Genomic DNA, 72,089 nt, shown 5'->3' with positions numbered 1-72,089 from the left:
TCGTCATGGGCACAGCGCGACCGTGCTCCATGACGAGACTATCTCGTCATGGGCACTGAAGAGGTTAAATGTTTTAAAAATAAAAACAATGTCAGGAGCAATGCCAATAGCTCTAACTTTAACAATGCCGAGACCATTGCATTGTAAATGCTTGTTATTCTAGTGCAAAGCTTTTGTTTTCCTCGTGGTTGAGGTTTTGGCACTGGTAGATATGCAGTTTGCATAGTTGCAAGTGTTTGGTAAGAAAACTTTTTTTATACTGTTTACTCCAAATTAGTATCAATGACCTGCATGAATGCGATTTTTTTTTAGAAATTGTGTAATAAAAGTAGCCTATTTAGCTTCTGTTTTAATGTGTGTGAAATTTTCCTTGTATGTGTGCACAATGTATATTGTGTTTCCGTGTGTGTAATTTCATTTTGTTTTTCTTTTCTAATGGGTTTTCGTTGGTGCTTGCTGTGTTTGTGCAGAGTAGGAGCTGGTGAGCCTATCTGTCTTTAGCAAGTGAGTGGTAATGTTTTATAGTATACAGGTCTTTGTGTGCTTTATATAGATTGACTTTACCTAGCAAATGCTATATGTCACTAGTTTTACTTTTAGTTTTATAAATCCACACTTTGTTTATTACTTATTTTACACAGCCTTGGGTATTGTTGATTTATTTGTCAAGTTACTTCTCTTGGTAAGGATTATGGCTAGCCGCAGGATGACCGGTCAGCAGATTCTTTGTATACTTTTTGAGTCTTCTTCTGATCATGATTATGAGACAGACTCTACTTCTGAGGCAGAGGAAGAAGGCCAGGATTCTGGCTGTGAATTTTCTGTCTGAGAGGAATCATCTGATGATAAAGCTTCTCTCAATGCGGATGAAGTGCCTGTTTTAGAGGAGGACACTGATGTGCCAATGGTGCAGCAAGGGGCATCTGGATTGCAGCCTGGGGCTGCAAGGCTTCCCATTGGAAGTGCTGGACTCTAGGTTGACCCAAACATGGTGCAGCTGGTGTTGCCTATCTGTAGTGGTGTCGCAGTAAATTGAGAGAGAATTGTGACATTTTTTGTCTATAAATTACTTTCAATTGTTTATGTACGTGTATTTTTGGCTGAGATTGTTGAGCAGAGTAATTTGTATGCTGGACAGTATTTGAGGGACAACAGCACAAGACTTAAGCCTCACGCTAGAGCTACCCTGTGGAATCCCAGAAATCTGGATGAGCTGAAGAAGTTCTTGGGTTGAACTTTTTTGATGGGCCTGATAAGGAAGCTGTCGCTTTCTTCATATTGGTCTACTAATCCCTTGATGGCAACAGCTATATTTCCTGCTACCATGAGGCGTTATTGGTATTTGCTTCTTCTTTGGATGTTGCAATTTGTTGATAATGCTTTAGAGTTGCCCGGGATCATCCCAATAGTGACCATTTTTCTAAGGTTTGGCCTGTCCTTGATCACTTTGTAGATCAATTTTCAGAGATCTATGTGCCAGGGAAAGAAAAAGCTGTGGATGAGTCTTTGGTTCTGTCCATTGGTTTTTAGGCAGTACATTCCTAGAAAGCGGGCATGTTATGGAATTAAGATGTATATGCTTTCTGAGAGTAGTACTGGATATGTCTATTATTTCAGGGTCTACACTAGTAGGGATTTCAGTGTTGACCACCCTGTTTGTCCACTTTCAGAGTTACAGAGAAAACTGTGTGGGAACTTGGTAGAAGACTTTTTAACAAAGGTCACCATTTATATGTAGATAACTTTTACACTGGTGTGCAATCTGCAGTACGAGGGCTCGACCATCTCTTTGTTTCCGGATTTCACCGCCAGGGTCCAGGAGGCGCGGAAGATGTTCGCTCTGCTGAAGCGAGCTATGCGGGCCCAAAATCTTGACTACGCCATGATCTACCATGCGCGCCTCAGAGTGACGATGAACAGCATCTCAAAAATTTTCTTGGATCCTAAGCCTCTGCAGAAAGCATTGAAGGAATACTCCAAAACTCAGCAAAGCAGTTCAGTTTCCGAACCATTGCAGGGGGCTGAGGGGGGCACGATGGACGAAAATGACTGAACTGATAACTCAAGTTAGGTCCTGGTAGATCCAGAATGTTGTGATGGAGGGCAGGGAGGAAGAGTTGTTGGGAAGGATTGAGTTCCTTTAATATAAATGTCCACGGTATTTTGCATTCCCTGGGCCCTGGTTATCCTCAATGGCGCACTTTACCATTTTTTACTAAATGTCATGGGGAGAGGGCGTAGGTGATCTTGACAAACAGTATGGGTTATACCTGGCTGGAAAAGTTTGATTGTAGGTTGGAAATGGGCACTTACATTCCATTTTTATACTCTCGTGGTTGCAGAAGGGGTACAGAATGCTAACTTTTGATTTTTTACTGGCTCAACACTCACGTAGCAGTTACAGAGAGGAAAATCACTGGAGCGGCAACATCTGCCCCTGCGTGTGGCCCACTTGATGACATTGAGCTGTCGTAGTTTTGATGTTGGGGAAGGCAGTCATTTGGCATGTGCGGACACCATGAGGGTGTCTTCGCATGCTTTAGCTCCCCGACTATTCTGCAGATGACCCAATCCGATGGCAATACGCTCAGAACTTTGACGTGGAACGTCAGGCACCTTAAAAACCACCGCATGGTGCGGAATGTCATAGCGTATCTCAAACGTCACACTGTAGACATTGCCTTATTGCAGGAAACCCATTTACCAGAAGACAGAAGATTCCTAACGCAGAAACTTCTACAGGGTCCCTTCCATCCGGTACACGATTACTAGGTGCACTAGGAAAGGCCTGGACTTGCTCGTCATTAATGTATATGGGCCAAATTACGATCACCCACAGTTCTACCACTCCCTTTTCCCATGCAATTTGATATACACCGCACTGCGGCTGATGGTGGGGGGCCATCTTAATTGTGTTTTGGACCCAGCATTGGATAGATCGGGGTGGTCCAACCAGGCGCGCCTCATCTTCAGCAAATACCATAGTGGATGCTATGACCCGCCTAGACTTGGTTGATGTTTGGCGCACACGCTTCCCAGAGCAAGGGGAGGTTCACACACTACTCCGCACCGCACGAACTTCACATGAGAATAGACTACTGGTTACTGGCTAGCGGACTCTACCCAGATGTTCGGGATGGTAAGGTACACCCTCGCACTCTATAGGATCACGCCCCCATATTATTGACATTGCGTTGCCCGCAGAAGAGGCCCGCCCGTTTACTTGAACAATTCCCCCATACTCATTGCTTGATGACGCGTTCAAGGCCGATATCTGGGAAGCAATTCGTTTTTTTTTAATAATAATGTGGTTCTGTTCCCAAATTCTCCACAGTTTGGGAAGCCTTCCAAGTTTATATCAAGGGCATAGCTATCTTGAAACACTCAGGGGTACTGCAGGCTATTAGGGGTAGACTGAGCACCCTGGAAAAGCACCTAGTCGATCTCGATTTGGGTTTATAGCAAGAAGGGCGCTGAGGCTGACCGCGAAGTTAAACATCTGGGTAAATACGCTGTGATCGATTATGGCAGTTAGAACAGAGGGGGGTGAGCTGCTGACCAAACCCGAAGCTATAGCGGACCGATTCAGGCAGTATTACATGGAACTCTACCGTTCCCGGGCGCTGGTGGATGAACACCTGACACAGAACTACCTAGAGCACATTAAACTGCCCTGGCTTACAAACCATCATCGCAAATACTTGATGGAGGCATTGGAGGCTCGGGAAGTGCATGACACTCTGAGGACGATGCGCTCGGGCAGCGCTCCAGGTCAAGACGGCCTCACTGTGGCTTTTTACAAAGAGTTCAGAGACCTCTTAGTTCCCCATATGGTGACGCACTTTGAAGAGATTAGCAAAGCAGGGGAGCTACCCCCATCAATGAAAGAGGCCATGTTAGTCACAATCCTAAAGCCAGGCAAGCCTTTGGACGAGTGCACTTCCTATCGCTCGCTGTCGCTCTTAAACGTGGATACGAAAATATATGCTAAGATCTTGGCGAATTGCCTTGCCCCCCTAGTCCCACAGTTGGCCAGCAAGAGCAGGTGGGTTTTGTGCCAGGACGAAACTTAACATATAATATCCACACTTTTTTTGGGATGCTACAGCAACTCAGAAATCAGAGCTACTGCAGTCTTTTTAGACACAGAAAAGGCGTTTGACTCAGTAGAGTGGGCATTCATGGGAGTGGTACTATGCAAGATGGGAGTTGGTGAAGTTTTTGTCAAATTGGTAGCGGTGTTGTATAACTCTCCATCTGTCAGAGTTAGAATTGGTGACATGGTAACTTGCCCTGTAAAATTTCCACAGGCACCCGGCAGGGGTGCCCTTTGTCCCCCTTGTTATATGCTATAGTTGCAGAACCACTGGTGTGTGCGCTCAGGGAATACCATGGGTTCCGGGGCATCTGCTTCCCTAATTACAATCTGATTGTGTTGTCATATGCCGATGACACTCTTATGTATGTTAGAAACCCGGAGGTCAATCCGTCCCCGGTCCTCAGAGAAGTGGTGCGCTTTGGAGAGCTCTGTGGTTTAAAAATAAACTGGAATAAGTCCATCATATTTCCCTTGACCACATGCATTACCCCTCCTGAAATGGATTTCCAATTGACCTGGACTACCGACCCTGTGCGCTACCTAATGATACGGATACACACGGATCCTGAAATAATATTCAGGGAAAACTATGGCAGGGCTGTTACTAAGCTCAAGGAGGATGTGGAGCGATGGATACGTCTCCCTCTCTCCTTACAGGGGCAAATATCATCAATGAAAATGGTAGTCCTCCCACGGTTCCTGTTTCTGTTTTTAAATATTCCTATTATCCTCCCGGCCCATTTTTTTAAAGCAATCACTTATATATTGACGAGGCTGGCTTGGGTGGGAAAACAACCACGTGTTCAGTGGAAGGTGCTGACTCTTGCTTATGGTTTGGGGGTCTGGGTGCCCCAGATATGGATCTTTATTACAGAGTGGCACAGAACTCACATGCGTTTCTTTGGATCCATCAGCACTTAGACCCTCCACACCTGCACATAGAAAAGGTAGCTGTCTCCCCTGCGAGGATTCCTACATGTTTGTATCGAGCTCCCTATTGTCATATGGGTGTATTGGACTCAATTAACTCCGCGGTGCATGCATGGCATGAGCTCCTAAAAAGACAGGCGTGTAGCATACCGTATTCACCGATAGCCCCACTAGACTGGTGCACTTGGCTGCCTGTGTTTGCTGACCGGGCAGTGACTAAAGCATTGGACACAGTTGGTATAGCCAAAGTTGGAGACCTCTCATCAGATGGAAGAGTCCGAACGTGGGCAGAGATAGGCGCTGAGGGCCCAGCTGCTACCCCCTTGGTACACTTCCAATATCATAGGGTGCGGCATGCCCTACGTGAGCTCCTCGGCAATGAACTGGAGGAACCGCCAGAGGTGACGCCTTTCAAATTGCTGCTGAAATCGCAGTCTCCCTGCAAATTGGTGTCTTGCATCTATAGCACAGTACAAAATGATCACAAGAATTTTTACACTAAGTCAAGGTTGGAGTGGCAAACTGATCTAGATATGGTCCTCGACGATGACACTTGGGGCTACTGCTGTGCTGCGTCGCGGCAGGTATCCCTTAATGGTCGCCACTGATTGATTAATTTTAAATACTTACAAAGGGTTTATTACACGCCTGACCGGCTAGTCCGATATGGGCTTTGTGAGACAGCTGAGTGCGAAAGGTGCAAGGTGCAAGGCGCAAACGGCAGACTTCTTGCATGTGGCCACTTTTTTGAAAAAGGGTATTCCAGGAACTGAGTACAATCACAGAGGTTGCGCTCACCCCAGACCTCTTGCTCTTTTTGTTGGGCTATTCTAAGAGAATTAAGAAAGATATCCGAAGACTGGTTGAAATGGGCATATTCGAGTTCAGCTGGCACTTCGCTTCCAGTTGGCCTGGCGTTTGTGTGTTTACTGCTCATAGCTGATTTTAATCTTGTATTTGCCTATTTGCACTGCTATTTTGCACATTGCCCTCATACCCGCATTTTAAAAAATCAAACCTGCTTTTATCACACGCTATTTCCCACGCTGCATTTTTTAATCTGTGCTAGAGCTGTTGGTGTGTGTACCTACTTCCTGGTCCCTCGCTGTGCCGCCGAGAGCCGCCATCTTGGGTGTTAGGCGTTCTAGCCTCGCGCACACGGGGCGACCATTTAACGCGCACCAGATGGTCGCGTGGCGCTTCGAGTTCAGCTGGCACTTCGCTTCCAGTTGGCCTGGCGTTTGTGTGTTTACTGCTCATAGCTGATTTTAATCTTGTATTTGCCTATTTGCACTGCTATTTTGCACATTGCCCTCATACCCGCATTTTAAAAAATCAAACCTGCTTTTATCACACGCTATTTCCCACGCTGCATTTTTTAATCTGTGCTATAGCTGTTGGTGTGTGTACCTACTTCCTGGTCCCTCGCTGTGCCGCCGAGAGCCGCCATCTTGGGTGTTAGGCGTTCTAGCCTCGCGCACACGGGGCGACCATTTAATGCACGCCAATCGGACGCGCAGCGGGCGCGCCGCGGGCGCGCCGAAGGCGCTCACAAGGCAAGCCCGTCTGCGCCCGTCCGCGTCCCGGGAGCGTCCAGCGCCAGCCATGCTGTCCGTCTCCTTTGGCCTGTGGATACCCCGCTGACATATAGCCGTCTTGATCTTCTTGCTCTCAGACCGGCTATCTGCAAGCCTTCCTTGACATGGGATGTAAGTGGTAATTGTCCTCTCTGTTGCTCTAAATGTCATTTTCAGCTGAGCCAGAACTGTAGAGGCATACATTCTCCTGTCAGAAGAACGGTTAGCCCGAATATACGCCCGAGTATTAAAGCAGGTCTGATTAATAGTCGCTCTTTAGTCAAACATCATCAAGATATCTTTGACCTGATCTTGGACTTTCAGCTTGATTTATTGTTTGTCACTGAGACCTGGTTGAATGACTCATCGAACCCTATAGTTCAAATGGCCATTCCAGCGGGCTATTCGCTCTGCCGTGCTGACCGCCGGTGCGGCAGGGGTGGTGGGGTCGCCTTTATCTATAGAAATGTCTGGCAGGTGACATTGAGTAATAATCATTCGCTTGACCAGTGCGAACTTCTTGACTTTACCATCACTTTCTCGTCGCACTCCACTCTAGCCGGCACCTTAGTTTATAGACCACCTGGCTATGCTGGCCCTTTTCTCAACGGTCTTGGAGAGTTGCTTGTCTCTCACGCATTGCGCTTTTCACAATACCTTTTCCTTGGTGACTGTAACATTCACCTTGATCAACAGGATCTTAGTGACTCTAGAGCATTTTTTTGAGGCTGTTGATCTTGCGCAGCTCACCCAATGGGTCAACTCTCCCACCCATGGTGGTGGCCATATCCTGGACCCTATTTGCTCTAATTTTCCTATTTCTCTGGACAACCCGCAGCCCGTTTCGTGGTCTGACAATTTTTTCTCCTGTTTTACCTGGTCTGTAAGCTTGGGAACCTCTGATTTACATGGCATTTCTTGCCCTCCCACTGCTAAAATTGATCCCTCAGCCTTTCGGCTCTGTCTTGATAACTCTAGGGTCACTCTTCCGACTGACCTGAAAGGGGCCCTTACATGCTTCCTAAGCTGGATTGGACGAGCTGTGGACAGTTTGTCTCCCCTATCTTGCCGCCGTCGCCACAGGGAGTCTCCTTCACATCCTTGGTTTACTCCCAATCTGAAGCTGCTTAAACGGCATTGTAAAAAGCTCGAACGGATCTGGCGTTCGGCCTTCTGCCCAATAGCTAAGAGACTGTTGAGAGATGCCCAGAAAATCTATTCCCAGGCTATTCGTGAAGCAAAAAGCCTTTACTATTCTTTGCGGATTGAATCCGCCAGTAATAATTCCAAAGAAATCTTTTCCATTGTTCAGAGCTTTATGGCCCCAAAAGCTATGGCAACGAAACTTCCAGTCTCTGCATCTTGGTGCGATAAGCTATCGGGCTTTTTTATCTCCAAAATTCAGACTATTCAGGCGACATTCACTTCTAATGAGAGACCTTCGGTGGGTTGCTCCGCCCCGACAGCATCATTTTCTGGGTTTTCTCCTGTGACACCGCTTGATTCCCTCAAATTACTTCAGTCCTTAAAGTCAGGGTCTCCATCTGACCCCTGTCCGGCCAGGCTCTTGGCCTCTATTGCCGAGACAGTCAATCCTGAGGTGAATACTCTGGTTAATTTGTCCTTGTCTGAGGCTATTGTTCCTCAGGAATGGAAACAAGCTAAAGTCATTCCGCTACTAAAAAAACCTACTCTTGATGCCGGTAATCCTGCCAACTACAGACCAATCTCTCTACTGCCCTGTTTGGCCAAAATATGTGAAAAAGTAGCTAACAAACAACTGTCTGCTTTTGTGGAGAATGAGAGGCTTCTCCATCCGGCTCAATCGGGCTTTAGAGCCTCTTATAGTACTGAGTCTGCCTTAGTCGAGGTGTCGGAGGCGATCCGCGATTGTCTGGATTCAGGGGGGAATGCTGCCCTTATCCTTTTAGATCTGTTGGCGGCATTTGACACCGTCCCCCATGACTTGCTTCTGTCTCGGCTAGCTGCTATCGGTATTACTGGTTCGGCCTGGAAGTGGCTGGAATCCTTTCTTACCCTCCGGTCACAACAGGTCTGGCTTCCTTCTTTTGCTTCCCTCCCCCAGCCTGTGTCCACTGGAGTCCCTCAGGGCTCCTCGTTAAGCCCCCTGCTTTTTAATATTTACATTACGCCTTTAGTACAATTGGCAGAGGAAGGTGGGGCTAAGGTGGTGGCATATGCGGACGATACTCAGCTCTTGTTTACTTGGGATAGTACTGACTTTTCTACCTCTAGAGTACAGAGCTGTCTTGCTGCCGTCTTTCATTGGCTTTCTGCCGCCCAATTGAAGTGCAATGAGGAAAAGACGGAAATTTTACTCTTTGGTAATTTTCCACCTCACTTTAGGGACTCTCTCTGGCCCTCAGCTTTCCCCTCTCCCTCTTGTACGGGTCTCCCAGCAAAAAACGTAGGGATTTAGTTTGACGAGCAGCTATCTTTTATGACTCAAATAAAGAAGCTCACAGGTTGCTGCTTTGGCATTCTCAGATCCTTGAAAAAATTTCTACCTTTGTTACCCAGATCAGCAAAGGAGACTGTGGTTCGGGCTCTTATCCTCTCCCGCCTCGATTATGCCAATGGTCTGTATGTTGGTCTGCCCGACTACCTGCTGAGTAAACTGCAGGTGATTCAGAATGCCGCAGCCCAGCTGGTGGTGAACCTTCCCATCAGAGCTTCTATTTCTTCCTCACTTCGCACATTGCACTGGCTTCCTGTTAGGAAACGCCTCGAATTTAAAGCGTTGGTCCTTGCCCATCGGGCTCTACATAATGGAGGCCCTTCTTATCTCAAAAAACGCTTTTCCTTTTATCAACCTTCTAGGGTCTTGAGATCTTCTTCGCAGCGGCTGGCCTCTATCCCCAGTTTCCGTCTCCAACGCATGGGGGGTAGATCGCTTTCGCTCAAGGCCTCTAGGTTGTGGAATGCATTGCCTTTATCTTTGCGTGCCATTTAGGATGATCGCCTGTTCAGGAAACACCTCAAAACCCATCTGTTTTAATCTGTGTTTTGTTTGCTGTTCTCATAAGCTCGCGCCGGGACACTCTTAGGAGTAGCTGAGCGCGTTATAAAACCCTGTAACATAACATAACATAACATAACATATTGCTTGCGAAACAAAGTGTTGTGATGCGATGGTCACGCGGCCCACCTCCCACGCTACAGGAGGGGTCACGAAATATGCTGTACTGCAATACACAATCAGAGCTGTACAGTGACCTGCTCTCCCCTGGAATCGACCTAAGAATTGTTGGGGATTATATCAAACGTATGTAGGGGGGCGGTTCTTTCAACTGCTGATCAGACAACTGACATGGGGGATACCACGTCTAGTTAGACAGCCTTGTCGTTGAGATGTAAAAACTAAACGAATCATCTGTAGTGCACTCTAATGTATGCATAATTTACAGTCATGTCTACTATTATCCATTGTTTTCACCACTGTGGTTTGTATATGTTTTGCTGTACTCTTTTTGCTTTGTTCTTCTTTCTTTCCTTATCGATTTGAGGTAATGATATATCCTATGATGTACGCTATCCAGGATACTGATTTGCAGTGACAAGAGATGTAAATTACTGTGACTAAAATCAATAAAATTAAATTAAAAAATTAAAAAGTGCATTTCATTTTTGTGAAAAAAGAATGACACTCTGAACCTTCACTCACCCTCGTGCCAAATTCAACCAGTATGTGTATGTAATTGAGGAATAGTTGGTTGCGAAGTAATATTTGCATTTTCTGGCTTTCTCTGCCAAGGTGTACATTGTCTCTATGGAAAATTTACCAATTCTCGATATTTTTATAAAGTAGAAACCCAGGGGAGTACAGCGTTTGTCCCTCTTGTGTACCCCAACAAGTTTTCTTACCCACATTGCCCTGCAAACTTCTAAATGTGACTATAATCACACATTTTTCTTGAAGTACTGTGCAATTTTCTTCCAGGATCAGAAAGAATCCACAAATTTCCTACCGCCCAGCGTTCCCCCAGGTCTCCCGATAAAAATGGCACCTCACTTGTGCGGGTAAGCCAAGTGTCTGCCACAGGAAAGGACCCAAAACTTATTGTGCAGGCATCAAAAATTATCAATCAGAAAAGGACCTGGTTTTGCAAGGGGCTCACCTGCGTTTTTGGTCCCGGGATCAGTAGCCATGTGAGGAAACCTACCAAACCCACACATTTCTGAAAACTAGACACCCGGGGAGTTCAAGAATGTGTGGTGTGCGTGGATCCTGCAATGTTTTCCTGCCCAGAATCACCTGTAAACCTATTTTGCTAAACAAAAACACATTTTCCTCACATTTCTGTGTGGGAAAGTTGTGGGATCACCGGACCGAGACAAATTTCCTACCTCCCAACATTCCCACAGGTCTCCTGAAAAAATTGGTACCTCTCTTGTGTGAGTGGGCCAAGTATCTCCCACCAGGAAGGGCTCAATGTTTTGTTGAGGCATCAAAAATGATCAATCACAAAACAACCAGGTTTTGCAAGGGGGTCACCTGCGTTTTTAATGCCAGGCTAGGTGGTCATGTAGGGAAACCTACCAAACCCAGACATTTGTGTCCACATTGCATTTTGGGCCATTTCCAAATATTGTTCCCATTTCAGAAATACATAGGTTTCCTTGATACCTATTTTCACTCTTTATATTTTACTAAATTAATTGCTATATACCCAGTAAACAATGAAAAAGCATTGCAAGGTGCGGGTCAGTTATTGGCTCTGGGTGCCTCTGGTTCATTGTTAACCTACAAGCCTGATATATCCCTGCAACCAGGAAGGTCCAGTGGATTTAACGGTATATTGATTAAAAAAAATCTCAATTTCAATATTCTTATATTTCAACTGTTACTTTCTATAGGAAAGCCTTAAGGATCTCCACAAATGGCCTCTTGCTGAATTCAGAACTGTCTCTTCTTTTCAGAAATGTATAGCATTATGAGAACCATTATTGGTTTCAGACCCATTTCTACCACTAACTGGAAGGCGATTGAAAGCACAGAAATAGGCTACGTCCCAGTAAAATGCCAAAACTGTGAAGAAAATGTGGATTTTCTGACAAAAGCCTGCCTGTTACAGAAAGCTGGGAAGATGGTGATTTTAGTACCACAAACCCTTCGTTGATACCATTTGCAGGGAAAAACCAGACGCTGTGTTCTCCATCTCTTTCCCCCCCCAAAAAAACAACCTGAACAGAAAGTTGCTGCAGCCTTTTATTGCTCGGGAACGGTTCCCGGGGCTGAAAGTTTCTGTGGAAGCTATAATAAGGAGTAAGGGTCGCCGCGATCACCAGAGGGGCCCCCCGTGTAGCATTGCAGGGACATCGCGAATATCACAACATCATTGCAAACACTGGTGAAAATATATAAAAATGATATATATTTGTACACACTCACCGGTCACTGTCACACTCTCACGGATGCACTCACAAACTCACTTAGACACAAGCCCCCATTCACATACCCACTCACACACTGATACATTCAGCCACATACCCATTCAGATACTCATGCACCAACTCACATACCCATTCAGGTACTCAAGCACTCACACTCACTCGGAGAGCTATGCACCCACGTACAGATCCACTCAGACTCATGCACCTACTTAGAGGCCCACACACAGACTCATGTCTACACTCATACCCACTTAGAGACTTTTACACCTACTCACAGACTCACGTGGGCACTCCTGCTCTTGCTCAAAGACCCACTCAGATACTCATTCACCCACTTACAGACTCACTCAGAGAGTCATGCACCCATGTACAGACCCACTCAGAGATTCTTGCACCCACTTACAGATCCACTCACATTTGTACTCACAGACCCATGGGGACACTCATACACCCACTTACATATCCACTCAGACACCCACTCACACACACATAGTCACTTCCACACTCAATCACATACCCTATCAGACACTTATGGGTGCAGGCACTCACTCATACTCAGAAACTCACACACCCACTCACAAACTCACTCAGAAACACATGCACCCACCCACTCAAGGCTCATGCATACACTCACAGACCCACCCAGACACTCACCTTCCCAGTCACAGACCCACTTAGACACTCATACATACATGGATTCACTCACCTACTCAGAGACGTAAGCTCTCATTCTCAGACCCATTGAGACACTCATACACCTACTCCCAGATCTACTCAGATACTCATATGCTCACACACCCACTCACACAAACACCCACTCATAGACCCACTCAGAGACTCATGCACCCAGTCAGTTATACACTCAGGGAATCATTAACCCAATCACAGTCACACTCAGAGACACCGCACCCGATGACAGAACTACAGACATGGATGCTGCCAGTGACTGACCCACTGAGCGACTTATGCACTCACTCCCAAACCCACTCAGACACTCATGCACCCACTCAACCACCTACTCACTCATGTATCCACTCATAGATCCAGTCAGATAGTTATATACTTACTTACAAAGGCACTCATGCACCTACTCACAGATTAAGTGAGACATGCAACAAATCTCAGACCCATTGCGACACTGATGCACTGAGGCAGTCACGTAGTTCGTTACAGAAGCATTGATAGACTGATGCACCATCTTACGGATTCACTGAAATACTTATACAGCGAATGAGAGACTTACTTAGTGACACGCGCAGTTATAGATTACACTGAAAATGTTATGCACTGTGTTATAGAGATATTGGGCCTTATGTAGGTGGGCTGGCATTTACCACTTCATAAATACCGAATCACACCGATTCGGTATTTATGAAGTGGTAAATGCTATGTAGGTAATTGGTCGGTAAATATTACCGAATCGGAAAAATTCGGTAATTACCGAATCGGTATTTACCGATTCGGTAATGAGGCATACCTTCCCATTGATGGGAAGGTATGCCTCATTACCGAATCGGTAAATACCGATTCGGTAATGGGGGAGGACATGCAAGGGTGGCAGGGTGTCACATTGACACCCTGTTGCACCCCTGATTCGGCCATGTGTGCACATGTGGCACACATACATGCCCTGAGGGCATGTGTGTCTGCCACATTGCACACATCTACGGGCAAAATATTGCATTTACACACATATTCGTCATTTACCACCAACTATTAGTTGGTGGTAAATAACGAATCCCCACACACACCACGCACTCCCCCCTACATCTCATTTCTGTATTCGGAATTTACCGAATCGGTAAAATTACCGAATCGGTAATTTTACCGAATCGGTAATTTTACCGATTCGGTAAATTCCGAATACAGAAATTCTCCCCCTACATCTCAAAAGCCAAAATACCGGTCGGTAACGGTATAATTACCGAAAATCGGCCGTTACCGACCGGTATTTGGCTACCTACATGAGGCCCATTATGCGTTATTATGTGTTATAGAGATACATGATATGTGCATGCTATTATAGTCATTCAGATAGTAATGTGTTTAGTCTCTTGTTTATAATCCATTTTGGAATTATAATTTTCAAATGTTGTGGTGGCTATTTAATGTCTGCATTTGTTTTGTCATTTTGGGGCGTATTTGCGGCAATTGCGGCCACCTATATCATTGCAACGTCTGACGTCACTCGAAAATGGAAAATCAGTTTAAATAATTGATTTTATACAAACTCCCTACAAAAATAAGACTTTAAACAGTGCAGTAATAAACCCCTAGCGTCTCAAATCCTATACATTGTGTGCGTATATGTGTTTTACTCCTCTTAAAAAGGCGCAATGGTTGAAGTTACGGAAGTCATTGCCACTCTCGGTGTCATTGAGAAAACAGGAAGTAGGGTTCAAACACCGTTTTTTTTAGTTACTACAAATATATGTGTACAAACATGTTCTTTAAGTTAGTAATGTGTGTATTGTAATTTTTTTATCTGGTGGTGGTCTTTGAATGTTTGCATTTGTTTTGCGATTTCGTGTCATGATCATTGTGACATCGCCTCAAATAAAAAACTCCCACCGAAAATAATTTAACTAGAAAATGAACAACATTTTGGGCTCTTCGGTGACTCCAACCAACAAGAGCCTCTGTGTTGAGAGTGAGTATAAGACAGCTACATATAAGACTATGCAAAGTTTCAGGTTGCCTAGAATAACCTAGTTCCCATTTGTCTGTAAAGTGAACTCCATCACCTCTATACATTCCATGCATGTCAAAATGCACATTGTTGTAGACAGAACCCATGTTTTGGTCTCTGAGGAAATCAGCAAACTGTTATTAACATTTTTCCTAGCTTTGCCATCTGTGGACAGAATTGATTTGACCACTTCCATTTCGGTCTTTGGAATATATTAGAGTACACAAGGTAGTGTGAGGGAAACACCACATCCGTTCTGCAAAGGTATATTTCATTAGGATTTCCAGCCCTATCCCAGTCAATGTGCCTAGGTCATTGCCACCACGGTGCATTATCATGACGTGAGGAGCTCGGCAATCCCCAATGATTTTAAACAAAGAAGGAAAATAATGAAAATGTCACACTCTCTGGCCAAACCAAGTAATCTCCACATTTGGCAAACTCAAGTCCCTTTCAATAGCTCTGTTGAAGCATCTTCAGCTCAATAGACATAGCTGTGGCCAACAATCCACACTCTAAGCATTTTGAAGTGAAGGAGCAATCAAAGTCAGGAGAAGGCTGGAGCTGAATGAGGTAGTTTTCCAAATTGAAAGCAGTTAAAATGCAGGGTTTTTGAGTAAAAAAACAAAGATACATTTCATTGGATGCTGTCAGTAAGTGAATATAATTAGGTAGTACGTTGGATGCATTAGTAAGAAGTTCTATTATTGGCTGATGTTTGAAAAAAGGAATGTAATACAGACATGGATATGCATATGAATCTGTGCAATAAACCAAACCTGTTGTATCTCATTTGGAAGTAGCATGTTCCTTCTAGAATGTGTGTTGAACTTGTGACCTACTGGTTCCACTGGGTTGCTAGATACACTGGCCCCAGGGGAAGGGGTCCCCGGGGTAGTTAGTGGCCTCAGGAGGGGTGCCGCGCGGTCCCCCTCCTGCAAAAAAAACAGGCTGGGCAGGCCATGGGGGGATGGGATCCCCGGGGCTAGAAGTGGCCCAGGGGAGAGGGGCCACGCGGCCCCCACCCCAGAAAATAAAAGAGGTAATGGGCCTACTTTTATTTAAAAAAGGGGGGGGCTAATTTTATTTAAAAAAAAAGATTCATAAAAATAAAGATATGACCATGCGCCGGGGGATAGGATCCCTGGGGCCGATATTGGCCTTGGGAGGGGGGGGCCGCACAGCCCTCTTCCCGTTAAAAAAAAAAAAAACATAACATATGCCAAAGGCCCTGGGGGATGGGGTCCCCAGGGCCCACAAATTATTATGAGAAGGGGGGCCACACAGTCCTCTTCTAAGAAAAGAAAAAAAAATGGCATCTCGCCGGAGGCCCTGCAGCACACTGCAAACTCACCTCCTGGTGCATTGTGGTTTGGGGATTAAGTCCCCTAGTTCCTTAAGGGTCCTTAGGGGCCAACTCGCCCACCAAGTATCTTCAGTAAGCCCCACACAGTGGGATTGCTGAGAGGTGGTCTGAGGCCATGCCCCTTTTTTACACTACTCTGCAAACGTGCCTCTTGGCGCACTGCTGGTGGGGCGATGAGGTCTACATGTGTCCTGAGGACCTCAGGACTAAAGTGGATTTCAACCCCCGAGCAGCAGTGCGCCAGGAGGCGTGTTTGGTCTAAAAAGGGGTCACAGCCTCGGACCACTCTCAGCAATCCAGCTGTGTGGGGCTTACTGGAGGTACCTGGTGGGCTAGTTGGCCCCCAGGGAGCCTCAGCATTCAAGGGGACTTAATCCCCCAACCCAGAACTCACCAGGAGGCGTGTTTAACGAGTGGTGGAGAAAGGGAGCTTGACCTGTGTCCACCTCTCAGCTATCCTACTATCTGGGGCATACTGGAGGTATCAGGAAGGGTAGTTGTCCCCTATGGACCCCCAGCAGTGAAGGGGACTTTAATCCCCATTCAAGAGAGCGCCAGGAAGTGCGTTTGCAGAGTGGTGGGGAGAGGGGGCATGGCCTGTTACGAGAACTGAGCAATCCTCCTGTGTGGGACTTACTGGAGGTAATAGGAGGGGTAATTGGCCTCCAAGATTGACCTTGGGGGCTACCTAACCCTCCTGTTACCTCCAGTAAATCTCACACAGTAGGATTGCTAAGAGGTCTTCAGAGGCCACGCTCACCTTTCTCCACCACTCTGCAAACATGCCTCCTGGCACAGTACTGGTTGGGGGATGAAGTCCACTTTACTCCTGAGGGACTTTGGTGGCCAAGTAGCCCTCCTGGTACCTCCTGTAAGTCCTACGCAGTGGAATTCCTTAGTGCTGGTCGGAGGCCCAGACCCCTTTCTGCACCACTCTACAAACGCGACTGCTATGTTATAGTTAGAAATTAACATTTAAAAACCTTAGAAATTCACTGAATAAAACATAGGTTATAGGGACGTTATAGTTAGAAATTAGCATTTAAAAAATCTTAGAAATTCAGTTAAAGAACCATAGGTTGAAGGGATGTTGTAGTTAGAAATCCGCATTTAAAAAAACCTTATAAAACATAGGTTTCAGGGACGTTATAGTTCGAAATTAGCATTTAAAAAACCTTAGAAATTCACTGAAAGAAAACAGGTTTCAGGGAGGTTATAGTTAGTTGGACATTTCACTCGTATAAAACCAGAGAAATTCGGCCATTATAGTTAGTTGAGCTCACTATAACCCGTGCCCCCGCAATGCACTGCTGATGACGTCACATATTACATCACTCATGACATGGTCAGTGAAATCACTGATGACATTACTGCTGATATCACTGATGACATCATGCACATGATCATCTGATGCACCTCACACCCTAATAAAACCTTTGATACACCCAGTCTAAAATACAGACTACCAATATCGAAACCACGGACAGACCAATAACAGTTAGTAGATACCCGCTCAGTGATTCATATGTCTTCACACACATCCACTCACTAATACAGTCACTCATACACGCAGTCATTCATCAAAACAGCCACAGATATATCCACTCATATGCCCATATAGACACTTGCACACTGCCACTCACCCAAAGTTACTCAAAAACCTAGTCAGTCACCCAAAGAATTAATTACACTGCCATTTACTCACCTATACAGTTATACACACACACACCACATCACTTATTCATACAGATAGTACCATATACGCACTCTCTTCAACAATTACTGACATAAGCACACATTTATCCATGTAGCCACTGTCACAATCACTCACTTATATACTCCAACACTCACAAATACTGCCTTTCACATATGTAGTTACACATATACCACTAAGACATCCATTCACCAACACAGCTATACGTACACTCACTCACCCATACATTCCCTAACACATGCACTCATAAACACATACACCCAGTGAATCACCCACTCACACATCCAACACATCCATGCAGGGAGTCACCCACACAGACACTCGGGCACCCATACAGGTACTCAGACAACAAATCATTAACCCATATAGAAACTTATGTAGCTACTCACCAACCCATGCACTTACACACCAACTGGCAGACTGATAAAGAAATTCACACAGATTTATCATTCACCCATGCATTCATAAAGACACGTTTAATCACTCACTTATACAGTCAGTCACAGACCCACTGAATCATCCATTCAGACACTCATTCTTCAATACACCTTGGTATATGTATATAAACAGCAAGATTGAAACTGAGCTATACCGCAAGAAAACTGCGGGAGATTCCACATTACATGCAAGTAGTTCCCATGCTAGGTACTTGGTAAATAGTATCCCATATGGGGAAATGCTACGTTTGCGTCGTATCCACAGTCATGACAATGACTTAAGGGAAGCCCAGGTAGCCAGTAGGGTGAGGTTCCTAGATCGAGGATACTCCATCAAGGTTATATACAATGCCATCCTAAAATACCTGCGCCAGGAGAGATATGAGCTACTTGCAGCTAAACACTCTAGTCTTGACAAATCTGCCCAACAGCCGGGGAAAAGTAATTTGGGGACTGTGAAAGAATTCAGAACTATCATACAATACAGTCAACAACACAAACAGCTCCAATCAATCATTGTACGCAATTGGCCCATGGTATTAAGTGAACCTGTCATTGGGCAGAGTCTACCGACCAGACCCTCCATTAGATACAGTAGGGTTCTATCTATGCGGGACGAGTTGGTTAAACAAGTCCCGAGGTCATTGAGGCAACCAACTGGTTGCAGACGCATAAAGGTTTCTTTAAGTGTAAAACCTGTAAGGTGTGCCAACAGGGGGAAAACAGGATATCGTATACAACACCATTCAGTGCCAGAAGTATAAAAATAACTAAACTTCTGAATTGTAAGACTGAATATGCAGTAAACATTTTAATCTGCCCATGCAACCTACAGTAAGTAGGCAGCACCAAATTACAGGTGCATAAAAGGATTTTGCAACACATACGGGCAATTAATAATCAAGACAATACTTATCCTGTGGCGCGCCATTTTAAAACCCAACACGAATCTAAAAGTCAAGAGCTAAGATATTACGTTATAGACTCCGTACCACCTAGCAGTAGAGGAGGGAACAAAGATTGCGTCAATTGGAAACAAGGTATATTTTAGAGCTGAATACCAAACAAACGGCTCGGCTGAATGTAACTGAGGACCTTTTTACTTATCTCTGATCTTTGAAGTAGGACACACATACTGGTATTCCATTTCAAATGACCATCTTACAGCTTTTTAGCAAAGTTTTATTAAATATTTATTGACATTTTATCTTTATATAATCATGTCCTAATCTAGTATTTTACTATGATTTTAGATATTTATATCAATAATGTTTAAGACATGTATGCATTGATACTTGTCAGTAATTTATTGGAGGCACTGAGGCAATTTTGCACAGATTACATGCAGAAATGTTGCACATAAATTTTGCACATTAGTTTGCATATACATATTGTATATACTTTGCATGCTATAAACCTGCCTAACCATTTAAGTTAAGGAATCAAATTCTCATTTTGGTATTGATACCGGTATAAACATTCAGATAGAAGGTAAACTATCGTATACCCTCCCAGGCACAGACATAGTTAATCAGGAGCACAAGCCAGTAAGATATAGGAAATACATAGAATGGTATTTCAGTTCTGCATAGGATACTGGGGCTCTGGTACCAGGGAAACGCAGGGGGACAATCCGCAGTCTCAATCAAATCAATTGTAATTGCAATTCAATCCACTGTATTGTAAATGGTATCTGTGTCAAGTGCCATAATACAAAGCACTTTGGGTAATAGGTGATATTCACATTTGCACTACAGCACTTTTTGCACTGAATGAAAATATGCGCAAGGCACAAACATGATAAATTAGATCGGTAGACCGGACATGCCTAAATGTTAATCAATAAACAAAAAGGTATTGCAATCATGTATGATAATTGTATTTTACCAAATATCACAATGAGATCAAAAATTTTAATTGAATAGATATTAACAATAGTGTTCGTCAAGGTGAAATTCATCCCATTACCGAATGAACTACAATTGTAATCTTTTCTATTTTTATTGTGTATTTTGGACACATGGTGTTAACTACACCCGCACCAGTCACTTTAAATAACCAATGGTAATGCAGAACAAATTTAATGTGATCAAGGCTCCTGTGAGGGCTGAAACGCGTTATGCCGACTTGCACTAATAAAAATTAATTGCACCGATCATCGTGGTCCGTATCTGTTTGTTGGAAGCATCCAGAGGAAAAACGGCGTTGTGTGGATATATATATATATAATATATGTATGTACCATTCTTGAACTTTTTAGAAACACTCAGTCACTGGATGATGTCATCAGTGATTCCACTTACCATGTCATGAGTGATGTAATATGTGACATCAGCAGTGCATTGCGGTGCGCGAGTTATAGTTAACTCAACTAACTATAACAACGAATTTCTCTGGTTTTAAACAAGTGAAGAACAAGTTACTTACCTTCGGTAACGCTTTTTCTGCTGGATACAGTATCTGCTTGTGGATTCCTCACCTTGTGAATATCCCCTGCGCCAGCAACATTCGGAAACTTTTGTAGCACTCCACGCCGATGAGGTCGAAGACGACGTCACAGAGACACAGCTCTGCTCGTGACTCCGCTGAAGTCACCGGATCCATAAGAAGACCTTGTCGGCGTGATGACGTCAGTTCCGCCCTTTTTTCCGTGCCTTCCGAGGCACACGGACGGACTGACAGCAATATATACACAGTACATAATATACAAAGCAACACACACAGTGTGGAGATAACATAGGAAGGCAAAAGAAATAACACACTGCCTTTGACAGTAACAAATACATTTTGAAACGCCATCATTAGAATTGTAGGTAAACAAGGGAGGACAACGGGGAAGCGGGTGGGTCAGTGAGGAATCCACAGGCAGATACTGTATCCACCAGAAAAAGCGTTACCGAAGGTAAGTAACTTGTTCTTCTGATGGATACATCTTCCAGTGGATTCCTCATCTTGTGAAAAGAATCCCACAGCAGTCCCAATCCCGGAGGAGGGTGTCCACCCTTCTATACCAGAAAGTCCTGAAGGACGGAACGAGCAAAGTGTCCGTCCCTCCTCACCTCGGAATCCAAGCAATAATGCTTCGTGAAAGTGTGGAGGGAGGCCCAAGTTGCTGCCCTACAAATGTCCTCCACAGGAACACCTCTAGACAAGGCAGATGTAGAAGACTTAGCCCTAGTAGAATGAGCCCTTATACCCTCTGGAGGTTCCTTACCGGCCAAAGAGTAATAGATCTTGATGCACAAGATAATCCATCTGGAAAGGGTGCGCTTGTGCACCGCTCTGCCTTTCCTGCAGCCAGCAAAGCCCGCGAAGAGCTGGTCGTCCACTCGAAAGTCTTTAGTCCTATCAAGATAGAAGCTCACCGCCCTCTTAGGGTCCAAGCGGTGAAGCCGCTCCTCCTCCTTGGAAGGGTGAGGGGTAAGGATAGAAGGTAGGAAGGGTAATGGATTGCCCCAGATGGAAAGGAGTTGCCACCTTAGGCAGAAAAGCAGCCCTGGTCCTGAGTACCATTCTTTCAGCATGAATGGTCAAGAACGGGGGTTTCGAACTCTGAGCTTGAAGCTCACTTACCCTCCTTGCCGAGGTAATGGCAATGAGAAAGACTGTTTTGAAAGACAACAGCCTCAAGGGACACTTGTGCGAGGGCTCAAAGGGAGAACCCATCAAGTAAGTTAAGACAAGATTTAAGTCCCATTGAGGCACAATAAAAGGAGTAGGCGGAAACTTATTGGTGAGGCCCTTAAGAAATCGTAAAACAATAGGTGATTTAAACAATGACGGCTGATCCGGCAAGCAAAGGAAAGCCGACAAAGCTGATAGATATCCCTTCACAGTGGCTACAGCAAAACCTTGCTGAGCAAGAGAAAGAGCAAACTGAAGGATGTTGGATAAACGAGCCCTCAAAGGGTCAATAGATTTCTCTCCGCACCAAAGAACAAATTTAGACCACCTATAGGAATAAATAGATTTTGTGGAATGACGTCTGGCAGACAAAATTACATCTACCACATCAGGCGGGAGAGAAAAAGAATTCAGGTTGCCCCGTTCAATCTCCAGGCATGAAGGTGTAAGCTCTGGAGGTGGGGGTGTAGAACCTGCCCCGCTGACTGAGAGAGGAGGTCTGCCCTCAGTGGAAGACAGAGCGGAGGGCACGAGGAGAGGTGGAGAAGATCTGTATACCACACCCTTCTTGGCCAATCCGGGGTGATCAATATGACTTGGGCCCGGTCTTGGCAAATCTTCCTCAGAACCAGAGGAATCAAGGGTATGGGAGGAAACGCGCAAAGGAGATGTGAGTCCCATTTCAACTGAAACGCGTCCCCCAAAGCTCCCTGCATCGGATACTGGAGACTGCAGAATGACGGGCAGTGAGCGTTCTCATGAGTGGCAAACAGGTCCACCCGAGGAGCTCCCCACGTCCGAAAGACGAGACGAACCACCTCCGGATGGAGCCTCCACTCGTTATCGGCGGAGAACTGCCGACTGAGACTGTCTGCACGCACGTTCAGAACTCCGGCCAGATGATTTGCCATCAGACAATCTGATGATCATGAGCCCAGGACCAGAGACGCAGAGCCTCTCTGCAGAGACAATGCGACCCCACTCCTCGCTGCTTGTTGACATACCACATCGCGGTAGTGTTGTCCGTCAGGACTTGAACCTACTGACCGCGAAGGGAAGGGAGGAAGACCTTGAGCGCCAAACGTATCGCCCGCAATTCCAGAAGGTTTATGTGAAGAAACCTCTCTTCTGGAGACCAAAGACCCTTGATCTCCAGATCCCTCAGATGCACACACCACCCTAAAGTGGATGCATCCGTTATCACTGTGGCCACCGACGGAGGTAGATAAAAGGGCTTTCCTTGAGATAGATTGACCTCCACGCTCCACCAAGACAGATCCGCCGCAGCTTCTCTGGAGATCCTCACAGACTCCCTGAGATCTCCCTTGTGCTGATACCACGGCCTGCGGAGGCACCACTGGAGGGCCCTAATGTGACAGCGTGCATGGTTGACCAACAGAATGCAGGAAGCAAACAGACCGAGCAGACGAAGGACCTTCAGGACAGGAACGACCGCTCCATTGTAAAACAAGGGAATCATTTTCTGTATGTCGAGAATCCTTTTTGGAGGTGGGAATGCTTGACACACAATAGTGTCCAGTACTGTCCTTATGAACAGGTTGCGCTGAGAGGGCACCAGGTGAGATTTGGGCACGTTTATCGAGAAACCCAATTTGTACAACAGCTGGGTTGTATCCTGCAGATGATGAAACACCTTCTCTGGCGACTCCGCTTTGATCAGCCAGTCGTCCAGATAGGGGAAAACTGGAATCCCCGACCTTCTGGGATGGGCTGCCACCACTGCCATCACCTTGGTGAAGACTCGAGGTGCAGTAGTAAGAGCAAACGGAAGGACCACAAACTGATAATGTTGCGACCCTACCGTAAAACGGAGATACTTCCTGTGCGACTTCAGAATGGGGATGTGGAAATACGCATCCTGCAAGTCGATGGACACCATCCAGTCCTCCTGTTGCAGCGCTTAAGAACCTGCGCAAGGATGAGCATCTTGAACTTCTCTTGCTTCAGAAAAAGATTCAAGATCCTGAGGTCCAGGATTGGACGCAGCCTGCCATCCTTCTTCGGAATCAGGAAATACCGGGAGTAGCATCCTTGACCCCTTTCCTGCTTGGGAACCACCTCTATCGCACCTTTTTTTTAGCAACGTTAGGACCTCCTCCTGGAGGAGAAGATGGTCTTCCGAGCAAGCACCTTGGCAAGGAGGGTAATTTGGATGGAATTCCCGAAAGGGAAGGGCGTACCCCTTTTCTACAAGATTTAGAACCCAAAGGTCTGTAGTAACCAATTCCCAATCTTGTAGAAAATGGGTAAGCCAGTCCCCCACAGGACCAGCATGATCCAGAATGGTGGATCTAGGGCTGCTTTGTAGTGGTGGGAGGAACGGAGGAAGAGGAAGAGGAGGAGGAGGAGGAGGAGGAGGAGAGCTGCCGACCTCGAGCACGACCTCTGATTCTGCCCCTGTAGCTCTTATACAGGGTGTTCTGTTGCTGTTGTTGCTGGGGCTGCCTGTAAGTACGAAAGGACGATCTTCCAAAACCCCTGTACCTCCTAAACGAACCCCTAGACTGAGTCTGCAGACCCAGAGATTTGGCTGTGGCTTTGCTCTCTTTAAATCTCTCCAGTGCAGCATCAGCTTTCTTACCAAAAAGACTAGAGCCGTCAAAAGTCTAGTCCAGGAGCGTTGCCTGCACATCAGGGGAGAACTCAGGTGACTTGAGCCACGCACCCCTCCTTGTGGCAACAGAAGAGCCCATAATCCTAGCGACAGAATCAGCAGTATCCAGGCCGCTCTGGATTACTTGACGTGCAGTCGCCTGAGTGTCCGATAGCATCTCATTAAAGTTCAGTCTATCCTCCTCTGACAGTTTTGGGGCCAGTTGTTTCGCTGAATCCATTAGAGCATGGATATATCAGCCCAAATGACAGGTGGCATGTGTCGATTTTAAAGCCATACTGGCAGAAGAGAAGATTGTCTTGGCTGACTGGTCTAATTTCTTTGCATCCCTGTCACTAGGAACTTGGGGAAAGGCACCTGAAGATCTTTTAGAACAAGCAGCCTGAACCACCAGACTCTCCGGAGAAGGATGGGAAGTCAAAAAGTCTGGGTCCCCTGGAGCCGCCCTATATCTCCTTGCAACAACCTTAGAGACCGCAGGAGCAGAGAAGGGCTTACGCCATACTTCCATGACCGGTTCAATAATGGCGTCATTAAATGGAAGCAAGGGCTCCGATACAGAGGAAGGAGAATGTAAAACCTATGTGAGGATGTTCGGTTTAAACTTAGCAGATGGTAACTGCAGATCCAGAAGCTCAGCCGCTTTTTTAATAACTGAGTGGTAGGGAGCCACATCTTTTGAAGGAGCATCCTTAGGAGGAGTAATCTCCCACTCAGGTGACAAGTCCAGGCCACTAGCCTCTTTCAACTCCTCAAACAGATCATCAGATTCCATGAGCTCACCTTCTTCCATCTGGTACCTTTGTTCTTCTAGTACCCTTTGAGCTTCCCTCCTGGATCTGATTCTCACAGCAGGAGTCGGCGGCGCCGTAACCGAATCCGACGGTGCCGGAGTCAGCGTCGAACCCGGATCCAGAGGAGCAGCCGGAGTCGAACGAGGTCGAGCTGGCGCCGGTGAAGATGGAAGAGGCGATGTCCTCAGCGCCGGTAAATGCTAAGACAGCGTCGCCGGAAAAAATGGCATAAAGGGAGCTTGAGGGTAAGCTTGAGTAACTCCCAAGTTGAAAGCCATTGGACCCATGGGACCCGAAGGCGCTCCAGAGGGGTACAAAGCTCTGGTAAAGACCTCATACATCGCATTTAAATAATGTGTTGGATCTTGACCCAGGCCTGGAAATGAAGGATATGGCTCAGGCTGAGGCATCACCGGACTCGGGCCGATAGGCGCCGATGGTGGAACCAGCAGAGCCGAAGACTCGTCCGGAGCCGGAACTTCCTCAACTTGAACCGGAGATGGAGTCGGCGTCGGAGATGGAACCGGGGCCGGAGCTGGAGAATGCTCCGGTGAAGCCGCAGGCGATGTCAGGCCAACAGGAGAATCAGGAACAGAGACAGGAGAAGGAGACACAAAGTCCTTACGACGTCGAGATGGTGAGGTCGATCTCGGAGCCGCATCCCTGTCCGAGCGATGTCGAGATCCATGCCTCTTCTTTTTCTTGTGTTTCTTGGACTTGGAAGCATGCCCCGACGTCGACTTCGATCTTCTTGACCTCTTTTCTCCTTTTTCATCCTGGCAATGAATAACTTGGCCTCCCTTTCCTTCAGAGCCTTTGTGCTCATCTTACGGCAGCAAGAACATCCTTCAACATCATGATCCGATGAAAGGCACCAGATACAGTCCTCGTGCGGATCCGTAATCGACATGTGCTTACCGCACTCCCTGCAAGGCTTAAACCCAGACTTCTTAGTCGACATCTTTCAACTGCAGACAAGAAGAGAGATACCAGCAGGAAAACAGAGTATCCAGATAAAGCTACAGAGAGTCCCCAAAAACCGTTAGCGTCGACGGCACGGAAAAAAGGGAACGGACGTCATCACGCCAACGAGGTCTTCTTATGGATCCGGTGATGTCAGCGGAGTCGCGAGCAGAGCCGTGTCTCTATGACGTCGTCTTCGACCTCATCGGCGTGGAGTGCTACAAAAGTTGTGTATTTAAATGTTGTTTTCTCTTCTGGGGGAACTCCCCTAAACCTCCATGTTTTAATTTACTCCTAAACTCCATTTATTACTGCCTCCCCTAACATTTACCACTGCCCACCTCTGAACCCTAATATTACCCTTAAGTCCCCTTTGCACTACCCACCTCTGCAACGTAAAAATTACTCTTACCTCCCTTTACCACTCCCCACTCCTAAACCCAAAAATGACCCTTACCTCCCTTTACCGCTACCCACCAATGAACCCTAAAATTACCCTTATCTCCATTTAACACTATCAACCCCTACAACCTAAAATTACCCTCACCTCTCATTACCACTACCCAACCCAGCATACTAAATTGACTCTTACCTCCCTTTATCACTGCCCACTCCAACACCCTAAAATTACTGTTACTTCCCTTTACCACCACCCAACCGTAAACCATTATATTACCCTTAACACTCTTTACTTCTCCTCACCCTTAAACTCTAAAATTACCCTTACCCTACCTCCCTTTACCACTCCCTACCCCTGAACCCTAAATTCACACTTACTTCCCTTTCCCTCTACCCATCACTGAAGTCTAAAATTCCCTTAATCTACCATTACCGGTGTCCACCCGTGAACCCTAAAAATACTCTCAACTACATTTACCACTACCAACCCCTTCAATCTAAAATTACCCTTACCTCCCTCTACGACTACCCACCCCTGAACCCTAAATTTACCCTTACCTTTACCACTGTCCACCCTGGCACACTAAAATTATCCTTACGTCCTTTTACCACTTTCCACCCCTAAACCCTAAAACAACCCTTACCTCCCTTTACTGCTTCACACACCTTAACTATACTTAACTTGCTTGGTAAAAGCATGCACGATAAAGGCATGTGATGCTTAGTAAAGGTATAGATGGTTAGTAAATGGCATGTGCAAAAAAGACATACTGTGCCGATACATGTATATACGCAATTAAGTAGAATTCTACAGATGCTACTTTTCCCCTTTACACATAATATATACCATAGATTACAATATTTCTTTGGAAAATTGTTATAAAATTCCAATACATGATACACTTCTTCAATCACAACAGCAATCTGATGCCCCCTTTCACACCACTCAGCTGCACTACTACCTCAAAAAAGAATGTATCTAGTTTTTATATATCAGTGATGCACTTATATTGAAACAAATGTGATAGATTTTAAAATAAAGGTCAACAAATAACATCTGAAAGCATTAAGAGTCGCATTACGATGTCGATCGGTAAGCCTCCGGCCGCTCGTCGGAGGCTTACCGACTGACATGGTAGGTTTAAAGTCCGACCGCCGAATTTCAATGTCAGGGGTCAGAGTGTAAACTGGCCGGTCAATCAAGAAGCCCCTCGGCTAGTGAGAAACCAACCATAATCCCTTCAGGACAGCGTTTGGGATTATGGTGTTGGTTTCCAACAGCCTTTCCATGTTGGCCTTTCTGACGTGGAAAGGCTATCGAAAAGAGACTTTAGGGGCTCCTAGCAGGGCCCTCATCCCTCCACGGCCTACGGTTGTGGCATGCCCCCTGAAAGTCTCTGCACTGTGTGGCAGGCACCCACACTGTGCAGGGATTTACACAAACTCTCAAAGGGAGCTTGTGCACCATGTGCTGTTGCATCGTAATAAGGTGTACGGAACCGCCGACCTATGGTCGGTCAGTTCTCACACAGACATGGTGTCCCGACATCATTATAGGGGCTTACAAGTCAGAAATAAGTGGACAATCCCGCTGTGCAAAATTTGTTTGTTGCATACAAAAATCACAGAAACTTTCAATTCTCTTTATTTTTTTACATTTGAATAGTGTCTTGTGAAAATAAAACTGCAAACATTTGCTAAAATGTGTTTCAACATCTAAAAAACATTTTAATAAAAATAAAAAAGAATCTACTTCTCAATCGCCTCGAAGTGGAGTGTTTTGGTAAAAGTGTTAAATGTTAAAATAAAAGTCCCATCATCTATTTTTCCATATTTCTTGGAAATATAAAGGACTCAAGACAAATAGATTTGATTTTTAAAATAAAGAAATCTCTTAAACGCATACATTCATAAATATGCCACGGAGATGCGTGGAGCTGGGGCCTTTTAATTTAACATACTAAACTGTGGCATAGTCCGCATTTCTATTTTTTGCAAACATTTTTCTTTACACACCAATAGTGAAATGTAACCAGCATCTCTCACATTGATGACTGGTTGTAAAAGTATATTTTTAAAATGTACTTTGAAATGATTAAATATTGTGTGACAATTTACAAACTTTACAGAAATCACAGTGGGGAATCAAGCTCTGTTTTGGCGTCAATCATTTACGTTTATTTAAAAAAAAAATAATTGCAATGACAGATCACCTGTCACTGAAACGAGGGTAAATGATAACATACATAAAATATACATTTTGCATGCAGATATCTACATTTACTTTCCAAGCAAACTTACTATATGAAATGCCTACGGTTACCATGGACTATTTTATTATTGAGCTTACCCTGTACTTATCAGTGGTATTTGTTTCTGTCCATTCATCTAGAGCAGATGTTGACAAACCTTTGTCACTGTGATGTTGTTTCCTATGAGCTTATGAAACACACAAGCCTAATTTAAATACGGTAGAAAAAAAAGAGTAAAAATACAAAATTTCCCCTACCTCAGGCAAAGTCGGGTGAAAGAAATTCTACCCATGAATTCTATTGTGTATTTAGTACTTCTTTCAAAGTTCTGACAATCAGTTCTATAGTAATGCATGTGGTTGTTGTTTTAACTGACACAGTGAGGGTGGGTAGAAGTAGAAGCAGTTGATATCTGTAGCGTCTCAGTTATCAATCCTGAAATTGCAGCATGTTAAAGAAATGCTTCCAAACCTATATTTTATATATTTATAAGTGAGAAACAGCATCGTCCTATGATTTACCAAAGTGTATTTTAACATTGCAGGGGGATTCTGATGTCATAATACACTTGTATGAAAATGTCACATATTCCTCCTTGTATTAACTTATTACTAGAGATTAGTAATGTCATACCACCACCTACTCTACAGACATTATGGTTAAGGGCTCCTACCTCCGTGTCTTCTTACAGGAAGAGTGAGCTTTGTTAGGCGCTGCGTAGAAAATCAGGTACCTCAATCAGGACATGGATATACTCCTTTCCAGTCTGCCACTCCTCCCTCTAATCTCATCACTTGTGTAATATCATCATTCATTCTGCCACTTCGCCCACATACCAGAAGACATACAGGCGGGTCCAGCTGCTGTGATAAGCTTCCAGGGTGCAGCCAGTCCCATGGGAAGTGACAAGCCCCTCTCCATTTGAAGGCCCAATGAAGAGTTACCCTCGCTTCTTGCCGGCCTGGCACCTGTACAAATAACTAAGCACCTGATTAAGCACAAGGAAATGGGGAAGGCCTTCAGAGTAAAGAAGTTTAAAGTTGGATGCACTCCTCTGAATTGTTTCACTTTATGTATGAGAAGTGCATCAATACTTTCATTAACTTTTCTGTGACTTCTAGTACTGCTTTTGGTGACAGAAAAGCAAAAAGCATGTCACAGAATGCAAAAGAATACCATGACTGAATGAGTTACTTACACCTGACATGGTAATACTTGCAAGCTGTGTGACAGGGTGAAAGATACACATTCTTATTACATGGAATAAGGTACCCCTACTGCACATCAAATCTTTGTTTCAAGTCTCGTAGGAGTTCCGGTGATATCATAAAGGCACTCACCATGTGACACAATCTGGGGGTATAGTATATCATACATATCTCAGACAATAAGAAACCAGAAGCTCCTGTCCATAAAGAAAAGAGAGCAGACTGTGGCCCAGATATCCCTAACGTTTGCACCGGCGCAATGTAAAGCATTGCAGACAGCTGAAATATATTGCTTCACACGCAAAATATTTTTGTGCTGAAAGCTGACCCTCGTGCAGTGCTCGAAACTCTTTCAGCAAACTCCTGTGAGTGTATGCAAGGGGGGCATGCCAGGGCCATATAGATTTTGGGGCAAAGTAAAACCTACTAAATTAGCATAGTTTGATTTTGCTCCAAATCCTAAGCCTAGTAAAACAAGACAATAAATAGCAAGGGCTCACAAGGTATTTAGAATGATATATGTTTAACATGTTTTACACTAAAGCACTCCACTGGCACGTCTGACTCGTGTGCAGTGGTCGACATGTAGACATTTATACTGGAGTATAAACCTCTAATACAAATCCTAGGATAGGCACAGCTGGCTTACCTTTACTCCATAGAACAAGGCTGAGCAGCCATATTTTGTCGAGCACTGAAGATGACGTAATAGCAGGCAACTTTTGCAACTCTAAAATGTGGCTATTTTCTACTCTTCATGTAATATACCACAACTGCTTTTCACACAGTTATGCACTGCGTGAAGGGCAGTAAAACCCAATCTTTGTACATCAGAAAGCCTCCTGTATTTTGCTCAATTCTTTTTTAAATCTGAGAACAGATCACACATACATACCTCTTCTAAGTATCCTGCAAAGTTTAGGGACTTAAACTGGCCTCATGCTAAAATTGATATAAAGTAATCAATTTTACAAATAAGCCCATAAGTGATGTCAAAAGACAAAGAGCAAATAAAATGGATGAGTTATGAATGGTTGTATGACACAATATCAAGTACAGAATTCATCCTGCTACAAGAACATAGTAGCAAAAATACTGACAAAGCATTGTGACAGTAAGTATATATGGATAAGCATAGATATACTAATCTTAACTCCACATCTACGTACCTCGATAATATGTATATATGTCATCAACGTGCATAGATGTACATTTAAGTAAAGTAAACCTATACTTACCTGTATATCCTTGCCTTGTCCATATTTTGGTTGTTGATCATTTTGCCAAGATATTTTTTAAGAACAGTATTAATCATTTTAAATTATGGTACAATCCCCCCGAAATATATAAACATTTAGATGCTCTCTTATTAGCATTATACTTTCAGATAAATAATATGCTTAAAAGTGTTCGTAGGTGTCCTCTTCTCAGCTTCTATTTAGTAAACGTTGACCTTTCTTTTGAGTGAAATAATGCCTACATGAGCACATCAAGGGATTATCTCCATTAGGGTTAATGTTTTTAAATGTATTTCCAGTTTTTACATAGTGTTTTGATTTGTCAGTCGGCTGATATTAGTGTACAAATGTATTACTATTCTTTTAATATAATCTGCGAGCAATCGTTTCAGAGTCTGAAGGGTGTCAGTCCTGTGCCTAAGAGTAACCTTGTAAACTAGGTATTCTACAAAGATAAAGCATCCCCGATGGGTTGTTTAAAATGTTACAGTGTGCGTTTTCTGATGCCTATTGAAATTTTTTTTCCAGCTAAACGTTTTCTTGCATTCGGTACATTGATAAGGTCTCTCTCCTGTGTGGATTCTTATGTGTTCGTTAAGATGGTACTTGCGACTAAATCTTTTTTCGCACGCTGAACAATGATAAGGTCTTTCTCCTGAATGTGTCCTCTGGTGCCGAGTAAGATGCTGGTTTGTTTTGAAAAATATCCCACATTCAGGGCAGGCATGTCCTCTAACATTAATGTGTGTATTTTGTTGACTTGACGGAAAATGCACATTTGACAAATTACTTTCAAAATCATTGTGAGTGTTGGATCCTTCCATGTCAGTGATTCCACGGCAGAGTTCAAAAAATTCTGGGTCCATCAAACCACTTTCACATTGAGTAGCTATCTCTGCTCCAAGTTTCTGATTACTTTCAGGCCAGAGATCAGTTCTAGAGTTTCCTCCATTTTCAATTCCCCTGATATCATTTAATTTGTCTTTGTCGTGCAAAGCCTTGAAGGCTGTTGTGTTCTCGGTACATACTCCACTGTAGCCAATGCTTTTTTTTCTGTTCCTGCTTTCATCACCTATTGGATTACAGAAATAAAAGAAACGTTACGAAAAGTATAGATTTAAACTTGGGAAGCATACACTATTTCAGGGCAGTTGTGGACGCTCACAGATGCTTTAAAAAATAAGTAAAAGTTGTTTGCAAAAGAATAGTTTATATAAAATCAGTATGTATAGCACACAAAGGGAATACTACAGAAAACAAGTAAACAAAATGCATCTGTGAGCAAATTCTATCTACCCAAATATTATGGCACTAATTCCATATTTAGAGGAACCACCAGTAGGCAATACTGCTGAGGTAAATACAGATACAATGAGCAAGAATCTGGGTTATTTATTGAATGGGGTGGAAGCCCGACCTCCAAGAAGGCAACAACCACAATCGTTGTCAGGGAGAACCAAGAAAGTCAATTAATTAACCAGTGCTTAACCCTCTGGTAGCTTGGCACAAAACATTCAGGCTTAACTTGGATGTCATTTGCAAAATATTTATGCATCACACAAACAATAATAAAATAAAAACATCGTACAAGTAAAATCTCAAACAATTTAGAAAAATAGAGTAAATATTAATAAGTAAAATGAGACCATAACAACACAAACCCAAACAATAGAACCAGAGATACTGAATTCTAATGTCTTAAGAGAATATAGCGCCTAAAAGCACAAAGCATCAAACATGGTCATCTGGTCCTGCTACAAAATCACACGTTACATCCAACTGTGATGGCATGCGGGCCAGATACAGGGGCGAGGTCAGTCCCGCTAAAAAAAGATACCATGTCAAAGTTTGGCACAAAGAGCTCCGTTTGCAGTGGAGGATGCCACGAGGAGCAAAAGAGCGTTGCGGAAGGTTGTCGATGTAGCATGAAGAGCAGGCGTAGCATTGTGGATGGTCTCGCTATAGTGCGGAGATCCGGTCAGACATCACAAACAGTTTCTACTGGAACTGCGTGTCAGCAGTCACCGTGTGCAGTCATTGCTGTTGTGCGAAGTTGTTGGAATAGAAATGTCCATGTTTGCGCATTGCCCTATGTAAGTTAGCATTCGTGGCACCATTTTCGATTCAGGTGCCATTTTGAATCATGATCGAAACTATCTTTTGCTGTTTCTGAGAAAAAGCTTCTGTTATGTTTTGTTTCTGCAATGTTCGGTTTTGCCTCACTAATGAATAGACAGTTCATATTAGTGCATACCTTCTCACTAGATAGAGGCCCTCTCCAACTTGTCTGGTGGTGGTACAAGGTGAAACGACCTTGGGTTGAATTAGGTGGTGTGAGATATGACTAATCAAAACTTATTTCTTTTGTATTTTACTGTCCAGCTGTATCTGCCTGGAAAATGCCACTGTGGGCGTGTTTCAGCCCAGTTGCGAGATGTACATAATGTATCTTTATGCTTGTCGATGTCAGTCCCTCTGCAGCACTACTAGCGACTGGGCAGACGGGGCTCTGCTCTGAGTGTATATAAATTAACAGTTATTGGTTTGTATTCTCTACTGTCGGACCGACTCTTCATTTGGTATGGAAAGCTGAGAGATAGTCATTAGTGACCCGGGTGACCCTAAACGGGTCACTTCTTTCAGTTGTCACCCGAACAGGGAGTCCTTCAGGTGATTGATCCATCCCCTTTCCGCAGACGGGGGGGGGAGGCAGAGAACATGGTCGGGTCGGACTGACGGTTCAGGGATCCCTGCACGAAGAGTTTCTGTTACTCACAGCTGCTGCCCCTTCTGTCCTGCCAGACGGTGCCTCGCCCAGTAGTCATCCCGACTGGAGTTCTGAACGTCAAAACCCTTGGATCTGACCATTTGGTATGAAGAGTCGGCAGAGGAGAACTGGCCTGTTTGTGCTACTCATATCAGGTGAATTTGTTTTGGTTCTTTGTGGATATGGTACCATTGTGGTTTGAGTTTGGTACGGTCTGAGGACCGTTTTTGATAAAAGTATTTGCAAATACTTTGCCAGGTAAAAATAATGATCTTGTTTTCCCTTTTAAATGCCTGGTCTTGGTAAAATCTTGTATTCATGTTGTCGTTCTGTAGATCCTCGATTGAAAGAAGCTCAGCTGGCGCCTCCTAAAGGCAGCCCTAATTTTGATATGTAAGTGAAGCATGGTCTTGGCCCTATTATGTTTAGTACATTATTGCACAAATATACGAGGGACAATGCAGAGTTGCAGTGGCCGTTAACAGACACTTTTGAAGAACAAAAAATTGGGTTTTTACAGGAGCAATTATTTAAGAAAAGAAGTAGACAGTCCATGTTTGACTCCCTCAGAACTTGGCAGAAGGAGGCTAGACAGAGGCGGTTAAAGATGGAAAGAGATGCACGAAAAGAGAAAATGCAAACATTGACACAGAAAGCTGTGGCATATGACAGAGAAAAACAAGAGTCTGGAATTGAATGTGAGGATAGGAGATTTCGATTGCATATTGATAAGTCTTATTTGACCAAAGAAGAAGACAATACCTTTGTAGAGGAGTTACTAGATACTCTACCCGCCTCCTTATTCACAGCAGAGGATATATCCCACAGTTTCCTTGCAGTCACAGCAGCCTGTTACGTCTGCTTTGGCTATTCCCGTATCTACAGCTGTTTCGGCGGCTTTGGCTACGGCACCTCCCGTTCGTTCTTTGTCCTCGCCATCTTTAGCAACTGTGACTCTCAGCACATCTACTGTTTCAACTCCTGTATCCTCTGTTCTTTCTCCTCTGGTGCAAGCGCCAGCAACGATTGTACCTGTCACTTCTGTTGTTTCTCCTTCCATGGTTTTTCATCCTCCGATGTCTTTGAACGCTGAGATGCCAGTACGTGGATTCGATGATAGAGACTGGACAAAATTCAAGTGCAATCTGGGGTAGGGGACGAAGAGAAACAAGTAGTAGCTGACCAGGCTGCGCAATGGGCTCATAATGCGAACTAGTGTGTATGATGTTTGGTTAGTCATGCGAGATTTTGAACCCTTTATACAGCAACATGCCCTTAAGCATATGTCTGCTACACTGATTAGTCTTTGGCAAACACACATTGGGATAGAAGCGCCTCAAATGTTATTTGTTATTAGAGATCGTGTGTATGCTACTGACTTGGAGCCCGGCCAAGTATTTGGGAATGTTACAACTCTAATTGCCTATAAGGGTAGACTACATGAGAGAGGCCCTACTCACATAACTCAGTTTCTGATGCTGGAGGTCCATCCCATATATCACCCAGAAATACCTGAGATAACGGATCAGCGTGGTAATGTTACTAGACCGGCTGTAGCGGCCCGTTTTTAGGGACAATGGGAAAGGAGTGAGGTTCTAGTCCTTAAGACTCATTTGCCTGACCCTAGGAAGAATCCTACAGCTTATTAAAAAGAATTGACAGAGGCTGCCTCTTATACTGTAATGACTTGCTGATATTGAAACGATTTTTGGTCTTCTCGTTTCGGTTGATGTTTGGAGACAGGTTCATACTCAAAACCATGTCGCAGAGTTGGGTGGTACATGGGATGCGATGAAGGAATGGGATCAGGAATGGAAGCCAGGTCATAAACCCCAAGCTGAGATACTTGCTTTGCCAGGTCGCATTATTACATATATGCATTCCCTTATTTCACCTAACAAGGTAAGCTGGGACAAATTGACGGCTTGTCGACAGAAGAAGGATGAGAGTGTGTCTGATTTCTTTACCCAGTTTGAAGATATGTTTTTGGACTATAGTGGGCAGGATATGTCTATTGAGGGAGGAGTTTGATTGTTCGTTGACAGTTTTATCTCTAATCTTCTTCCTGAAATTACGACTCGTTTACAGGTGTCTGAGAGTACTTAGTCCACCTCTTCCCCCTCTGTTATTTTGAATATGGCTCAGTACTATGAACACCGAGATCAGGAGGAGAAGGATAGGACTGATAAGAAACATAACGATTTAAAGATGAAGGTGTTGTTGCAGCAAGTGTTTAGGGGAAATAGCAAGGGTGGGGTGGTCCTTCTAGACTGCTTCCACGTACTAGTAGACAGCCTTCAACACCACCTTTAGGGCCACATCAGTGTGCGTATTGTAAGGAAGAGGGTCATTGGCGTAGCCAGTGCCCTGTGCTTTTGCAGAAAGTTGCAGCTCCTAAAGGGCGCGGCTCTGGTCGGAGAGGTCGTGGGACAGAGAGAGTTCAGAATGCTACGGTTTCCCAGGGTCGGTCCGATAATAATTACTTTGATGACCCTCATGATGGCCAGTTTTATCATGACGATTACGATAAGGCGTCAGGTATGTCCTATAGCTAGGACAGCCAGGGACAGGGACCAGTTCCGATACCTGTAGATCAGCGTGGTCCTTGTGTCACAGTGGATTTGCAAGGCTCGACTAAGGAATTTTTGGTGGACAAAGGTGCGACAAAGAGTTCTGTTTCTCGACATATTGTCCCTGGGGCAGCCCTGTCTGGCCACAATAATGTTTCAGTAGGTTTTTCAGGTGTACCGGTTGGAAGACCCATATTACGCCCCCTTGCATGGACTGTTGGTCCTTTTACTGTGGAATCTTCGTTTTTGTTGACATCTAACTGTGGTGATAATGTGATGGGCTTGGATTTGTTGAAGAAGTTGTATGCTACAATCTATTGTTCTCCTGCGGGTGTCTATATCACTATGGGTACGGATGTGAGCATTAAACAGTGTTTGTCTCAGGACGCACTCCTTCCAGCTGAATTTGCTGATGTCCCACACACTCCATGGGTTACAGGTGACACAGATGTAGGACTGTTGCATATGCCACCAGTTTCTATACAAGTTAAAGACAATGCTGTTCTGCCTCGTATTCCTCAGTATAAGATACCGGAGGCAGGAGAACGGGCTCTTTGCCAGATTATTCAGGATTTGATACAAAAGGAAGTAGTTGGGGAAACGTCTGGAAATATTTGTAATAGTCCTATTCTTACAATTCTTAAAAGGGCACCCTCAGGCTCCTCCGAGGACGCTGATGATGTTTATCGTTTTGTGATTGATCTGCGGGAGGTTAACAAAATAGTGGTTCCACAGTTCCCTGTGGTTCCTGATATCACTGCACTTTTGACAGTGATTCCTTCTACCGCTAAATTTTTCTCTATTAATTTGAAAAGTGCTTTCTTTAGCATTCCTATCCATCCAGACAGTAGATATTTGTTTGGGTTCACACTGGCTGGTAGGAGTTTTAGATTCTGTCATGCTCCTCAGGGCTATACGGAGGGTCCTAGGATTTATAGTCAAGCATTAAAAGGTCAGTTGGATTCCTTATTGCTCCCCTCAGGTAATGTATTAGTGCAGTATGTTGATGATCTACTCATAGCTTCTGATATGTAGCATGGTTGCAAAGATAGTACAGACAAATTGATTTTGCATTTGGCCCATCATGGACACAAGGTTTCCCTTTCTAAATTTCAGTATTGTTGACTGGTGGTCACTTATTTAGGTCACCTACTGTTGAAGGAGGGTAGGAGATGAGCACATCCGTACTATTGTTAAAATGTCCATTCCACAAACTTAAAAAGATGTGCGTGCTTTTTTTATAGGTATCACTTCCTACTGTCGGCGATGGATACCTAACTATTCTCTACTAATTAAACCTTTGCTTGCATTAACAACGAAAGAAGTGCATGAGCCTTTGCCTTGGATGTCTGCATGCCAGCAGTCTTTTGCGCAATTGAAAACTGTGCTTTGTTAAGCTCTGGCGCTTGGTACACCTAACTACGGCAAGCCGTTTGCGCTCTATGTCCACGATATGGCTGGCTGCGCGCTTTCTGTCCTAACACAAAAAATTTGGGATAAGCAACAGCTGTGTAATTACTGCTCTGCTGTGCTTGATCCCGTTGCACGGGCCCTTCCGAGCTGTCTGAGAGCGGTCGTGGCTGTGGCCACTTCAATCAGACAATCGGCAGGACTCATGCTTGATACTGACCTCACAGTTATTGTACCCCATGCTGTGGATACACTTTTAAATAAGACAAAGATACAGCACCTCACTAGTGCACGTCATACCGGCTACGAATTAACCCTCATTGCTAAGCATATTACAATGAAAAGATGTGCTACTCTGAATGCAGCCACGTTACTACCCCTCCCTTCCGAGAACGATGCAGTCGATAATCATGATTGTATCTACCGGACGGAAGAAGGGACGAAGGGACGGGTAGACCTGACTGATGATCCCCTATCTAACCCCTAAGGAGACCTATATATCGATGGCTCTTGCTTTAAATTACCAGATGGCACCACGATGGTAGCTTATGCTGTCACTACATTGCACACGGTAGCAGAGACATCACGGGTCCCTTATCTGTCAGCTCAATCTGCTGAGCTTGCCGCTCTTATTCGAGCTTGCGAATTGAGCATCAACATCAACATCAATACTGACAGCCAGTATGCTTTAGGGGTCGCGCATAATTTTGAGGATTCCATACTAATTTTGAGGGTTCCATACTTTTCATGGCACCAAGATTCAGCATGGGAACCTCATATTGAGACTTTTGTCCACTTTAACGCTCCCCAAGAAATTGGTCATAATTAAATATAGTGCCCACAGGAAGGTTACTGATGACGTGGGTAGAGGAAATGCTTTTGCAGATCAGACAGCTTGTAGCAGGTCCAGCTAGGTGGGTACCTAAAGTTGTCATATTTGAGAATACCCTTGAAAGTGTAAAGGAGATACAAAGTGAAGCAACAATGGAAGAATGAGCGGAATGACAGGAAAGTACAGCACAGTTAAATGAGGAAGGATTTTTGATTAATAAATCATGGAAGCACAGATGGATGTTACCAGATGCGTATGTTCTTCCCGTGGTTACTATGGCACATGGGCCAGCTCATATTAGTGCAAAAGGCATTTGTAAGCTGTTAGACCCTGTATGCAGAATGACAATATCTCTAAGACAGCCGCGCATTTGGTGAAATACTGCATGGTTTGCATGATGCATTATCCAGGGAAGGGTACCCCTACACTACCCGGTAATTTCACACCACCCACTTTTCCTTTTGAAGTCCTTCAAATGGATTTTATTGAATTAGAGAGATGCAAGTATGTTTTGGTGGTTGGATGTGCAGTCAGTAAATGGGTTGCGGCTTACTCCACTAAAGATAATACAGCCATTACGACTGCAAAGGTACTCCTGAAGGAATTTTTCCCCTCCTTTCGGCTTGCTCGGAGTTATCTGGAGTGACAACGGAAGTCATTTTAATGCGAAAGTGATTCAATTAATTTGTGAGGGTCTCCATGTCAAACAAAAATTCCATGCTGCCAATCATCCACAGTCAGCGGGTTTGGTTGAGAAGTACAATGATACTCTCAAACTGAAATTGGCAAAAATCAGGAGACCACAGGGTTAAAGTGTCCTGATGCTTTACCGTTAGCACTTTTGTCGACAAGAACAACAGCGCATTCTAGGACAGGATTGTCTCCTTAAGAGGTCGTGTTTGGGCACCTGACAAACGTCTGGGGAGTTCCGCGTCCCCGTATGTTTTCGGATATTGAGTAACCTGTGTTGCTTGATTACCCTGGCCAGTTAACAGAATGTTTGCGTTCTATACAACAACAGGTGCGAGAGTCCCTACCTTCCCCACCAGAGGGACCCGGCCATGATATCCAGCCCGATGATATCATCTTGTTGCGCAATTGCCAGAGGAAGAAAAGTGTGGAGCCGCGCTGGAAAGGGCCTGAGCAGGTTCTATTGGTGACACGCACTGCTGTGAAGGTTGCTGGCCATGAGAACTGGGCCACGTGACTCACTGTCGGAAGGTTCCATTACCCTACGATCAGTGGGTCAAAAATGGCATTGGGGACACAGAGTGCGAACAGGTGCCTTGGTTTGTCCCTTTTAGCGATGCTCAGCTAACGTGGACGCAGACAGATAAAGAGAATGCAGATGTGTTAAACGAGGCTGTTCCTCCAGGAATACGAGCTATCCAAGAGCCTTTGTTCACTGATCGCACGGTGCCTGGGGCTACCAGGTACGATTTGCGCCCTTGGCTGAAAGAAAAGAGATTAGGGATGGACTGCACAAGATAGGTTGTACTGAAGTCTAGTACCAACGGAATTAGTTGAAATTAGTGAAGGATTTTCTCTTATTTTAGTTATTTGAACAATTAGTTAGGGAAGACCAAAGTATACCAAGCAGGTTTACCATATTGATCGACGTGGGATCCATTAAAGAGCTTAAGACAGAGCAAGCTGCACCGCCGGTGATCAAGAGTGCCAACTTATTGATGGACAATAAGAGCCTGTACCAGTGAGGCTCTGACAAACACTGGGAACTTGTATATTCCCTTAGCATTTTTCCCCCTTTTTATCATTCATTATGCATCCCTTTGGTAGACCGATTGCTGAGAAAGAGCAACCAGTGATTCTTGTTGCCCAGCATAATATGGTGTGGACTCGCAAGAAGAAAATGACATGTGTTGCTCTTGTGGTTTTGTTGCTAATAATATTGTGTGGTGTGTCATGAGTTTTGGAAAATGATCAGTGTGTACCTTTACGTAATAAGGGTAAGGTTATTTCTTCGACAAGAAAGAAAAGGACAGCCTGAGTAATGTGTTTCTAGACACACATAAGAGATTCTTTGGAGAAGGGACCGCTTGTTACCCCACTGAATCTGTCACTAGTTTAAGGACTGCATACACATTGTCACTTGTCAATTATACATATACTCGTACACCGCAATTTACAAAGGTGAAGGGAGGTTTTGGTTTTGGTTATCCAGGTCCTTGTTTATATTATAGAAAGCCACTGGGGATGGGTTATCCAGGTTGTGATAACGCATATTGCGACGTCTATATGGAAGAAAAGAATATCACACTGGTGGGTTGGCATTACAAGCAGTTGAAAGTCACTCGGGAGGCTGGTTATCATCCTGCTTGTTGCCCTATCGTGAATAGTACGGACACTACTTTGTATATCAATTGTTCTGGAATAGAGTTGTACAAAAATACGATCCCCTTAGTGAATGAAAAAGATCTGAGTACTTTTGGAATGAACACCAGATATGCTGCAATAGATTATGACGGGCCAATTTATGCACAACCGTGGTTTTACTTTTTGTCTAACGGAACATATTCCAATGTTCATAATGGCACAGACGGTGTAGCTCTTGGGATGGTGTTGCTCTTAGGTGTGCCCTGTAAATACACGAAGCCTAATGTCCGTTGGATTAAAAGGACTTTGACCAAAGAATTCTGTGAAGGAGTGACCGATATAGAGGGCAATAATTATAGTAATGGGATCACTTTTGGATACAACCTTTCTTCCATTTTCACTTTGGGTGGTACCTCTATGGCTCGGGGTGAGAAAGCTAGAGAATGTTTTGGGTGCAAGGTAAAATTTGTATCTAATACTACCATGGCATCTTTACGCAACATGACCTCTCAGTTGGAAAGTATGCGAATATATTCTGAACAGACTAGATACATGGTTGATTTTATCTTAGCCAAGAGTGGTGGTGTATGCACGGTAGTGGGAGACCAGTGTGTGGTCGGGATCAAAAATCTGGAAAAGAATATTACCAAGCACATTCTCGATATCCTCGAGAATGTCAAGGGAATGGAAAGTGGAAATTGGAGTGGGTCTCTTTTCGGTAGTTGGGGCTGGATTCTTGAAAAGGGGATTCACATGATTGCAATATTGGTGCTTTGCTGTGCCCTTATTCAGTGCCTCCCCTCCTATTGCACCACCATTCTCACCCCTAAACCAAACAATATCGATTCATGATACCAATGCTGCAATTATGGTGCAGAAAGAGATAGAGGACCTAATGAACATAGATGAGGGCATTTTCGAGACTTCTTCCCTCCTTACAGTCTGCTTTACTGATACTGAGAACATGGAATGCTCATCAAGATTTAGCATTATAATTGGTTATGGTTTCCCGTTTTCCTGGTTATCTGTTATCCTTGTTGCTGTTAGAAAATGTTTTGGCTCATGCTAAAAGGAGGGTCTGTTAGAATAGAAATGTCCATGTTTGCCCATTGCCATATGTAAGTTAGCATTCGCGGTACCATTTTCTATTCAGGTGCCATTTTGAATCATGATCAAAACTAATCTTTTGCTGTTTCTAAGAAAAAGCCTCTGTTACGTTTCGTTTCTGCAATGTTAGGTTTTGTCTCACTAATGAATAGACTGTTCATATCAGTGCATACCTTTCTCGCCTAGATAGCGGCCCTCTCCCACTTGTCTGGTGGCGGGTGCAGGGTGAAACGACCTTGGGTTGTATTGGGTGGTGTGAGATCTGAGATCCGAAACATATTATTTTGTATTTTACTGTCCAGCTGCATCTGCCTGGAAAATTCCACTGTGGGCGTGTTTCAGCCCAGTTGCAAGATGTACATAATGTATCTTTTTGCTTGTCGATGTCAGTCCCTCTGCAGCACTCCTAGCGACTGGGCAGACTGGGCTCCGCTCTGAGTGTATATAAATAAACAGCTATTGGTTTGTATTCTCTACTGTCTGACTGACTCTTCATTTGGTATGGAAGGCTGAGAGGCGGTCATTAGTGACCGAACTGACCCTAAAAAGGTCACTTCCCTCAAAGTGCAGATGCTGCTGGTGGTCGCTGTTGCGTGAAAGGTCGGGGGTTACTGGAGCTTCATGATGGTGTTCAACTTGGCTCAAAACTTCAGTATCACGCCTTTCTTCTCAGGAGGAGCTCAACTGATGCCAGCCAAGGCTTCTGGACCTGGGAAGACACTTCTTAGGGGATCAGGAACTCACTCCAGCAAAGACCAGCAGGACCAGTTGCAGGTCCAGTTTAGCAGATCAGCCAGTCAGTTATAGGGTGGCAATGTAGCTCATACAGGTCAGCCAACTGACCCTGGGAGTCACTCAGTTTGGGATGAAGAAATCAGGTCCGGTCTTCCTTCTCAAGAGTGCAGGACAGTCCTCCGATAGCAGCAGGGCAGACCTCTGGTGGCAGGGCAGTACTTTTTCTGTAATGTCCACAGGTCTTAGAGAGTATACTGATAAATGGCTCAGGAGGTCAAATATGTATACCTGGTGCTACCCTTTGTGTGTAGGGGGAACATCCTACCCCAAGTAGAATTTTATGGTATCCTGAACAGGTTATCTGCAAATTTCCCTCAGAGAATTAGCAAGATGGTAGGTCTTTAGAGTAGGGAAGCATGCTTTGTAGCGGCAGATCATCTAGGTGGCAGAATAGCTGACCGATCTTCAGCATCTAACTGGGCAGCAGTGTTTCATGTAATGTCATTTTATGTAGGGGTTTATTGTATAGTGCAAAATATCACTCTTGGAGGAGTATCCCAACGCTTTGGAAATCCAACAGTCGTAAAGATACCCATCCAGGGTCCCCCCACTAGAAAAGCCATGTCTTGAGGAGTATCACGTTTCTTACAGGAGTGGATAGTAAACTTGAGTTTCTTCCAGTGCAAAGGGGCCAAATATGAAAAGGAGTTGACTCTATCCTGACTCAAGAAATTCAATAAGGGGTCATCAGGGTCAAATCGGAGGATCTGAGAGCCCTACAAGGTTAGTAAAAAGTGACTCTGGTGTGAAGAAAGTTTGGGCCCCCAGTGTAGAGTGCTCTGTGTATGTGACAGAGTAATTTGAAGATAAGAAGCTTTCTAATAAGCAGCCGGGGACAGGGATGTGTAATGCCTATAACCTGACGCCCGGGACGTATTATTTGGGGTCAAGGGCAAAAGGTTTTCATGTGTATTTTGTCCTTGGGACAAGTAGGTCTAACCCCCTGCTGCACAAACCCTTTGGCTGCCAGTTTGCAAGACCACATTATGGATCAGGGAAGGGCATTGTCTGCAGCTAAGTTAATATTTGTGTCCCTGTGTTAATGCTGTTCAAACTTGTATTTATGGTTCATTATGCAAAGCGTTTATGATTAGGTTGAGCACAAAAAGTAGATGTAAGCTCGGCCTGCACTACTGATGGTAATTTCAGTATAAATGTATACACACGTTTTCAAAGTTTAGTAATATGAGGCTATGTACAATGCTCCCAGAATGCCCTCTGATTATATGCAAATATTTGCAGAAGCTTGAATCCAAGAGTGATTATTCTTTGCTTTCAAAATAAAATGCTCACATAAATTAGCAAGTAGGAAAAAAAAACATTTTGCTAAACTACTGTAACATTTTAGGTACCATCTCTTTTTTTCCCGAAAAATATTCATAATGGAAAATCAGTGTAACCAGGTTAAATACGATTATGAGAAACAAAAATAAACAAGCATTGGCAAAGCCAGTAGGTCTGAAATTGGTGGTCAGCCTTTTGGTTTTGTCAATGCGTGACTTGTTTAGGCATGGTTTTTGTAAAACCTTATCGGTGTGGGAGCTGCTGGGCCTTCACCATTCTAACAAGCATTGACAAAAGCAAAATAGTTTTTGGTCTAAAAAGCACACATTGCCACAGCAGTTTTGGGCACTGAACAAAACTACTTTGTGCGCCAATATGCTCCTTATAAAAAAGCAGAATACTGTCACTCACAGAGAAGCCAGGTGATAGACCGAGAGAAAGAGAGAGAGAGAGACAGAATTTTACTAAACACAAAAGGTCATGGTTAACGGTAGGCCTAGTTAGAGGACCAATTATTAAAGAAAGTCTCAAATGTCCATCTGTGGTATATATCCTTGCATTAAGTGCATATATAAAGTTTCAGTGAATTCACAGTAGTTTACAGAAGTAGGCCAAGTTATAGTACTCCTAGAAAATATTTGTGAACTACATTTTAGCATGAGCAAACGTGCATGTAGATTTGCTCATGTGAAAATCTGAATGTTTCAAGTTCACTTTTCCTCTAAACATCTTTTTCCCAACCCTGGGAAAAGTTTTAAGTCTGCCACTGTCAGGAGTAAATTCACAAACTTTTTTCAGTATGGGAAAAGATTAGAAAAAAGCTGGTTAAACGCAACACCACAGCGTAAGAGGCTCCCTCCTCTGTGGCCATGGTAGGAGGAAAAAGCATGCCAATGTCGGCTGGGGACACAACTGGCATCGGAAGTGGTGAAGGCGTCAGAGGTATTGTGCCGGAGGAGGCATTGTGAGGTTGACCAGCATAGATCCAAAGCCAGGCCTGGATCCCTGCAACGCCGAGGCCGGAGCCACCAGCATCGGAGACCTAGAGTCCCCAGCTGAGTCCGCGGGGCCCAAAGGCGTGCGGGCAGAGTCAGGCTGCCCGAATACAGAGTGGAGGGCTTAGTAAACTGCACGAAGCTAGGCGGGGAGGCAACGGCTCCCGGGAAGGGAGAGAAGCTCGGAGCCGTCCCAGTAGGCTCCGCAGGAGGAGCCGAAGGATGACCACCTTCCGCTTCCCACGTCGGCTGACGGACGGGGAGAAGGTGAAGAGCGACCGAGCTTTTTCACCTTCTTCTTGTGCTTCGACTAAAGCAGAAGCCGAAGACTTCGATGAGGAGTGATGGTGGTGACTCCACAACCGGTCCCGCGACCTCCCTCTCGACAGGGACCTCGAGCGGCAAGGAGTTGACTGGCAGGTCTCCGGAAGCTTTCAGGACAGCTCCCGCAACGACTTCGGGTTCATGGCCCAACAGTCGGAGCACGACTTTGGGTCGCAGTCACACTCCAGGCACCAAAGGCACACGAGGTGCAGGTCCGTGACTGACATCAACTTGTGACAGGAGTCAAAAGGCTTGATGCCGGTCTGACGATGGGACATCCCTGTGTGCACCAGGGTCGAACGACTCACAATGATGTTGACAAAAGTCGAAAAATCACTGGTCAAAAAATGACTGAAGATACAGCTCTCTCCGGATCTACGCTGGCTAGCACGGAAAAAGAAAGAACTGACCTCAGCGAGCAGGGGCGGCATCTAAGTAGATACCGCAACGTCATTCTAGCGATCACGATACCAACAACGGACACGGAGTCGACTGACGCCACCTACCGACGGGAAGGGGTACTGCTACGAAAACATTTCTACAGATCCGGTCTGACGCCTGGGGGTAATTCTTAGGGAAGGAATCTAAAACTAATAGACTCTTTCAGATACTGTTCTAATGAGCTGTGTGCGAGTTAAATCTTTTTCGGGGGGATTGAGTATTCATGCATAACTCGTTGTCAACGTTTCCCTTATAAATTGCCATTATCAAAGTAATGTTGCCCTGGTCATCACCACTGACAACGTCAAAACTCTCCTGGACCGAGGTATAACAGCAGTACTGATCCTCCTTGACCTCTCATCCACGTTCCAGACCATATCCCACTACACCCTCATCAGAAGACTCCACCACCCCGGCATCCAAGGAGACGCCCTCAAATGGATTGCAACCCTTCTCACAGGGCAGGCCCAGAGAATCCACTTATCATCCTTCATCTCTGAGCCCAAGAAGATCACCAGCGGCGTCCTCCAAGGCTCATCCCACAGCCCCACCCTGTTCAATACCTACATGATGCCCTACTAATAATTAGAACACAGGGACTCAACATCATATCCTACACAGGCAACAGCCAACTCATCCTGTGCAAAGCCATGATGAGCGTTGCTGACTAGATGAAGGCCAACTGCCTTGATCTCAACATGGACAAGATAGAAGTGCTAATTGTTGGGAAAAACACCTCCCATGGGACGATACCTGGTGGCCTCTCAAACTCGGACCCCCATCCATGCCAAGTGACCAAGCCCGCAACCTCGGCATCATCCTAGAAAGCACACTCACCATAAATGGACAGGACAACGCGGTGTCCTCTGCTTGCTTCCAGAACCTCTGTATGCTCTGAAAAATCATCAGATGGATCCCCATAAACACCAGGAAAACTGTCTCGCAAGCAATCGTCACCAGCCGGCTGGACTACGGAAACGCACTCTACACAGAATGCAGACTCATTCTCAAACTCCCTAAATGGACCCACATCACCCCCACTTCAGGAACCTCAATTAGCGCCCCACCCAGAAGAGATGCCATTTCAAGATACTGACACATGCCTACAAGGTTCTAAACGCCCAGGAATCGGCATACATCAACCATGCCTGCACTTCCACCAACCCGCCAGGGAACTGCGCTATGCGTCCCCTGCTCTTGCGTACACTCTTCACTTCCAGTGAAACTACAGAGGAGGACGGTCCTTCTCCTCCCTCGCCGCCAAGTCCTGGAACAACCTACCCCTACACCTGCGACGGTCGTCCTCTCTTGCGAATTTCAGAAAGGGACTCAAGACCTGGCTTTTCGAATTAGACCTGCAAGACCTCAGCACCTGGATATCCTCAGGGGTGAATAGCCGTGCTCAATAAGTAAAGATTCCTTGATTGGGAATGTCTATTCATGGCTTATACATGTATCTACAGGTGTGAAATTGTCTTACATTTCCAGAATATGTTGTTCATTTATTTTTAAAGGCTATTTTTAAAGGCTATACCACCACTTGGCATTGCTATTCAAATGTCCTCACACACAAATATGACAGTGGGGCAGGAGCACCTAGATATATTTCCAGTTGGTCTCATGATATTGGAAATTCATGAAAAAGAAGGGCATTTCCGGCAGAGAAACCTCTAAAGTGTACTCACATTTCGTGAAAAATAGCTAACTAGAGACTGAAAGAACAATGCTACTACTCTTTATTTCTGACTCTGCACACTCGAAGGAACCCACTGTGGCAGGGTAGACCTCCCTCTTCACTGGCTCGGAATGAGCCCCTTGCTTTTTAACACACCATTTTACAAAATATGGTAATTTGTTTATACCTCAGTCACATCGATACATCCCAGGCTGACAGATAAACCCACATGTGTACTATCTGAGTCTCTTTAGTTTAGTAAAAAGAGTCAAGTTTAGAAATTCATATGTTGAGACATGGTCTTAAACCTGGCATGCCCTGTTTCTGTCCCTCATTAGTGGCTCCCACACAGACAGCCCTTTTCTCTCTCAACATTCCACTTATTGGGTACCAATCCCTGTCCTTTACCTCTAACTCCCTACATCACAGACTGTCTACTACCACTCGCTGTCATGGATTTCAAACTTTCCCTCGCCACTCTTCTGCATTTCACACTGTGCCTGAGCTTTCGGTTACTCATTACCAATGGTCTCACAAACCTTACCTCTAACTTCTATGCAGGCCTCTCTGCCCCCAACACTTCCAACACTGTTCAGTTTACCTTCTTCTACGTACAAGAAATTACATTGGAAGATCGCCCTGGAATTAAGTCATGAGTAGGATATGCCAATGTGTCCCTTGCTGTACTCATTATTTATCCGTAAAGAACCAATTGACATGAAAGAAAGACTATTCCAACCCACAAGAGGCAGAGTCCTCATCAAAATAAATGAAAGAAAGACGGGGCAGACTTAAAGGGACAGAATCCTCAAAAATGAGCTGAAAGAAAGATAAACCTATGCTAAATGAGCAGAGATCTCAGCAAATAAAATAAAAGAAGTACAAAGATACTCCTTGAATGACAGGGTGTCAAGACCTGTTAGAATGGGGGAAACTTTATGGCGTAAAGCTCTGGAAGGCCCATGGGTGCTGCCCCGAGTAGGAAGGAGGAAAGAAGACAAGGGAAGACGAGGAAGACACACGCCTTTAGCATTTGGTAGAGTCAGGCTGTGACACATCCACAGGAGTGCCAGGACAACCCCTGCAGTCCGAGTGCCTCAGGAGCACAAACGCGAGGTGGAAGACACACACAGCACACGCACTGCCAGACAACAAGGTCCACACAGGAGAAGTGGGCCTGAGAATGCAGAAGTGCGAGTGTCTGATTAACAGATGTGAAGTATGCGAAGCTGGTGATGGATCTAGAGCGAGTACCAGGAGTCAGAACACCTCAAACAAAATGTTGACAAACTCCATGGTAAAGGATTCTAGCCTCTTTGTTTAACTACTGCCTAGTGTGTGACCCGGAAATACTGTGTATTTGATTTAATGATTTGGACTGTAAATAAAAAACACAGGCACCCCCAGAATTATGATTAAATGGTGCACGAAAACAAAGAAAATACATATTAATGGTTGAGCAAATACGACAGCATACGCCTGACTGAGTTTCAGCTTTGAGACAATATTAAAAAACAAAGATATTTGGGGGAGTGGGGGTGGGTGAAATAGGGAGGGTACCAGTTGAAGTAGCTCTGTTTGAGCACTGGGTTTCCTTCTTTGAAACTGTTGTAAGTTGAGGGTTGCTTGATAAGCTGCAGTTTTTTTTATATGGAATGAGGTGCGAATAAAGTAGACTGTTTGACATTTGCTTGTCAAGCTGCTAGAATAGACATTTTACCATCTTAATATTTTGGTGTATGTTATGCCCTTGGTGGTCAAATCGTTACCAATCAAGATTTGTGGTAATGCCAATAGTGCAACCAAACACGACTTAGTTGCCTTTGCCAACACTTGTTTTGAAAGTTTGTGAATGTTTTAACTGAGTAGCACATTTGACTTTCCCATACAAATGAATACCCTTCCTACCTCTGCTTGGCATGTTGTGTGCCACCTCCTCTTCATTTTTCTGCCCTTCCACATTTGTTTTCATAAACGAGCTTTAGAAACACGAGACACTGCGCGCGGTGCGGCGATAAACCAAACTGATAAACTCCGATTTCAGCCATGATCTTACTGGGAAAGCATAATTAAATCACAAATGAACACGCAGTGAAAATAAAGCCTTTCGCCTTCCGGTCAAAGATTCAAATCTAGCTTGTCTTGGGAGGACTGATGTGGTTATTTTCAGAAGCATTTTTGTGAAAAGAGTTGGTAATGACAGACTCATACTTAGCGAGAGAGGTGCCCCAGCCACTTAAGCCGCATGACACAGTTCTTTCAAGGACATCTTGAAAACAATGCACTGACACATGACCTCTTGCACGGGGTCACTGACTGCTCTGGAGCATGTCGGGCCAGCAATCCCTGTTGCACCCCAGCAATCCCTGGTCGTTACTTTTCCACTACCAGTGACCTGCATTTCCTGATGCTATCAATTCAGTGTCATCATTGTAGGGAAATGTAAAACAGGAATGTTCCCATAACCCAAGGAGTAGTGCCACGTAATAAAATACCACTCTTTAAAGCCATTTTATTTTCAATCCTGTGCTCTGGCACCTTTTCACATCACAATAGTCACCTTTTGCGTTTCACCTACGGAAGTTATTATTGAATTAATGTAATAACACGTGAGTAGTACAAATGCTCATGAACAACTAAAAAACACAATAGAGCGCGCAGCTGATGGAAGAAATAGTAGCTTGAATCTGAGAGCATTTTTTAAACAAGCATGGCCACGTGGCAGTAAAAGTAACGCCGCGCGGCCGTAAAAGCGAAAGTCAGCGCGATCGCTCTGAAAGCGAAAGTGATCGCGATGACGCGCTAAGGCATGAGTTTTCAAAGTGCTGCTGAAGGCTAGCAGTTCGCGCGTGCAGGCTCGTGTGAACGCAAGCGCTAGGACAGCCAGCAGCACTTTGAAATCTCACCTTCAAAATGTCTCTCCGAGCCAGCGCATGCGCTGGGCTCAGCGAGACCTAACAAGGGATGAGCTTAGCTGAGTATCTCACACAGGACATGGGACAACTCGAGACGTCTGTATGCTTCATATTATAAGTTGGAAGTATGGCACAAAACTACACAATGATACGTTTAACACTTCTATCCCTGTCAGCTTCATATGATGTTCAACTGATCACAATTACAACACCTTCCTCTAGTATGATGCGCAACTGTGAACATGTAACTTGATGAAGGTCGTGAAAGTCCAATATTAATGCCTGATCATCTTAGACTGCATGTTCTCTTCCAATGGGCATGGGCCAATGGAACTAAGAGGTGCCAGTGCAGAAATTAAATCAGTTTTGGGGATTTTCTTTGCTTATTTTGTCCACTACCTACATTTCAAAATTGAGAACTATCAATAAAATTCATATTTACCCACTGCCGCTGGATATCCAGAAGGTTCTCTTGGTTTTTCATAAAGGTGTAGTTGATACTCTTCTGCAAATACTCGCTCTTCATTGAGAGCAACTTCATGCAATATCTGGGACACCTATCAAAAAAGAAGATAGACTCTAATTCTTAATCAGAAAACAACAGTGTTCTCACCTGATTCAAGGTACAGTACTTGTGTCCTTCCAGCAAGTGTGTTCATACGATGGAAGCAATTGGTCTTTGAGGCAGTTTTGATGCAGAATGTGACCTAATGAAAGGCCAGCAGTAAGAAGGTAAAGGCCTCTCTAACCTCCTGAGCACATTTATCTTGCATGGAAATAAAGTTCATGCCCATTAATTTATACCATACCTACCATTCTGCTTCTCTTGCTCTTTACTTACCTAATCAACGCCATATCCACCGCAACAAATGTGCACACCTTCCTCTTTAATAGGGGCAAGGAACTACGATTCTAATTAAGGAATCAAAAGATAGTGATCTCTGACCCGTTCCACAGTTTGCATACTTCCAGGCAGCAAAGGACCACCCTGTGGGTGGTCCTGTCTTCGGGTACCAGGAATGATCTTTTTTGATTAGCAAAAACATGAGTGCAGTGTCTCAAGAATACATTAATTTAGAATAGTGGCAACGAATGAGAATAGATGAGCCTGGCTGAATATAGAAGAAATGTAAAGGAACAATGTAAGTTACGCCCTTTCATTTGGTATTAAAATAATGGTGAAACTGATAGAGTTCTTAACAGTCTATACATTGTTTAAGTAGTAGATGCAGTAAACAGAACGACAAGCAATTCTGAATATATGGCTCTGTAGGCCCTGTGTTAATTAACAGGGTCAGAAAGCACGCTACTGTGCGTCAGTGTAAGCAGCACCTAGGAACACAGTTTGAACTGGTAAATGGACACTAGTAGGACACTACAGGACACATGGAGGGCACAGTTGCTGACAATGTTCACTGAGCTGTATGCTGGCAGGAGAGCCAAGATCTAATGATGATTCACCCAGGGTAAACTCCTGTGCCTTTAATATTTGTAATGGAGATAGTATTGCCAGAGTTGCAAAGAAGATAGCCAAAATCAGCAGTTAGCTGGACCTATGTGTAGCTGTGGATGGTCTTGTATGGAGCTAATATATTTTCAGCGATAAAGCAAACAATTTGAATAATATTGGGGAAACTGGGCAATTTTCTAGTTAACACTGTATTAAGATGCTGATGAACTTCATTTTGTAATGCCAGTGTTCATTTGACAAATCTGGAAATCAGTTTATCAAGTGTCCACTCCGCATCATGTGACTCTGGGCAATAGCTCACTTAATCTCCCCGACGGCCCCCAACGCCTGGATACCCTTAAGGGTGATAAGTTGCGCTTTACAAATCTGTAATTAAAATTATATGAAAAAAGGCAGTCAAAGTGTTTGTGGGGGAAATACCAAAAAATAGGGTATAAAAAAAGAATGGCAAAATAACTAGGGAAGTGTGAAGTGGGATGTGGCAGAACCTGTCAACGAAGAGGGGGGAGGTTTAGGATACAAGAACTGTTTCTTCAAATGTATGGTAAAGTACAGGGGGGCATGGCTTGGTCTCGGAATGTCACGGACGTGTGAGCTAGTTTATACACGCTGGCCCAACTTTAATCCTTAACCATCCGGGGGTGGTGGCCGACACAGGGTCTCAACTCATTCCACATCGCATATAGTTGAGGGGCGGCGGGCCCCTGTGACATCTGTGGCTGCCTCGGCCTCCGGCGCCACTTGACACAGGCATTCATGAATACTGATCAGGCTGTGTGGTACCTGGCTGGGGTTTTCGGACCTGAGAATGGCACAGGGGAGGTGCTAAGATTCCTCGGCATAGATACCCCCACCCCGAGACATCGTACCCCCTCACCGCCAGGCCCTCTAACGCACATTGGGGCCGTGGATGCATTGTCGGGGCTTACCTGAAGATGAGGAGGCTTGTGATCCAGAGTCTGGCGGTCCACAACGGCGGAGGCGGGGAAGTTCCTAGTGATTCCCCCTCTCCTAGGAGAGAGCCTGCTGAGGAAGGACAGAGCGCCTTGGGACCCGGCCTAGCGCCTACTCCCCCTGATGCGGGCGGCACAAAGCCTCTGACTGTTGGGTGTGGGCCCCCTTGGAAGGAGAGTGCTGGCCCGAGAGTTGTGGTGGGTCTTAGTGGTGTCGCTGGCCTGAGGCAGCTGTGACTAGCAGTTTTATGGAGGATCTGTACTCCCTTGTGCATGTGCCGTCCACTGGATGCTTCTCCAACGCGGCTACGCTGCAGGGATCGGCCTCAGTTGTGGGACCTGGGCGTAGCCCTTCGATTTGTGCCTGTCGCTAGTGACTGGTAAGAGGGGCACTTTGCACCTACTGCCTCACTGGCATTGCCCCTTCACTGCAGTATATCCCTGAAGCAGTAGAGGCTGCAGGCAGTTCTAACTATAGCAATCCTGTGATTGCCTGGATCGGGCCTGGTGTGCCTAATGACTGGGGAGGTTGATGGCCTGGTCCCGGGGAAATCATTGATGTGACATGGGATATCAGAACTAGGTTGGGCCGGATGATAGCACCGCTAGGAGCATTGTGTGGAAGGACCCCCCAAATAAATTAGAATGCAGACCAGCTAATTGAGAGCCGCATACTAACTTACTGAGTCAGCTCGAAATGTTCCCACTTGAGTCCTGCGTAATACCGATTGTTATCATTGGCAATCCATAACCTAAACAGGGTGCCACGCAGGTAGAGATAGGAGAGTCCTCACTCCCACCATCGGGGTCAAAGGAAGATGGGGAACCACTGATGCCTCGATCCACTCTCACTTGGACAGGGTATTGGCCGCTATTGCGAACACTGAGGCAACAATCCAAGAGGACATTAGTGAGGTCTCTGTAGGACTGGGTCTCCTGCAGGCAGAACACCACAAACTAGTGTATCAAGTTAAAATTGTGGAATAATCAGTAGATGAACTTCTCCCCCCCCCCCCAACAACCATCCATAGAGCGTAAAGTGTAGGATCTCTCTGCTAGAGTGCTCATCCTGGAACAAAGAGCTGAAGATGCGGAGGGACGGATTCGCCAAAACAAAATTAGAGTGATAGGACTCCATGAGTGGGTTGAAGGAAGGGACATGGTGACCTTCTTAGAAAACTGGCATTGTGCAACAGCTGCCCCTGAGCACCTCACTAAATTCTTCACCCTAGAAAGGGCTCATAGGGTGCTGGCTCGTCCACTGGCACCAGGGAGACCCCCCCCCCCCTCGGTCGGTGGTGGAAAGATTACTTCATTATAGGGACAAGACATTATCTTACAGAGGGCTTGTGCCTATGGTTCATTTGCAATTGAAAATAGTACGGTGCTGGTGTTCCCCAACTTCACCGCCAAAGTGCACACACAGGGTGCTTCGTTTGGGAAGCCAATAAAACTCTCCATGAATAGGGCTTACAGTGCTCATTGATGGTCCCTTCCAAACTTTGCATCATACTAGATGGCAAGAACAATTTTTGCAATACTCCAGATGCGGTATGGCCATAGTTGGAGGCATACAAGGTGGGTGCGGCACTCTTGGGCTCCAGGGTGGGGCCCGGGGCCTCTAGAGAGCTAAGAGATGGCCCTGAACGACTCACCAAGAGGGCCTCATTGAGGAGGCCTTCCTCTTCACAAATATGTCACACGCGCAGAGTGGCACTGTTTGTCGTAACAGAAATAGCATCATCACAAATGACTTAGGTTTGCACAGACACCTCTTCAGACCACCGATTAGCAGCCTCTGACTAGTGGGAGCTCGGCCCTGGGTGGAAAGGGCCTCCCAGTTGTAACTCCAAAATCTGTAGATAACATCATTTGATGCCTCCACCAATCTTTTTTTTTTTTTGCTCCTGATGTGGATACAGGACTGAATTTGAGTATACAGTCATTGCTTGGTTTGTTCATCTCTGGTGAAGACAAGGCTGGGGGTTTGTATATGAGATAAGCGCTACAGTTGTGTCCCTGGGGTTGGCTTGCTGCCAATGACCTTCGGAGGGCATCCAAACCTTGTTAAGTTGGGTTCTGGACCGGAGGGTACCTGGGTTCTTAGTACTATTTTGTCCGCCCCACCTAGATTGCCCCTTCTAGGAGTCGGAAGGTGGCTTTCTCTTATCAATGCTGTTTTTTTACAGGTTTGGACGCAGTTGCTGGACAGCCCTTGGGTGTGGGAGCTTGAAGTTGGGTTTTTGTTACTTTATCCTGGGGTCATGGATGGCTTTGATATCGCTGGGGGGCCCATGGGGAGGTCGGGTGACAACGGAATGGCAGACCTGTACTATTGCGAACTATAGAAGACCTTCATTGTAATATAAAACTATTGTCGTGGAATATTAGGAGAAAGGCTTCTGACTCCAAACAACATTAAATTCACCTATATCTGTTGCAGGAGACCCATCTTACCGCAGAAGAGGCCATTCGCCAACAGCGTAGGTGGCGTGGCCAACACTATGCAACCTCCTACTCTGCTTATTCCTGGGGGTATTGCTGTGGATCCAGGCGGGGACCCCTTTTGATTCCACCCACACTATTATTGATCCAGAGGGCAGCTACATTCTGGTTAAGGGCAGGCTGCTGGGTAGGGAAGTCACGTTGGGTAGCATATATGCCCCAAACCTAGACCAGGTACCTTTTCTTTGCGCACTGTCGATCCCTTTGTCCTCCCTGGTAGCGGATGATCTCATTTTAGGAGGCAATTTTAACTGTGTAGTTGATGTTCATTTAGATAGGTCCACACCTCCCATATTAGGGGCGCTGGCGTGCAGGACTTCAGAAGGCTTACGAGGCTGGGCGGGACATAGGGGCGTCTCAGATATTTGGAGAGTGCAGCATGGACAGGATCGTGATTGCTCTTATTATTCACATTTTTATAGGCTACACACACGGTTGTCTGTTTGTTTGCTTGACCTCTCTTAGGCCATGCGCGACCCACACCGAATACTTAGGGCCCACACTATCTTATTATAGCCTGTTGCTATTCGACATGTCACCCCATTTCCGAATGCCCAGTGACACCCACGTGGAGTTTCACTGGGCAAGCTTTAGGGACTCTATGCAAACAGCCCTCTCTGAGTATTTTCAGTTCAATCGGAGTACCTCTACGGGTCCCCTTGTTGAATGGGACACTTTTAAATATTGTCATGAGAGGTCAATGCACAGGGCAAATTGTTGGGGTTGAGAAGGAGCTAAATAAAGAGCTCTCTTCTCTAGAACAAAGCTTGCATGATTTCAGTATTAGGCTGGGTACTGATGACGCCATCCAGGTACAACTCACAGAAGCTAAGGGTCCATATTATGCTGCACTGGACCGTCTCTGAGGTCTTGACTTATGGGATTACCTTGCTAGAATCCATGAGGAACATCGCCGATCAGGGAGGCTTTTGCCACGGTTAGTGCGCCCGAGTCGAGAGGAATGCCCATTACTGGGATCTTATCCAATAAAGAGACATTGCTTTACTCGCCATGGCCTATTAAGCCAGCCATTTGTAAATATTATGAAACCCTTTACTGACGCCCAGAGGCAATTTTACCGGAGGCTCTAACGAAATTCCTGGTGCCATTGCCATTGCATACCCTTGATCTTGCTCTGCGGGGGAATCTGAGGGGCCTTGTGACAGTACAGGAAATCCGCTTAGTCATCAAAGACATGGCCACTGGGTAAACCCCTGGAGAAGGCCTTTGATTCGATAAGGTGGGATTTCCTTCACATAGTTATGAGTTGGATGGGGCTAGGAGATGGATGGATAAAATGGGTGCGTCTATTATACACCAGCCCTACGGTGACTGTCAGGACAGGTAGTGTCATCTCTGCTCCATATGGAGTACATTGGGGCACCAATCAAGGGTGCCCATTGTCTCCCCTTTTGCTTGCTTTGGCCATTGAGCACTTGGCAGAGCTGTTTAGACAGAAGGGTGCAGGTCATGGGGTGGTCCTAGAGGGCACAGAGCATATTATATCTTTATATGCTGATGATTTATTGCTCTACCTAGCAGATAATTGACAGGGAGTTGCCAATTCACTGACGTTGTGAGATACGTTTTTGGTGCTTACAGGCCTCCGAGTCAATAAGACCAAAACACACCTCTTCCCCATGACGGCGGGGGAGGCACAGCAGCCTGATATGCCATTGGGGCTCACCTGGTCACCTGAGTGTCACTTCACGTTTCAAAGCAATAAAATTTGATGTACATGTATATTTCACAAAAGCACTTTGTATGTTTAGCAATGTGTGCTTTCAAGAAATATCAAGTGTGTAACGATGCGAACAGTCACTCATATAGCAAACAATACAAAGTGATTGTTTCGGACACAAAATAACTATTCATACTACTCAACCAACCCCATTTTTTCAAAGTTAAATAGGAAAAGTTTGAATTAAAACCAGCAGTTTCACAATTTTGTGCTGTTGGTAACATGCTGCTGGTTGCAGATGGTATTTAAGTGAAAAACATATTTTACCTCATTGTTACTCGTGACCTGAATGCTAATTATGGATTCCCGCAACAACAGCATTGACCAGCAATCACAACTGCTACCAACTGGAGAAGCAATGGTACACCACAGAAAACCCCGCCGAAAGAGCCACCCGCCAAACAGCCCTTAGTATGTATCACAAGCACATTAAGGTAGCTAAGAACACAGCCATCACTGCCCAGATTGGCACCGTGGTTAACCACACTAAGGAACTCTTCAAAGTAATCAAGGAGTTCACCAACCCAATAGCCACAGAGATCACCGTCCTCTCCTTCCAAGAACTGTGCGACATCCTCTTAGACTACTTCCACAGCAAGACTGCTGCTATCTCCAATACCTTCGACCCCTCCAACCCTCCACCTTCAACCTCAACAACCTCTACCCACCAACGAACACCAGCCAACCGATTACCAGCTGGTCTCTGCTCACCACCCTGACCAACACAGCCATCCTGTCCTCCATCTACTTCGGGCACCACACCAACCCCTGCCCCCACAATCTCTTCACCTCGGAACAAACCCAATCATCACGGAACTCACCAGTATCCTCACCACCTCCATCAATACAGCTACCTTCCCAGACAGATGGGAACTCGCAGAAGTCAGACCCCTCCTAAAGAAATCCTCAGCTGACACCAGCGGTCTAAAACGTTATCGAGCGATCTCCCTTCCCCTACCTAGATAAACTACATGAGATAGCCATCATCCAACAACTCACTGGATTCCTGAAACAAAACCACCTTCTGGGCGCCGACAGTCAGGATTCCATGCCAACCACAGCACTGAGACCATGCTAATTGCTGCCACAGATGACATCAGAACTCTTCTCAACTGTGAAGAAACTGGGACCCTGATTCTCCTGGATCTCTCTGTGGCATTCAACACTGTCTCCCACAACACCCTCATCAGCAGGCTCAACAATATCTGAATACAGCAAGGCGCTCTTAAATGGATCGCTTCCTTCCTTACAGAATGCACACAGAGTATCTGGATACCTCCCTTCACCTCCATAACTAAGGAAATCATATGCGCCATACCCCAAGGATCGTCACTCAGCCCCACCTTATTCAACACCTACATGACCCCTTTCGCAGACTTCGTCAGATCCCACAGCCTCAAAATAATATATATGCAGACAACACTCAACTTTCCTCTAACTCACTGAGGACCCCACCAATGCCAAAACCACCTTCTCAAATGAGATGACCATTGTAGCTAACTGGATGAGATACAACTGCCTCAGACTGAACTCCGACAAGACAGAAGCACATATCTTTGGGAACAACACCTCTGTCTGGGACTACAGTTGGTAACCTGCTAAACGTGGACCTACTACATTGCCAACAGACTATGCACACAAACTAGGGATCATCCTTGACAGCCAACTGACAATGAGACGTCAACGCATTTGCCTCCTTCTGCGTCCACACTCTCGCATACTCCGCAGAATCTTCGGATGGATCCCTATCAACACCAGAAAGACCGTCACTCAGGTCCTCATCACCAGCCGCCTCGACTACAGCATTGCTCTCTGCACAGGCATCACCACTAAGCTCCTCAGAAGACTACAGACGATACAGAATGCAGCAGCCAAACTCATCATGGACCTTCCCAAACTGTCACACACCACTCCCCACCTCAGAAGTCTCTACTGGGTCCCCATCCAGAAGAGATGCCAGCTCAAGAGCCTCACACACGCCTAGATAGCCCTTCACGATCAAGGACCATCCTACATCAACCACGGACTGAAATTCAATCGACCATCTAGACACCTGCACTCCTCCTCACTCGCCCTCGACCACATCCCCTTTGCCTCCACCTCCGAACAGCACCCTCCCTTGCAGACTTAGTTGGAGGCATACAAGGTGGGTGCGGCACTCTTGGGCTCCAGGGTGGGGCCCGGGGCCTCTAGAGAGCTAAGAGATGGCCCTGAACGACTCACCAAGAGGGCCTCATTGAGGAGGCCTTCCTCTTCACAAATATGTCACACGCGCAGAGTGGCACTGTTTGTCGTAACAGAAATAGCATCATCACAAATGACTTAGGTTTGCACAGACACCTCTTCAGACCACCGATTAGCAGCCTCTGACTAGTGGGAGCTCGGCCCTGGGTGGAAAGGGCCTCCCAGTTGTAACTCCAAAATCTGTAGATAACATCATTTGATGCCTCCACCAATCTTTTTTTTTTTTTGCTCCTGATGTGGATACAGGACTGAATTTGAGTATACAGTCATTGCTTGGTTTGTTCATCTCTGGTGAAGACAAGGCTGGGGGTTTGTATATGAGATAAGCGCTACAGTTGTGTCCCTGGGGTTGGCTTGCTGCCAATGACCTTCGGAGGGCATCCAAACCTTGTTAAGTTGGGTTCTGGACCGGAGGGTACCTGGGTTCTTAGTACTATTTTGTCCGCCCCACCTAGATTGCCCCTTCTAGGAGTCGGAAGGTGGCTTTCTCTTATCAATGCTGTTTTTTTACAGGTTTGGACGCAGTTGCTGGACAGCCCTTGGGTGTGGGAGCTTGAAGTTGGGTTTTTGTTACTTTATCCTGGGGTCATGGATGGCTTTGATATCGCTGGGGGGCCCATGGGGAGGTCGGGTGACAACGGAATGGCAGACCTGTACTATTGCGAACTATAGAAGACCTTCATTGTAATATAAAACTATTGTCGTGGAATATTAGGAGAAAGGCTTCTGACTCCAAACAACATTAAATTCACCTATATCTGTTGCAGGAGACCCATCTTACCGCAGAAGAGGCCATTCGCCAACAGCGTAGGTGGCGTGGCCAACACTATGCAACCTCCTACTCTGCTTATTCCTGGGGGTATTGCTGTGGATCCAGGCGGGGACCCCTTTTGATTCCACCCACACTATTATTGATCCAGAGGGCAGCTACATTCTGGTTAAGGGCAGGCTGCTGGGTAGGGAAGTCACGTTGGGTAGCATATATGCCCCAAACCTAGACCAGGTACCTTTTCTTTGCGCACTGTCGATCCCTTTGTCCTCCCTGGTAGCGGATGATCTCATTTTAGGAGGCAATTTTAACTGTGTAGTTGATGTTCATTTAGATAGGTCCACACCTCCCATATTAGGGGCGCTGGCGTGCAGGACTTCAGAAGGCTTACGAGGCTGGGCGGGACATAGGGGCGTCTCAGATATTTGGAGAGTGCAGCATGGACAGGATCGTGATTGCTCTTATTATTCACATTTTTATAGGCAACACACGGTTGTCTGTTTGTTTGCTTGACCTCTCTTAGGCCATGCGCGACCCACACCGAATACTTAGGGCCCACACTATCTTATTATAGCCTGTTGCTATTCGACATGTCACCCCATTTCCGAATGCCCAGTGACACCCACGTGGAGTTTCACTGGGCAAGCTTTAGGGACTCTATGCAAACAGCCCTCTCTGAGTATTTTCAGTTCAATCGGAGTACCTCTACGGGTCCCCTTGTTGAATGGGACACTTTTAAATATTGTCATGAGAGGTCAATGCACAGGGCAAATTGTTGGGGTTGAGAAGGAGCTAAATAAAGAGCTCTCTTCTCTAGAACAAAGCTTGCATGATTTCAGTATTAGGCTGGGTACTGATGACGCCATCCAGGTACAACTCACAGAAGCTAAGGGTCCATATTATGCTGCACTGGACCGTCTCTGAGGTCTTGACTTATGGGATTACCTTGCTAGAATCCATGAGGAACATCGCCGATCAGGGAGGCTTTTGCCACGGTTAGTGCGCCCGAGTCGAGAGGAATGCCCATTACTGGGATCTTATCCAATAAAGAGACATTGCTTTACTCGCCATGGCCTATTAAGCCAGCCATTTGTAAATATTATGAAACCCTTTACTGACGCCCAGAGGCAATTTTACCGGAGGCTCTAACGAAATTCCTGGTGCCATTGCCATTGCATACCCTTGATCTTGCTCTGCGGGGGAATCTGAGGGGCCTTGTGACAGTACAGGAAATCCGCTTAGTCATCAAAGACATGGCCACTGGGTAAACCCCTGGAGAAGGCCTTTGATTCGATAAGGTGGGATTTCCTTCACATAGTTATGAGTTGGATGGGGCTAGGAGATGGATGGATAAAATGGGTGCGTCTATTATACACCAGCCCTACGGTGACTGTCAGGACAGGTAGTGTCATCTCTGCTCCATATGGAGTACATTGGGGCACCAATCAAGGGTGCCCATTGTCTCCCCTTTTGCTTGCTTTGGCCATTGAGCACTTGGCAGAGCTGTTTAGACAGAAGGGTGCAGGTCATGGGGTGGTCCTAGAGGGCACAGAGCATATTATATCTTTATATGCTGATGATTTATTGCTCTACCTAGCAGATAATTGACAGGGAGTTGCCAATTCACTGACGTTGTGAGATACGTTTTTGGTGCTTACAGGCCTCCGAGTCAATAAGACCAAAACACACCTCTTCCCCATGACGGCGGGGGAGGCACAGCAGCCTGATATGCCATTGGGGCTCACCTGGTCACCTGAGTGTCACTTCACGTTTCAAAGCAATAAAATTTGATGTACATGTATATTTCACAAAAGCACTTTGTATGTTTAGCAATGTGTGCTTTCAAGAAATATCAAGTGTGTAACGATGCGAACAGTCACTCATATAGCAAACAATACAAAGTGATTGTTTCGGACACAAAATAACTATTCATACTACTCAACCAACCCCATTTTTTCAAAGTTAAATAGGAAAAGTTTGAATTAAAACCAGCAGTTTCACAATTTTGTGCTGTTGGTAACATGCTGCTGGTTGCAGATGGTATTTAAGTGAAAAACATATTTTACCTCATTGTTACTCGTGACCTGAATGCTAATTATGGATTCCCGCAACAACAGCATTGACCAGCAATCACAACTGCTACCAACTGGAGAAGCAATGGTACACCACAGAAAACCCCGCCGAAAGAGCCACCCGCCAAACAGCCCTTAGTATGTATCACAAGCACATTAAGGTAGCTAAGAACACAGCCATCACTGCCCAGATTGGCACCGTGGTTAACCACACTAAGGAACTCTTCAAAGTAATCAAGGAGTTCACCAACCCAATAGCCACAGAGATCACCGTCCTCTCCTTCCAAGAACTGTGCGACATCCTCTTAGACTACTTCCACAGCAAGACTGCTGCTATCTCCAATACCTTCGACCCCTCCAACCCTCCACCTTCAACCTCAACAACCTCTACCCACCAACGAACACCAGCCAACCGATTACCAGCTGGTCTCTGCTCACCACCCTGACCAACACAGCCATCCTGTCCTCCATCTACTTCGGGCACCACACCAACCCCTGCCCCCACAATCTCTTCACCTCGGAACAAACCCAATCATCACGGAACTCACCAGTATCCTCACCACCTCCATCAATACAGCTACCTTCCCAGACAGATGGGAACTCGCAGAAGTCAGACCCCTCCTAAAGAAATCCTCAGCTGACACCAGCGGTCTAAAACGTTATCGAGCGATCTCCCTTCCCCTACCTAGATAAACTACATGAGATAGCCATCATCCAACAACTCACTGGATTCCTGAAACAAAACCACCTTCTGGGCGCCGACAGTCAGGATTCCATGCCAACCACAGCACTGAGACCATGCTAATTGCTGCCACAGATGACATCAGAACTCTTCTCAACTGTGAAGAAACTGGGACCCTGATTCTCCTGGATCTCTCTGTGGCATTCAACACTGTCTCCCACAACACCCTCATCAGCAGGCTCAACAATATCTGAATACAGCAAGGCGCTCTTAAATGGATCGCTTCCTTCCTTACAGAATGCACACAGAGTATCTGGATACCTCCCTTCACCTCCATAACTAAGGAAATCATATGCGCCATACCCCAAGGATCGTCACTCAGCCCCACCTTATTCAACACCTACATGACCCCTTTCGCAGACTTCGTCAGATCCCACAGCCTCAAAATAATATATATGCAGACAACACTCAACTTTCCTCTAACTCACTGAGGACCCCACCAATGCCAAAACCACCTTCTCAAATGAGATGACCATTGTAGCTAACTGGATGAGATACAACTGCCTCAGACTGAACTCCGACAAGACAGAAGCACATATCTTTGGGAACAACACCTCTGTCTGGGACTACAGTTGGTAACCTGCTAAACGTGGACCTACTACATTGCCAACAGACTATGCACACAAACTAGGGATCATCCTTGACAGCCAACTGACAATGAGACGTCAACGCATTTGCCTCCTTCTGCGTCCACACTCTCGCATACTCCGCAGAATCTTCGGATGGATCCCTATCAACACCAGAAAGACCGTCACTCAGGTCCTCATCACCAGCCGCCTCGACTACAGCATTGCTCTCTGCACAGGCATCACCACTAAGCTCCTCAGAAGACTACAGACGATACAGAATGCAGCAGCCAAACTCATCATGGACCTTCCCAAACTGTCACACACCACTCCCCACCTCAGAAGTCTCTACTGGGTCCCCATCCAGAAGAGATGCCAGCTCAAGAGCCTCACACACGCCTAGATAGCCCTTCACGATCAAGGACCATCCTACATCAACCACGGACTGAAATTCAATCGACCATCTAGACACCTGCACTCCTCCTCACTCGCCCTCGACCACATCCCCTTTGCCTCCACCTCCGAACAGCACCCTCCCTTGCAGACTTCAGGAAGAGACTCCAGACCTCGCTTTTCGACAGAGACACAGCATCCTCAGCACCCAGATACCCCTAGGGGTGACAGTGCTGAGCTATACAAATATAGGCTGATTGATTGACGTACTGTGCTATCTTACATAAAATATAGATCTCTGACACACACAGTACATGTAATTCTCAGCTTCAGACACATTACCCATCTGAGCCACTGACTGACTCAAATTTATAGACATGGATTACACATAGATCCCACCAGCAAGTACATTATCCATCTCAGTTAACCCGGCTATCAACCCTCCGCCACTAAACCTGAGAGCAGGTGAGCTGATATTCAGTTCAAGGAGACTTTTCGGAAAGCATCACGGGAAGCTCACACCTATCCGGATGCACTTTAAAAGTGATGTTTAAAGGTCTCAAGGCCTGAAAATTAAACAGGCTAGCTGGAATTTCAAATAGTGTTGGAGTTTCCCATTAAGGACAACAAGTCTTCTTTGAAGGCCCGTGTGCCTATTTATAAAAACGATAACCAATTCATCTACATGTGTTTACAAACGTAAAACACAAGAACAGTACGTTTTCGACACTGCTCCCGTAGACATCTTTAATACTCTGCAAATATCACAGCTATAAAAAGTTGGTTCAAATCTTTTATTTACTCACCTTGCATTTTATATCATGTGTGAGATAAACACAACAATCCTTTAGATAACGATACTCACCTCATCTGAACCGTGCTGGAACATTTCTTTCCAATGACCCCGAAGTTAAACACCTCTACTAATATCTTCTAATTACCACGACTAAAGTCCAGACTTTTGACGCTATCGGAAAGGAAGGAGATAATTGGTAAGAAGAAGCCCCCAGAGGCAAACGGCTTCTTAGTTGTGAACACAGTGCAGTTGTACCAGCGTATCAGTTTAATGCGCATGCTCAGAAACTGAGACACTAATTACCAAGGCAAGCTAACAGGCGCACAACGCACTCTGCTCAGAATTCGAGAGCACAGAAAGCACGTGGCTGGGTACGTAAGATCCGCGCCTCCAATGGGAGGCGGGTGAGCAAATACGACTCTATTAGAAGCGTGGTCTATGTTGCTAAGTGCGTGACCTAATAAATCCTATGTAATTATAAATTCATCTATCGATCTTTCATTTACAAAAAGACTAAATTCAGTGGGAAACATGGCAATTATGGAACAGTTAATAGACCAGGTGGTTGAATTGCTTAAATAATAAGAACGACGTGACTGGTTTGTGTGCCTTCAGTAGGGGTGAATGTGTACATAGATAATTTGGCCCAACTAATACGACTGACTGACATTAAATGTATTGATATTTTTCGAGGCATGGATCTTGGACCTTTAAAACACATTCAAGAAAAGATGCTAGGTAAGCTTGCAAATGTAATCACCCTCAAGAGACTGTGACAAACTGAACTGCCACCGCATTACTCGGACGAGCTATCACATCGTGGACATTTAAAACACATTCAAGAAAAGATGCTAGCTAAGCTTGCAAATGTAAGCACCCTTCGGAGACTGTGACAAACTGCCAGCATTACTGGGACGACCTACCCAGGGCTTTAAGGGGGATGAAAAAACTGTGTGGGGGTGGGGGGGGGGGGTCCCTCAAAGGGGCATGACCGTTGTAATTAAGGGCGTTGCTTAAAAAGCTCCTAAACTGAAAATATATGCTTAGCTTAGTGTGCCGCGCGACTGGTAGTTTGCTTCTTCTGTGATTACATCTAGATCTATAATACAGCAAGTAATATAACACTTTCAATCAGCCAGTACTATTGGCTTTGTCAATTGTTGTTAGTTGCATAACATAAATAAGCAACAACCATGTTTTTATTTTAAAAGTTTTATATAGCGCTAGCTTGACCCGTGGGTATCAGAGCGCTTTACATACATACTGTAAAGAGAAAACAGACGGAAATTGCATTACATAGTAGGCAGGCAGTAAGGAAGCAAAAACCAGGGATAAATAAAATACAGCATGGAAGATAAGGTGGTTAACACAGTCCGGTCACCAACTATCCTTGAGTGACAAGAGAGGAGTAAACTCGGAAATTGAAGTCTAGGTTAGTTGACGTTGGTCAGGAAATTATTTGTTAAGGAGATGGATTTTCAGGTCCCTTTTGATAACAGGAGAAGGAGGGGTTGCATCTGAGGACTCTAGGGAGAGCGTTCCACAACCTGGGAGCGTTGCCAGAGAAGGATCGGTTTTGTGTGGTTTTCTTTTTCAGTTTCGGAGGAATAAGAAGGAGTGATTTGGAGCTTCTCAGCGTTCTGGATTGACCTGCTCTTACCAGTTTGTTGTTCAGGTAGTTAGGGGCCGGAGCGTGAAGGGTTTTGTGTGTGATGCAGGCCAGTTTGTAAATACACCTCCCTTCCATGCGAAGCCAGTTGAGGGAGTTGAGAGCTGGAGTGATGTGATCAAATCTTTTTACTCCAGATACGAGCCGAGCGGCCATGTTCAACACTGCCCTTAGGTGAGCTTTTGGAGTCCGTGTTAGGATGGCGTTCCCGTAGTCGATTTTAGAGAGAACTAGGGATTGGACTACTGTCTTGAGGTCATCATGGGGAAGAAAAGGTTTCAATTTCTTGAGGTGTTTTAGAGAGAAAAGGGCACTTTTGGCAGAGTTTTTGATGCGGGCCTCCAAAGAAAAGTTCTTGTCAAGGGTGATGCCTAGAGACTTAACTGAGTCGGATAGGACGATGGGGCAGTTTAGGGCCACCAGATTCTTGAGCCACTCTTGGATTGGACGATGGTTGCTTTTTGGAGAGAATAGGATTAGTTCTGTTATATCTGGGTTGAGCTTTAGGTGGTTAGCGTTGAACCAAGTTTGGATCTCGGTTAGAGTGGCATTGAGGTGTTGGATGTCGCTGGGGGACTTGATTTTGAAATAGATTTGTGTGTCATCAGCGTAAAGGTGGTAATTCACTCCAGCTTTTTTCAAGATGATTGTGAGGGGCTCCATGAAAAGATTGAAGAGGGCCGGGGAGAGTATCGAACCTTGTGGGACCCCAAGTGTGACTTTTTTTGGCTTCGAGAGACAGGAGTTGATTTTAATTTGTTGCGAACGGTGTTGAAGGAAGGAGGTGAACCATTTTAGTACTGTGCCATTGATGCCGGAGCACTTCGCCAAGGTCTCTAGATTCGCTGGATGATTTACTGTGTTGAATGACGCAGATAGGTCAATAAGGATGAGTAGGCAGGCATCAACTTCATCTAAAGCCTTGTGAATATCATCAGAGACGTTGAGCATAGCTGTTTCCGTGCTACAGCCTTTCCTGAATCCTGATTGAAAGGTGTCGAGGAGGTTGAACTCATCAATGTGTTTGTTGAGTTGGTGGAGAACGCATTTCTCCAATGTTTTTGCAAGGAATGGAAGGTTGGAGATAGGTCTCAGGTTGTTGAGATCATTAGGGTCAACCCCTGTTTTTTTGAGAATGGGTGTGATTTATCCAAGTTGAAGGGAGTCTGGGACACAGCCTGAGGTGAGAGAGGCATTGATGATTTTTGTCCAGAAAGGGGAAATGGTGTGGTTAAGTGCTTTTATGAATGTGGATGGGATGAGGTCCATAGTGTGGGAGGAAGTTTTTAGGTTAGAAATTAACCTGAAGACCTCATTTTCTGACATTAGCTCAAAGTCGGACCAGTGCGCATTGTTTTTTAGCTGGAGGCAGACCTGATTGTCCTTGGTGAGAACTCTTTCTGAAAGATCAGGGGTGGTTAGAGTGGGGCAGGTTGAGAGGGAAGGAGGGTTAGAGGTTTGGTTAAAGGAGTGATCAATTTTTGAGACTTTATTAGTGAAGAAGGTGGCAATTTCTTCACAATGCTCATTGGTGGCTTTGATTTCTTGAGAGGGAGTGCAGTTAGTTCGGCTTTTGACAATGTTGAAGAGTTCTCTCGGTCTGTTTTTTGCCAGATCTAGTTGGCTGCGGAAGAAGCATTCCTTTTCACTAAAAATGTGTTTTTTGTATGCTTGCCGAGCTGATATAAGTTGCGCTAGGTGTAAGGTCGAGGGGTTTAGTCTCCAGGACCTTTCCGTTTGTCTGAGTTGACGCCTTTCCTCATTCAGATCCACGTTAAACCAGGGTTTAGATTTGGTTCGCCTCAATTGTTTGAGTTTAAGAGGAGCTAATTGGTCAAGGACCTCTGTCATTTTTGAGTTAAAGTGGGTAGTGAGGTCATCGGCTGTCGATGATGAGGGTTGGAGTTGGAGATGAGTATGAATCTTAAAGGGATTGCTTTGATATTTCTGGTCCAGTGTTTAGGTTTGTCATCACAAATAGGTTGGTGGAAGACAAGTGCATCAATCTTGAACAGAATGAGGTGGTGGTCGGACCAGTCAATGGGCGAAATCGCTCTCAGATAGACCAGATCATTGTTGGTAATGATCGCATCCAGTGTTGCACCTTTGATGTGAGTTGGTTTGTTGCAGAGTTGTTTGAGGTTATATATTTCAAGTAGGTTGGATAGGTTCTGGGTAGTGGAGTCTTCTGGGTCGTTCCAGTGGATATTGAAGTCACCCAGGAACACGTCTTTAGTGTCAGTCATGGAGACCCGTGAAATTAGGTCTGTTAGTTCTTCAGGGAAAAGGGTACGCTCTCCAGGAGGATGGTAGATGGTGTGGAATTTGATGGGTGAGGTGCCCTTGGCAGTGAGTTCGACATCCAGGTATTCAAACGATAGGTATTCTGCAGGTTTAAGTTAGGTAATCTGTATTCCTGCCTTGTGGATGATGGCTAGACCTCCCCCCGTTTTGATCGGTCTGTCTTGTCTGATGATGGTGTACCCTGGGGGGGGGGTGAGAATGTCAAGAATAGGGGTGGAGTGGACATTGAGCCAGGATTCAGTGAGGAAAGCGATGTCAATTTCTTCAGCGAGTAGAGCTTCAGCAATGTCTGTGGCGTGTTGTACTGCTGATCTGCAGTTGAGGAGCATGCAAGAGAGAGGATGGGGAGCCTCGATGATGGGGGGAGTAAGGTGGATAGAGGAGAATTGAGCAGGAGGTCTAGGCGAGGGGACATTTTTAGGGATTCTGTTAGTGCCGATAATAACAGGGATGGGGAAAGGGGGTGACTTCTGGCTCAAAGCGAGGTGAGAGTCGTTGATCTCAACAGGTTTCGGTATCGAAAAGGGTTGGCGATGCCGGTTGGGTCGAAGTGCCTGACTCGCCGACAGACTGGAGGGACGAGGGGTGCACTGAGGGGCCAGGGGAGCGGTATTGAGTGGGGTGGGAGGGAATCTACCCGGGGAGAGGGAGCACGGTGGCTTGGTCCTGTTGAGAAGATCTTGTTGTAAGTATAGGAAATCAGCAGCAAGGGAGTTAATTTTCAGCTCCATTCTGTTCAGTTGCTGTGCTATTGAGCTGAAAAAGTTTAAGGTTTTAGGCAAGGGCCGAGAATGACTTGGGTCTTTGGAGGGAGAGTGAACAGGGGTCGGGGATTGGACGGACTCAGTGGGGTTAGAAGAGGGAAGAGAGTGGACGTGGGGAGCCGGATTAGTAATACTCCCATTCAAGGAGTTCAAAGGAGGAGTAGAGGGTCTACTGTCCAAGTGACGAGGGAGAGAAATTCTAGGTAAGACGTCAGAGTTCCGGGGAATGTCAATAAGATTAGCGGTGGAGGCAGGTTGTGTATGAGGGTGTGCGACGGCGGAGGGGGAGCGTGTAGTGATAATAGGGGGGCATAGTTTATAGGATTGGTGACGACGTTGGCCATGGGGATGTCACAGTGGTTGTCAGAGAGGTAATCGGTGGAGGCCGGTTGTGTTTGTGCATGTGGGACATCGGAAGGGGAGTGTGCAATGGTAGAAGGGGGAGAGTGACCACTGGATTGGAGATGACGTAGGATATGGGGGAAGTAAGGGTCGGGGGAAAAAGGTCTGTGTTGGAGAAAGAGGTAGTTTGTGAGGGAGGGTTCAGATTATCAGGGGTCGAGAGGAGGGTGCCTGTGGGGATTTCGGTCGCGGGAGGGCAGAGGTTAGAATCTGAGCTGTCAGGATCTAGATCGGTCTTGTGGTGTTTGTTAATTGTGAGATTGTTGTTCCTGGTGTGCTCAGTAGATGTAGTAGTTGTGGGTGTTTGGCGGCGGAGAGTAATGATAGGGGTAGTGTGATTATAGTGAGTGATGGTGGATGTCCATGAGTTGAAGAGAGGTTCTTCAGGGCAGGGAGTTTGGGTCCATTCCACGTTATTAGTAAGGGTGATGGTGGGTTGGGGAGATATGGTTTGACGGCTCAGTTGAGTTAATGAGGAAAGAAGTGTGGGGAAGTGGCGGTCAAAAGTGGTGAGGTGCGGGTCGATGGCCTGAATGAGAATGGTTTCAGTTCTGTAGATAGAGATGGTGAGCTCTCCTTTGAAGATCGGGGAGATGGTAGTGGAGATTTTTTCACCATAGGGAATGATTACTGACTTGGCGACTTGAAGGTGAAAAGAGAAGGTGGTTTTCCATTTAGCCGGGCGATTTGTGTAGAAAATGAAGTTAGTTTTCGTGTTGCCGTTGGTCGCTGTGTGGTAGTTATCTACAATGAGTGTTTCCGGGTGTTGTTTTAGAGTACTATGCTTGAAGTTCTTTTTTGCATTACTGGTAATTTTGTCTGGGTAGTTAATGGACCAGGAGTTGGGTCCGTAGCGCACAAGATTCGAGTTCCGGGTGAGGTAAGGTGGGCGCATGGTTGAACGGTATAAATGCCGAGATACAATCAGGGCTCAGGCCGAAGAAGAAAGGCCGAGGCACAGTCCGGGATCAAGCATAAGGCAGGGTGGTAGTTATCAAACAATTATATGTAGTAAATACACTAAACTTTAAAGTGCCATATTAACTGCAGTGTAGAAACAGAATTGTAAGGTGGCAATACACCGGAGACGGCAGCCTTTGATTAGGAGCCTGGTTAGCAGTTCTCAAGAATTAGCTAGCGAGGATGAGGATAATCAGGATGTCTTAGAAGGTCCGCCATTTTGAGATCAGGCAATGCAATGCAATCACAATGTCCCCATTTTAGGGTCAGGCAGTGGTCAGTCTGTGAATCATATGGCTACTATGAAAGTCATCAACAGTAAATTACAATCTCTAATACTGAACACAGTGTAGCCTCTCGAAAACGCTACCTCCGATTCTCGTGTGTTGGGGCATAGGAGGGGCCCTTTAAGCACCAGGAAGCAGGAGCGAGCTCAGACCTTTGACCGCCACTCCAAAGCATCGGCGGATTACATAATCCAGGAGTCAAGCTGTGAGGCCTCGGCGGGATAAAGGTCCAGTGAAGGGGGATGGGAGCGAGTTGTCAGCAGGCCGGAGTGCCCACCCGGGCCGGAACCAAGCAGTGCCTTTCACCTTCGTGTGTTGGGGGGCAGGAGGCAAGAGCGGGCTCAAATCATCGACTCCAAAACATCGGCGGATGTCAGCTATCCGGGAGTCAAGCCATGAGGCCTCGGCGGCGAAAGGCCCAGTGGAACTCCACGTCGTCCAGATCGGCCCAAAGCAAGAGCAGCGTTGGACCTTCGAATGCGGCTCGAGACAACGGCATCTGTCGAGATCCTTTGGCGAAATGGAGGGGCCTTGTCGGAAGAAGGCCCAGTGTATTCCAGCGTTGATCGGAGGTCGGGGAAGGCAGTCAGTACAGCCAGAGAGGAACCGTGCTGCTCTTTCAACAAAAGTTCGGGCACCGGAGGATCCGCTCCTGGCACCGA

General features: G+C 45.5%; 1 protein-coding gene across 1 annotated transcript; it reads right to left on the bottom strand.

Moving 5' to 3' along the window:
* Positions 1–28,271: 28,271 nt before the first annotated feature.
* On the bottom strand, positions 28,272–65,376 carry LOC146866750 (uncharacterized). The gene is made up of 3 exons (XM_085601181.1): positions 65,111–65,376; positions 51,232–51,346; positions 28,272–32,412 (listed from the first exon to the last, which is right to left on the bottom strand). Exons 1-3 carry the CDS (start codon positions 65,132–65,134, stop codon positions 31,817–31,819), a joined length of 735 nt encoding a protein of 244 aa, XP_085457307.1. The 5' UTR covers positions 65,135–65,376; the 3' UTR covers positions 28,272–31,816.
* Between the last annotated feature and the right edge of the window lie 6,713 nt (positions 65,377–72,089).

Source organism: Triturus cristatus, chromosome 1_2, assembly GCF_964204655.1.
Source record: "Triturus cristatus chromosome 1_2, aTriCri1.1, whole genome shotgun sequence".
In the NCBI taxonomy this organism is placed as follows: Eukaryota; Metazoa; Chordata; class Amphibia; order Caudata; family Salamandridae; genus Triturus; species Triturus cristatus.
This window is presented reverse-complemented; position numbering and strand designations above follow the sequence as displayed.

Coding starts and splice junctions, on each gene's coding strand:
- LOC146866750 (XM_085601181.1), bottom strand. CDS start 65,134: ATGTTCCAGCACGGTTCAGATGAG. Junction 51,347..65,110: donor TCCAGCACGGTTCAGATGAG/GTGAGTATCGTT, acceptor CTTTTTTGATAG/GTGTCCCAGATATTGCATGA. Junction 32,413..51,231: donor TGGATATCCAGCGGCAGTGG/GTAAATATGAAT, acceptor GTAATCCAATAG/GTGATGAAAGCAGGAACAGA.